The sequence below is a fragment of the Crocodylus siamensis genome, chromosome 15 (assembly GCF_052110815.1).
Source record: "Crocodylus siamensis isolate JL-2025a chromosome 15, ASM5211081v1, whole genome shotgun sequence".
Classification (NCBI taxonomy): Eukaryota; Metazoa; Chordata; order Crocodylia; family Crocodylidae; genus Crocodylus; species Crocodylus siamensis.
The window spans coordinates 30,687,372-30,741,667 of NC_143409.1; the positions used below are offsets into that span (position 1 = coordinate 30,687,372).

Consider the following 54,296-nt stretch of genomic DNA (forward strand, 5'->3'; position numbering starts at 1 on the left):
ATTAAAAGAAAGATATTAATGTCCATGGAAAGTAGATATGCAAGAAAGGAAGAAACACACATGGAGAAGGAAAGGCAAGAAGGGCTGCTTGCTTTGGCCAGACTGAAAGGACTTGCCCTACAAAATTTTGCTAGGAAGAGTTGCCATCAAAGTCATCTCCCTGCCTGTCCTGTAACACCTTGCACTGAGGCCAGTTGGCAACCGCTGCACAAAAGCAGTGTTGGTGTTATGCTCACCTTCCTGGCAGATTTTCTATCACAAGTAACTTCTGGAACAAGATCCTGGGACTCATAATTATTCCCGAAGTTTAAAAGAAATCCTCAGGTAGCTGTATGCATTTGATATATGGATCCTGCAAATCATATATATTTGATCCATAGGATGATCAAAATTTAACATTCAGCAGGAAGGCTTCACTGAACTTTCAAGCCAAGATCATTGCTAGAAATGGCAATGTTTCAAAGCCAACCTCTCTCCCTGACTCTCAGGGCCAGGAGGAAGCAAACTGAAAACCCTGCACCCCTTTCTGCCCTCCCTATTTTGGTTCCCAAACTGGATTCTCCTAGGCCAAGATGGCAGGAACCTTGTGGGAAGAGCTGTTCTCAGGAGATTTCAGTAATGTTGAGCCCCATCTCTTGATGTTTAGGTTTCCACCATGACTGCTGGGCCTTATGTCCAATCCTGTCAGTATTTGCAGGCATGCTAACTTCAGGACTGAGAACAGTTCCATTGATTCCAACAGCATTACCCACAGCAGTAAAAGTAAAGCGTGCACACATGCTTGGAGGACTGGGAACCTGGTCAGAAAAACAAACAAACCCTCATATAGCAGTACCTGCATCAGTGAATTCATTACCTGTGTGCAACAGGAAATTCAGGTCCCAGAGGCTCGGCTGACTGCTAACTCGAGCAGCCCTAACATCAATATCCATTACAATTCAATTACAAGATTTTCATTAACTAAACCTGTCCTAACAGCTTGGCACAAAGTTCCTGTGGAGATTCAGATTCTGTACAGCAGCAGATTGGAAAAACCTCTTATATTATCAGATTACTGGGTTACTTTAAACATCAGTTTGTGGCCCCTTGCCTACCATTGTTACCAGGTTATTGCTTCTTGCCTGCAGTCACTACATCTATTTTGCCTATGATTTATTTTATGTTTCTAACACTCTCTGCTTGCAACTGTACAAACAGCTGGAAGGGGGCAGCCCAAGCAGTCTAATGGGAGCACTTCTGTAAGGATTTCTTCTTCAGGGTCCTGCAGTCTGTCGTTTCCCAGGATTTCATACATCAGAGGATTGGAGCTGTCTGTATTTTCCCATACCTATGCATACAGTCCTGGCAACTGAGCTCATCTCCTGCAGTCTCTACTGATGAGCAGTAATTCATAACACCATGGGAAGGATGTACATACTCTTTCTAACTGCTGCCATCGTCTTTGTCTTTAAAGGTAAGTGATCCTTGAATTTTCTTAAAGCGGGTAGGAGGAAGATGGAAAACGGCTCTGGAGGATGCATTTTTAATTAGTCCAGAGCTAAGGTTCAGCGCTAGTGAAACGTACACCAGTTTCATATTAAGCACAGATTTTTTCTTAAGCAGTTTTTAGATCTCGTTGTATAAAGCAGTAACAACTTGACAGTCATGATCTGGGATGCCAAATGGCTGCCACTAAGTCACTTAAATGTTAATACAGTAAGACAAAGTTCGAGATATTTTAAGGCTTAAGCCACACTCAATACATGCTATATAGTGCCGAAGCATCAGAAGAGATAGAGGATACTAAAAAAATTGCACAAGAGTCTTAAGATGCACTGTTCACAGTACACGCCTCTCTCCCTGCAAAGCAGAGTTCTCCTTCTTACTATTATTGATGACCTCAGAGGTGATGAAAAAAAACTCTAAAAAGAAGCGCTAAATTGTTAGATAAGTCAATGTAGTTGCTCTCGATAATGTAGTGGTTATTAGACATGCAATACACACACACACAAAGGATTTAAAGAACATGTTGTGGAAGTGGAAATAGGCTAATAATATTTGGGAAGGAAGAGTCTAAAAACTGAATATGAATCTAAAAAAAACCCCACATCTGCATAAAAGACCCGAGGAATATTAACTTGCTAATAATGATAGATGAGATTATTAATAAATATTGATGAAAACAAGCAAAATGGCTTAAAAATGTTAATTCTTCAGAAGCAGGAAAGCATCACTCTATTTTAAACTGGTAGGTTGGCTTAAGGAGCTTTACTAACCTGTAAAAAGCAGCTTACCATGGGGTCAAAGAAGGGGGTATTAAACTGTGTTGCCTGACATTTTGCAGGTTTGAGACATGATATAACAAGTCTGGGGACAGAAGTTTGGCTTGTGAAACATTAAAATCAGTTCTGGTCCAGATTTCCCTGCTGATTATTCAAAATTTTTTTACAAAGGCTGAAAAGCCTCAGACATAGGATAGCACATGTATATAAATCCCACGGACAGTATTTAAAAAGTACCCTATGTAGCTATTTCAGCTACATGCAAGAGTCATCAAGAGCAGAATGCAGCTCTATTAAGTTAGTGCTGCCACAGCTGTGTTTTCAACTGATGTCCTCGAGAAATGCAGAATTGATCTGAGTTGTTTTTTTCCATTGAAAGAATCTGGGGGGAATCTCATCTGAGTTCCAGGTAAGGGACCCCTAAGCACACCACTACCACCTTGTGGGTGTGGTTTACTTCCCAAAATGTTCATTCCTTGACCCTGTGGATAAGAGGGTAGTGGGGGATAATATAATTCTCTCTGGAGCCAGAGGAGAGTGAGTAAATGTGACATAAATCTGTCAGTTTGCAGCTTTGCCAGCAGCCATTGGAGCAAATCTAATAGCCAAATGGATCATTACAATAAGAAAGAATGCATTTTTTTCCTCAAATACTGAATTAATATTTAATCCTCATTTCTATATTTTAATCGTATGGATTAATAAAAAATTCCATATTTTGCTAAAATCCATATTTTAATTTAATATTTTAAGTGCAACCCGTGCTACCATGAGCTTCAGATTCCTAACAAAGCTTCAGCACTCCCTGGAAGATTGTCATGTCATAACACTCTCTGATAGCTCTTTACAAGATATAAGGATGTCCAGTCCATTTGCAACTGCACCCACACCCTTTCTGCAAGGAAAAAGGACTCCTTCAGCTCCAGACTCTATGATTTTATGAAACCGTCCATTCACAAAGATACACACGAAAAAGCTCCACATACCATTACATCTTAGTGCTCCATTTTTACTTATAGGAACATAAGAAACTACGCTGTTCTTTATGGTTATGCCAGGCTTGGAGGAACCACAAACTACTGCACAAATACTGAGCAATTAATCTAGTGCTGGGCAGCATGAATAATGAAAGCATTATTGTTGTGTCATTGTTCAACCAGTCCTCCCCTCTGTCTGTAAGAAACTGGTGCAAGTGCAGCTGCAGAGGTTTAATGACTAGTTATTAAACTTTAAAAGAAAACAGCATTTTGCCCTAAGAAGCTTCTGGGCCTGTCTCAGACAGCCAAAGCCCACATGTCTTCCCTTTCAGGTTTCAATTGTTCAGAAGCTGAACACAAGCTGTTCTCAGTCTTGTTCACCAACTATAGTCAGTTCATCAGACCAGTGGAGAATGTATCAGACCCTGTCATCATACAGTTTGAGGTGTCCATGTCACAGCTTGTGAAGGTGGTGAGTACCACGTTTTTTCTCAACCTAAGTGTTATATTATCAGATTAAAGAAAGCCCCACTCCTTTTTCAACATATCTGTGTGTTTTCAGGATGAAGTGAATCAGATCATGGAGACTAACCTATGGCTGAAACATGTAAGTAAAAATAATCACTAATACTAATAGGAGCTCAGTTGATTTTTATTTTAATTCAATTTCAATATAGAGTTTGTTGTTGCGTTCTCCAAGGCAATTCTGAGACATGATACATCCTACTAACCATGCTTTGGTTAATGTTTGTTAATATCACTATCTAGATAACATTTTACATTTAAAGCATTTTCCATCCAGATATCCTACAGTACTTTAGATAGGTGGGTAAGCATTACTATTCCAATTTTACTGATGGATCATCTGAATCACAGACAGGTGAAGTGATTTGACCAGGGTCACACAGCAAGCCAAAGACAGCATGCCCAGGTCTGTGATCTGACATTAAGTCCCGAAGTTCTATGCTCCGACCACCCCGGGCCCAGGCTGAAGTTATGGTGTAACAATTAATTAGTTCACACTACCTCACCTGTATTAGATCTTTGATTAAAAAGGTAGGTGCTATTGCTAACATGGGCAGATCTAGGATTTTGGAAGTGGGGGAAGGGCTGCAGATGGTGTGGTGCATAAGTGCATATAACACAGTATATATTTTTCTTCAGGTGAAAAGAAATTAGAAATTTTACTGATATGCTACGGGCATAGAGCTGTACTATTCAGTTTAAGATCGAAGCAAAAACAAATAACTTCATTGGAAGATGCATTAATTTGGTAGATCAGTATTTGTTCTAATCCGATTTGTATTCAAAAAGAATGGAAAGAGTCCCAGCATAAGGGGCACCTGGTAAGTTACTCACTCTGCTCTTTGGTGCAGAGTGCAAGGGTGGCCAGGCTTACCTAATCCACGGCTGCCCCCTAGTGGGTATCTCTATATTTGTAATAAATACATGATAGAGGCTCTTTTGAAATGGCAGCGAGAGCATAGGATAGACTGTGAGCTTCAACTTATTGAATCTCCAAAAAGCGTTCCCCTCAGGAAAGAAAGAGTTGTCAGTAAGACCCTCCACACCCTGGGGAAACCATAGGGATCATGGGATTTCAAGCTGATACTATAGATTCTGGTAATATACTTTCACCCTCAGCTCGTCTAGGAGTCCCAAACAGAATCCAGCCTGCTGTGTTCACCTAGGCCACATGCTACAGTTTTAGGTTGTGAATAAATGTTGATTGGGCTGAAACCAAACCCAAAGGTAGTTTAAGCCTGGGCTTTGATTTGGGAAGACAGAAGAAGAGGAGAGCAAGGACTTTTCTGTACTCCCTGCTTACATCTCCCCTGGTCAGGGTTGCCAACCCTGCAGGATTGCTCTGGAGTCTTCAGAAATTAGATATAAATATTCAGGAAACTGCTGAGAATCACCTGGGAGACAAAATAAATACTAAATGTTGAATCCAATTTATACAGTAGTCCAATGGGTTTTTAAAATGTAATAGTAGTGTGCATTTGCCTTCCTGTGGCTCCATAGTGAATAAGTTCAGTCATTAATATCAGTACATCGTGTGATGAAACCTCCCGGAATAGATTCAGAGTTGGCAACCCTACCCCTGGTATCCAGAAACACCTGATCTCATTGATTCCAACTGCAGCTGCTTAGACAGGACTGGATTAGGTGCAACTAGCATAAAGTCATGGTGAAGACAGGAGCAGAACTCCCAATACAAAATTCACGCACGGCTAAAAAAACTAAAAACACCTTACACCAGAAGCAATTCAGAAGTGCATTTACATTAATATTTAGGGTTTATCCTAACCCTCCAACAGCCCAAGCCAAATAGATCACCCATCCCTTTCTTTCTCTTACCTCGTAGCCACTGCACATCATACTTAGTGTTCTTCAAATGCAGCCTTTCTAGGAAACTTCTGGAAGAGTACTGGGCACTACTTTTAGATCATAGATGGAGTAAATGGGGTACAAAAGTCCAAAATAGGGAATTATGGGACTGCTGCTGAAGGACTTGCAGTGCCTTTGGCTTGCAGTACCTAGCTGAATTCTAGATGAAGGGAGGCAAGCTGGGAGGGAGTAGCAGCCTCTCAATCTCCAGTGCTGGCATTCAGCTGAGTTTCTGGAGCTGGCCTGGCCTGCTGGTTTGGGCTGAGCCTGACTGACAAGAATTGAAGATAATTAGCCAGCCCAGAGCACAGTGCCAAAGGAACGCAGTTGAGGAGACAGTCTACACTGAGGGGCACAGCTGTCTGGCCCAATAACTTTACAGATGTGCCCTTTGGGTCAATCTTAGCTGTTAGTGTAGACATACCCAGAACTATCTCTGCCAAACTTCTGTATTTCAAATGTAAAATAGTGGACTGCTGCTTTCTAAATAGTTTGTGGGACTTCCTCGTTCCAGCTCCCCACGCTGTTTCAAAATGTGCCCAACAGAAGGACTCAATGAAGCCTGAGTTGTCAGTCATCAGCTACATTATTAACCTTTCCAAACTGAGAATAGGTATTAGCAATAATCTTTGTCTAGCAGTGTCTCACATACACTGACCATAGCCACATCTGTGCACAAGAAATACCTCAAGCATCATTAAAATGCAGCCAGCCCTGAATTGTGAAAGATGGTATATCCATATAGCTTGTGTAAGAATGAAACAGAGAACAAACAACATCATCCCTCTGAATCTACAGGGAAATTTTATGTGGAGAAAAACGTAACTACTTGTAGTGGAGCTTAACACACTGACTAACCTGAAGTACACCAGGATTTAAATTACTAGAAGTGGTCAGGACTTTTCTTTTTAAGTCTGAACCAAATGTTGGCACCTGCAGTTTTACTTCACTTTCCTAACCTGGGTTCTTAATTCCATATTGACTTCCAATTAACACCATCACCTATGTGATTACCACCACCATTTCCTACAGCCTTTCCTTTTATATCTCCCATTAAAGCATTAACCATAGTAAGTCATAACCAAATTCTAACCCACCTAGTGCCACCCTAGTTTGAGGGACCTGGCAGAAAAATAGCACAAGTTTGTATTTCCAGACAGTTTCCTTACAACAGAATAACCACAGAAATGGAAGACTAAATTCAGTAGGCCCAGAGGCCCCATCCACTCCTACATTCCTATATTTTTCAACTGGTTTTACTTTTTCTATGCAAATGGGAGCTGTAGGAAAAAATATCAGGGGCAAAAACATCCTAATGAAACATTTGCAGTGTGGACAGGAGGCAGCATTGTCCAATGGAAAGACACATAGCAGCAGGAGACATTGGTTCAGTTACCATCTCTACAATTTACCTGCTATGTGACTACAGTCAAGTTATTGTTTCTGTCTCCTCCCTTTCTCACTTTCCCTGTGGACTTTCAAGCTGTTGGAGCCTTTGCCTGTATGTACAGTACCTATCACAATAGGACTGCACTCTCTGTACTAATGAATACAAACGCTTTCTTTTAACATGATACATGTAGTCATCATCATACAAAAACCTTACAAGTGACATGAACATTCAAATAACATGCTCTAAGAAATAATGTACAATAGTCCACATAATTTAGGTTTTGCTGTATTTCTAATACAGTCTGGTTTCTTCTGTGGTTAGATCTGGAATGATTACAAGCTTAGGTGGAATCCAGCAGACTACGGGGGTGCAGAGTTTATTCGAGTTCCATCTGACAGGATCTGGAAACCTGATATTGTCTTATATAACAAGTAAGATTTGTATGTCATCACAGCTGTTTTTACTCAGGCACACACAAACAAGATTTTGTTCAAACCAGCAGTACAGTGAATATGGGTACGTAATTTAAATAGTTTCTGTTCCTTAAGGGAGATCTACCCACCAGCCACTGCAGTTTTTGCTGTAAAACTGAATGCTACTGTTTTTGGAGCTGATTGCAACCTGGTTTAAAAGAAATACATACATACATTTTACTTGAAGAAAACAAGAATCTTGAGGATCTACCACCTTTACTACTTCCTCTCCACAAACCACTCTAAGATATTTTTACCACCATCTGCAAGTCCAAAGTAAAGAAGAACGCATAGTTCTGCAAAACAATATTCTTCTCATTTACATGGAGAAGATGCTTTTCAGTTGTTCACACTTGTAACTATACCTGGCTTTTAGATCCAGGATTTTAGCAGTTCAAAATTCTGACCATTTGATACCAACACCTACATAAGAATGATCATATAAGAGCCCCAGGCTTGGTATTTCCAGGGTTTTTGCTGAAGTCAATCAGGAACCCAAATGTTATTGAGCTAGCTGATATGCTCTATCTAAGGAATCTGGCCTCAATTAAATATGGCTAAACTTCCCTAGATATAGTAGATTAGAAGCAGTGAGCTGGTGAGTATTTGGTGGTGAGTCCTTAAAGAAATCAGCTCCTCCTCCTCCTTCTACAGCTAGCTAATCACATAAAGAGCTAAAGGCCATTCTTTAGTATCTCTTTAACATGGGAGCAGTAGCCAAAGCTGCACCAAGAATGTTGTGCAACTGTGAACAGGTAGGGAGATAATCCATGAAACATTATTAAAAAATGTATCTCCATTAAGAGGTTTGAGAACCACTACTGCAAAGAAGTCTCATGTCAATAGACCCAACTTTATACCACAGACAAGGAATAGTGTCAGCTATTGTGGAGTGGACAAGCTAGAGCATGAACCAAACACAGCAAAAATTAGCTTGTGTAAGCTTGTTCTGACACCCATGTTTCATGCTTGTTGTGCTGGGTCTTGATGGTATCTAACCATGTTATTGGAATAGAAAATAGTTTAATCAAAATCATCAGCTGGTGTAGGTCTATAACTTCACCCTCCTCAGTGGAACAATACATTTATACCAACCACTGTTCTAGTTTTACACATGCTGTTTAGCCCAATTAGCTTACTCTTAAAATTGTTTGAAATTAACTCATGTAACTGAAGTGTCAAACTAGCCTTTTTCCCTTGGTTTGTTTTTACAGTGCAGTTGGAGACTTCCAAGTTGATGACAAGACAAAGGCTTTACTGAAATACACAGGAGAAGTGACCTGGATGCCTCCAGCTATATTTAAAAGTTCATGTAAAATAGATGTTACCTACTTCCCATTTGACTATCAGAACTGCACCATGAAGTTTGGTTCCTGGTCTTATGATAAAGCTAAAATTGACTTGGTTTTAATTGGCTCTAGTATGAATCTTAAAGACTACTGGGAGAGCGGAGAATGGGCTATTATTAAAGCCCCTGGCTATAAACATGACATTAAGTACAACTGTTGTGACGAGATATATACAGATATCACATATTCTCTTTACATTAGGCGTTTGCCTTTATTTTATACCATCAACATGATTATTCCATGTCTGCTGATTTCTTTCTTAACTGTCTTAGTTTTCTACTTGCCTTCAGACTGTGGTGAGAAGGTGACACTCTGCATATCAGTCCTTTTATCCTTAACTGTATTCCTTCTTGTAATCACAGAAACCATCCCTTCCACCTCTCTGGTGATTCCGCTTATTGGCGAATACCTCCTCTTTACTATGATATTTGTAACGCTCTCCATCGTCATTACTGTGTTTGTACTTAATGTGCACTATAGAACACCCAAGACGCACACAATGCCTATATGGGTGAGAACCATTTTCCTGAATTTGCTTCCCAGGATCATGTTTATGACGAGGCCCACCAGTGATGAAGAATATAATCAGAAGCCAAAGCCATTTTATAACGGTGAACTCTCAAACTTAAATTGCTTCAACAGTTTTGAAAGCAAAAGTGGCTTCATATGTCAAGATGTAGCATGCAGCTGTTGTCGGTATCAGCGAATGAAAATCGCAGATTTCAGTGACAATCTTACAAGGAGTTCAAGTTCTGAGTCTGTAGATGCTCTGCTTTCACTTTCAGTTTTGTCACCAGAAATGAGAGATGCCCTTGAAAGCATCAAATACATTGCAGAGAATATGAAAATGCAGAATGAAGCCAAAGAGGTAAGAACAAATGGCAACTTTGCTCAGAATATGGGGCCATTTAGAAAGAACATTCAAGTGGTATTTTAATTGACTACCCTAGACATTTTTCAAAATATATATTGCAGAACAGAGCATTACTTTATGCAAATAAACTATGTATTATATTAGAAGAACAGGGAGCTTTGAATCAGCTAGTTACCTGCAAGTCTTTTTGGGAAACAACTTGCACTGAACTTTTACACTTCTAGTAAAATGATATTTGTCACTTAACGCTTTTTAAGACAGACATGGTTGAAAGAAAAGAACATTAGCTTTATCACTGGGATTTTCCCAGATTCTGATCTTAACACTGCTGCTGCCTCATTACTAGGACATCATGATTTCCCTGTCATTTGCCACGCGTTTCTCTTATTCCTTTTTAAGGAGGGTATTATTCAGAATGGCTGCAAGGCTTACATTGATTCCAGTCCATGCCGTACCCCTTCCACCCTTGCAAAAAAATAGAACAGCCATCCTCAGAGCTGACAATCTGCAGTGGTTCTTAAGAATAAATGTACATATTGTTTTAATAAACAGAGGGGAGTTTCCTCTGGCTATGGATGTTTCTCAGTCATACAAAGAGAAGGAGAAAGCAATACATTCCAATATCACAAGCATCTATTTAACTTAAAGTTGGGCTTGGGTGGGTTTTGTGGGGGGTGGGTGTTGGGGTTTTTTTTTAGCTTTTTTTGTTTGTTTTGCTGAATCAAAGCCTTATTCAGGACTCATTTTTAAAAAATATATTTTAGCTTAGAAAAATTACTTTCTGCTTCAAAAATAAAACTGCATTACTAACTTTTGGAATAAGCTTAAAAAAGAATTGTGCAGGTATATAATGTAAAACTAGGGAAGCTGTAGTAAAGATGAACTGTCTGAGTTTAAAAACGCCAGTTAAAATTAAAGTGCACTAACTAAAGCTGTACCTAACATCAGTTCTTAACATTTTTAAAATGTTTATTATTGTCCAATGCGAAAACCGTGGAATACACCTTCCTCCCCAAACCCTGAAATATGAAAGGGTGCATGAGACAAGAGAAAGGCTATCATACATAATCATCTTTTATTAAGATATGTCAAGACATAGCATGCAGGTGTTGTCAGTATCAATTAATTGTGTTGAGCTTTTCAGTCATAAATGTCAATTCTCTTCTGCTCTCCCATGCACATACCTCTCAGCATCTTCAGCAGGAGAAATTTATTTGATAACCTGCAGTGGGGCTTAAGTTCCTCAAGTGATTGGGTGGTCAACATTACCTATTTCAGCGTACCCCCTACAATCCCAATATTTGATCACAGAAGAGTTGCCACCTATGCTGAGGTGCTGCCAGGCTAAAAAAAAAGAATAAATAGTTTTATTTGAAATTATGCTATAATGCTAATTTCAGCTTTAAAAGATGGCTTCTACAACTCAGACCAAATAAGCTTCAGCTGAACTCAATCAAAAATCATTATGAGACTAGTGTGTAGCAAACTGACGTGCTTTTCTCTTATTCCAAAACATGTTTCAAAAGTGGCCTTTTCAGGATGGATGTACATACATTCCAAGAACGTTTTTGTTGAACACAGGTCTCATCATGCATTTGTCAATCCACTAAATACATACACTTGCTATTTCCTTTGTTTATTTTCCAGATTCAAGACGATTGGAAGTATGTGGCCATGGTAATTGATCGCATTTTTCTATGGGTATTTATCCTGGTATGTATTCTCGGAACAGCAGGATTGTTCTTACAACCCCTTATGGCTGGAGATGAAGTGTAGAAATTAAAAATATTGTGTTCTAAAAGGAAGCATCATGTTTGGTGACCAAACATGGTATGCCTTTTTTTTATGCCACATGTTTCTCCACGTGAAGTTGTATTAGTAGTTTAACAACAACTCTAGGGTCGCTATGTTTGACCCAGCAAGATTCATAATCAGTGTGAAAAAAAAATTAACTGATTTTTTAAAAATGTTATTTAGTTAATTTCAAAGTAATATTCTCCAGATTTACCAGACATCTTTTACTAGAACTGGAGAAAAAGCAGTTTACGTACAAAAAATGTACAGGAGCATGTTGAGGGTTCAACACAGACGTCATCAGTAGGAGAAAACCACAGTATTCCCATAGTGTCCACAAGGCCAAGGGAAGGCTAATATATTTAGGATGCTGACTTACTTTCAACAGCATGGCTTCTGTTAAATAAAATCCCTTTAGGATGTGATGAGATCTTCTGAAAGCAAGGTCATAAGTGATACAATTCAAGCATACAGCCTTTAAAAAGTTTAGATCCTCAACTATTTTGCTGAAGTGAAGCTTCTTGTTTTACAATGTATGTAAAAATCAATAAAAAAGTTGAGGGGAATGAAGAGTGGGAAAGTAATTTTAAAACTGGGTATTATATGAAGATAGCCAGCAGCCATCATTTGATTCTGCCCATCCCTTTCTGTGTCACAAAACATGATTGTCAGCAAGATGTCAAGATATTCAAACCAAGTTGTACCTTATTTACATACAAAACTAAACAAAAACACCACACACAACCCCCATTTAGCATAACTAGCTCACTGAAAGATTAAAATAGCGACAGTGCCATGCAACAGCAAAGTACTAGTTTCGGCACATTAAAGAATCCTGTAAAGTGTGTGGGTAAACTGTTTCTAAGGCTTACATCCCATAATATATGTTTTGACAATAACCATAGATATGCATATAGGAGCATGATATAGGAGCAAAAGTAAACAATATACCTAAGTATTTGTAATGGGGTGATATTTGGTATAAATGCAAGTCATTCACTCTATACCAGATTCTTTGGAAATGTTCTTGGAAATACAGCAGTTGATACTATCATCAGATGTAATGTTTTATGAAAATAAAGAGAATTGAGCTGTCACAAGAGTACATGTTGTTTCTTTATTTTGCATGTGTGACAGATGGAGTGTTATATAACTAGGTAATTTCTGCACTCTGAACTGAGTAATTCACAAAAAACACAGACCCAGGAGCACAGAACTCTTAAAAATAGTTTGGTTTTAGAAAACACAAAGGAACCCCTGAGGATGAACCACTGCACCTAGAAATTCTGGTGTTCACCATTTTATCCTTAAATAATGTATCTAAACTACAGAAATGATTTAAAACACTTCACAAATTTGGCAAAATGGATATTAATACCTATACAAGGATTGGTCCCCATTGTACCCGTTGCAAAAAGGGGAAAAAACAGGAGCAGAAGAGGTTGGAATCAGCTGGGAAGACCATGCTCCCTTGTTCAAATAATATAGTTGCAGAAGTAAAAATATGTGCACTGTGAATGCAAGCAGAAACACTGATAACATTATTAGTAAGCGGTGTGAAGAGTAACAAGAAGGGTTTCTACAAGGATTAGCAACAAGATGATGATCAGGGAAAATGTGGGTCCCTTACTGAATGGGGAAGGCAACCTAGTAACAGATAACACAGAAAAGGCTGAAGTACTCAATGCGTTTTTCACCTCAGTCTTCACAGGCAAGTTCAGCTCCCAGATTGCTGCACCAGGCAGCACAGTTTGGGGAGCAGGTAAGCAGCCAAGTGGCAAAAAGAACAGGTTAGGGACTATTTAGAAAAGCTGGACATATACAAGTCCACGGTGCTGGATGCAATATATCCGAAGTTGCCAGGGGAGTTGGCTGATGTGATTGTAAAGCTGCTGGCCATCATCTTTGAAAACTTGTAGTGACTTCGGGAGGTCCCAGATTATTGGAAAAGTGCAAATATAGTGCCTATCTTTAAGAAAGGGAAGAAGGAGGATGCAAGGAACTACAGACCAGGCAGCCTAACCTCGGCTATTGCAAAAACCATGGAGCAGGTCCTCAAAGAATCCATTTTTAAGCACTTGAAGAAGAAGATTAGGAACAGTCAGCATGGATTCACCAAGGGCAAGTCATACCTTCTATGATTAGATGACTGGCTCTGTGGATAGAGGAAGAGCAGTGGACATGATATACTTTGACCTTAGCAAGGCTTTTGATACCGTCTCCCTCAACATTCTCACAAGCAAACTAAAGGAGTACAGGTTTCATGAATGGATTGTAAGGTGGATAGAAAACTGGCTGGATCGCTGGGCTCAGAGGGTAGTAAATCAATGGCTTGATGTCCAGTTGGCAGCTGGTATCAAGTGGAGTGTTACAAGGGTCCATGCTGGGGCTGGCTATGTTCAATATTTTCATCAACGACCTGGAAGATGGCATAGAGTTCACCATCAACAAGTTTGCAGATGACACCAATCTGGGGGGAATACTAGGTACGCTGCAGGGTAGAGCTAGGATTCAGAGAAACTTCAAATTGGAGGATTGGGCCAAAAGACATCCTGACAAGGTCCCGCACTTAGGACAGAACTGCCCTATTCACTGGTACAGACTGGGCACCAACTGGCTAATCAGCCAGCTCTGCAAAAAAGGACCTGGGGGGTACAGTGGATAATAACCTAAATATGAGCCAACAGTGTGCCCTTGCTGCTAAGAAGGCTAACGAAATACTGGGCTGCATTAGTAGGGGTGTTGCCAGCAGATCAAAGAAAGATTCTTCCCCTCTATTCAGCACTTGTGAGGCCACATCTGGAGTACTATGTCCAATTTTGGACTCCCCACTAGAGAAAAGATGTGGACAAATTGGAGACAGTCCAGCAGAGGGCAACAAAAATAGCGAGGGACCTGGGGCACATCATTTCTACGGAGACGCTGAGGGAGCCGGGCTTATTTAGTCTGGAGAAGAGAAGATTATGGGGGGCGGGGGCGGGTGTTAATAGCAGCTTTAAACTACCTTAAAGGTAGTTCTAAAGAGGATGGAGCTAAACTGTTCCCAGTGGTGGCAGATGACAGAACAAGGAGCAATGGTCTCAAGTTGCAACAAAGGAAGTTTAGGTTAGATATTAGGAAGAATTTTCTCACCATCTCATGCCAGTAAAGCATTAGAAGAGTGGTTGTGACTCTCCAGCCTTGGAGGTTTTTAAGACCTAGCTAGACAAACCTTGGCTAGGATGATCTCATTGGGGATGCTCCTGCTTTGAGCAGGGGGTTGGACTAGATGACCACCTGAGGTCCCTTCCAAGCCTGATTTTCTATAATTCTATGAATGTAAGAGGACACAAGCATCCAAAACAAGTTCTGCACCCAGCACACATGGGTGCTGCCCATCTACTAAAAGTTACCAAGATACTGAAGTTATACCATAGGTCAAAGCACATACCATACTTATCTGAATCTAAGATAAGGTTTCTTTCCCCATTCAACATGAGGGGAAGCCCCTCATCTTAGATTTGAGTACAAGCAGAGGGGAGCTCTGACTCAGACCCCAGGGTGGGGAGGGGGCAGGCAGAAGGGGAGGACAGGTACTGGGGATTTAGGCACTGCAGGGAGGGGTAAGCATTGGGGCAGGCATGAGGGAGGGGACAGACAGAAAGGGAGGGAAACAGCAGTGGGGCAGGTGCTGGGACGGGGGGGAAGGTGAGACAGGTGCAAGTGGGAGGATAGCAAGCAGCAGGGTGTACAAGCATGGGGCATGCAGGCACCAGGAGGGGAGCACACAGGTGGGTGGGGTAGGTGGCAAGGGACAGGAGTCAAGGCTCAACTCCCCTGTTGCCTGTCATACTACCACCAGCCCCCTGCTGCTGTCTGCTCCACTGCAGCAGTGGGGGGAATTAATTTAAGATGAGCCTGCAAAAATGAGATTGTACACATGGAAAATTACAACAAATTTATCAATTTCTCATGTCTAGAATCTAATTATTGATGGATCCTCTTAAAATTAGAGTCATCTTAGATGTGGGTACAGTACCTTGTTGCTTTCAAATTAAATAAGACAACGTAAGCAGAGTTAAATGTCTGATTACAACCAAAGAAGGAAAGTTAGGCACATCTCAAGCATATGTACTTGCCCTCCTGTTTACAAACCTAACAAAACCGTAATACAAAACCAAGAAAATTACTCCAAAGGGAAGAAATGGGATGCGAGGCAACAATCAGGGTTACTGTATATGTTCAAAAGCAAAGAAAAGAAGAATTCCAGTGCGATGGTCAGCAGGAGGACACTTGCGATTATTGCAAAGAAAGGGGAAAAAGAAGAGCCCAAGTCTTCAAGGCTGCAATTAGTGCCATTTACCTCTAAGGCAGAAATCTGTCATTTTCCATAAGAGAGACACCTTCCTAAACTTATTGCATACGACATCATCTTTTCACAGTAATTAAATAGCAAATATAAACATTTAGGTAACTATTTAAACAAGGTATTTCTTAATGAAATAAACCTGTATGTTAGAACATAGCTTCCATATGAAATGTTATAACAATATAGTACAGGAAAAATCAGGGGTAGACCAGATTCTATTAGAGAGTTTTTACTTGAATTAAAAACATTGAGAGAGAACTTTGCTTTAAACTAAATTAATATGCAATAAAACCAATGCCCAAAATCTACTTTTGTCATGTAATATTGTCATGTTGCCATACCAAAGAAATCTGAAAACTCCAAAAAAATAGATCATATGGCACCACTTAAGCTCAATTATTTATAATTCAGTCCTAGGCCCAGCTCTAAAAATGATAGGACAATTTCAGGACTATCAGTTAATAAATGTGTGAAAATTCAATTAATTCTATTTAGTTAACTAAACAGCTTATGCATCTCTCGAGTAAGTTTCATTCAAACAAAAGAATTCCCCAAATTGTATTTCTTCTAAAACCATTTTTTCCCCTCAAAATGTTTTTTGTAAACAGTAGTAGAAAAAAACAGTCTTGCCATACAAATACTGGATTCCCCCCTACCCCGGCCCCAAATCAGGAGATCTTGATTTCCTGTCTGCCAGAATTCTTTCCCTCATTTTCCATATGTGAAGTGTGAGACGGTAATATATATCCCTGCCTTATACAGATGCCGATGCTTATTTTTTATGAACCATTATAGAACTGCAATGTAGTACTAATTCCAAACTTCAGGTAAAAACTGAGCTGTCTTTAAAGTTGAGCAATTTTCATTTAGAATTTACAAATAAAGACAAAATATTGAAGTGCAGATCACTATTTTTATTTACATATTTTAACAAGTGTGTTAGAAAAGCTTGTTATTGTTTTTGAATTCTTTGCGTTTTCATTTGTTCTAAAAAAAGCCCTGGAATTTTCCAACATGCTTAAAAGAGTTAGTTTTCTTAAAAATCCTCTGCCACCCATTGTAATAAACTGAAGTAACAAACCAAAACACTATTACATAAACATGTGCAAATGTTTAATACTCAGTCAAACAATATACATAGTATTTTGCCAGCTCTAAACAATCAGCATCTAAAAACAAGTTCTGAGTTTGCTATGGGTGCCATATGGTAACACTGCTATGCTGTGCCACCATGGTTTAGTATTTCCGTTTGGAAAAACAAAAGTAGAGCGTGGTACCGGCAGTTACTGTGCCTTGCGCATGGCACATAGTTACATTTTGCCGCTATGTCGCCATGGCAGTGCACTATACCCAGGGAGTGCGCCCTATGGCAATGTAGCTGGCAATCACGTGCGTCTACTGCTACATCACAGTAGGGCAACGTGTAGGCACATCCAATAGGTAGCAACCTACTGTATTCTTTTTTGGCATAGCATACATGCAAATGTCTGAAAAAGTCTTTCTGGTTTTATCCAGACTGATGTAGAAATTAATTCTTAAACTAACACTCAGCAATACTCTATTCTAAAATACATTGCTTAAACATAAAAATGTTTCAGTTTTTATAATTCAGTTTTTAAAATGTGCCCTACATAGAATTTGCATAACTATAGAGCTACTGGACACCTTTTATGAATAGGGTTCAGAAGAGTAACGGCACCTCAAAAATAGTTTATGTATTTGTGCTTCCTATATGGACTGGTACAATTATATTTGCCCATTTATGAATAACAGGAATAAACAACACAAGTGATCCAATTATTGAAACCAGAAGAAAAGTCCATAAAAACATTCGATCAAGCACCTGAGCTATAAATTTCCAGTCTTCAACCACCTAAAAAACAAAAAACAAAAAATGATCAATATGGAATACTACAGAACACTTGAAAAATACAACACCAAATACAGTGTTCATTCAGACAATCCACGGTGTCCATTTTCAATTATGCCAACTTCATAAACAACCAATCTCATTTTTGTATTGTTACACTGTGAGCTAGAGCAGGAAAGCAAACCCCCTTTGTGAAGAGGGCAGAACATATATTAATTATAGCCCATTAGCCAGAGTCACAAAATCAGAACCTAACCCTGAAAAATGCTGGTCACCCAGAACTTCCTGGGAACTGAAGACACTGAAGTTTGTGGGTGTCCTTAAATTGAACATCTATCTGCATCAGGCAGCTACAACAACAGAGTTTCTTCTCAATAAAATTAGAATGCAAGTGGAATGGGCTTTTTGGTTTAGGACAGGAGTTGTGTATTTATGGAATTTGTGTATTTATAAAATTGTGTTCTTCAGGGTCTTTTTAGCAAGAATCAAATTCATCCAAAATCTGAACAACAGTTTTGCCTACATGTGATAGAATTTATCTACAAAATACCATTGTTATTCTGTAGTTACATTAACTAGAAAGGTAAAGTTGAATATGGTTAACCTAGAAGTTTTTGTAAAATTAGTCAATAGTTCACAGTCCGAGAAGTTATCAAAATCTTTAAACTGTGAGGAAGAAATAAGGGCTTTTTGTCATGTCATTGTGCAAATGTTTTCTACCACATAGAGCCCTAAATGAGAAAAACTGCTGAACCCAGTCCCACTTTAAAGGCAAGACCAAAAATAAGAACATCACTTGCTACCAACTGTTTGCAGGATTGGTCCTCTAAAGTTTTGACTCCTTGTTGTTTGCTTTTGTTCCCCTCAATTATCTCTCAGTAAAAATAATTACAAGAGTTCTAGTTTCTATGCTTAGGTTCTCATCTTACAATAAACTTTGCATGGGTGTAGGGGTGTGTCTGTGTGAATCTCATTGCAGAATCAAGACCCTGGATTGCATTTTTATTTCTTTTTGGTGTTTTGCTCATACAACTGTATTTAACATATTTAAATTATAAACAATAGGATAATGCAACATTATGGCAAAGAATGCAACTGATAAAGCAGAAAAGCAATTGTAGCACTTCCAGCTCATATTCAAGCATGCAGTAATTTGAATGCCCAGGTCCTAAATGCACATTCAAATACCACTGCACACATTTTCCTTAAAAACACCCTAATAATTCACTGCAAAAAGCTTATCAGTTCAACACCACATTGGAAAAACTAAACAAGCCTCATTTATTCCAATGAAAACCAAATCAGTGGAGTTGTGCAGTGAGAACGAAAGAAAAATCAGTGTCATAACACCCAAAGGACAATACTGACTACAACTATATTGTAGCCATAATACACACAAAGAAACTATACATTTAATATCATACTGTACACAAGAAATGGTGTGTGTGTGTGTGTGTGTGTGTGTGTGTGTGTGTATATTATATATATAAAAAAATGAAGGGCATGTCTAGACGTATGTTTGGTTATAACTTGAGAATGGCTAGTCCAATCTATGCTCAACTTTCCAAAAATCACTGAATACCACCCAAGGAAAATTATAGGCAAGTTATTTTTCACTTGACCCTTCTTGGGGCTTCTATTGACTAGGATTACTTCAGATAACAAACTGACACCACTCCATTTTGGATAAAGTGAATTCAGTTCAATTGTCATTATTATATTGATGTTTGCCCTTTTTTTCTTCACTCCACTTTAAATATTAAATGTTAAATATGTTGTACTATGTTCTTGAAAAATAAACAATATTTTTTACCTAAATATGTTGTACTTAGTTCTTTGAAAATAAACAAACCCTGCAACTACAAAAATAACAACCCAAGCGAAGAACAGGTACTTCAGTTAGTACTATGTAAAACATGAGGCTAAAGAGATGCTATTTTAGGGATGTGCTACAGTTATGCACATGTAGACTGCTACTCCCATGAGAATGAACATCAGGAGAGACTTGGGAAAGCAGCAGATAAGCAGACCTGGGAGAATAGGCAACAGACATACAGACTAGTTTCCCATGTAGGTCAGGTCAGCTCTGGAAGATGTGTTATGGGAGGCCTATGCCTTGCCAGCAGCAACTGTATGATAACATCAAAAGCTATTACGCACCAAGTCACACAGCAAAGTTGTTATTTTGTGTTATATATTTTCAAACACTTCTACAATGGCCTGAAATAGTGTGTTTAGGCTGTAGAAGTTCCAACAAATTTTGGACAAGGAAAAAATACATTAAAGATGCTCTTAACTGATGTCACCTTTATAACAACACACTGGATCAGGCTACCTAGAGAAGTTGTGGAATCTCCATCCTTGGAAGTTTTCAAGAGTAGGTTAAACAGCTACTTGGCTGGGATGGTTTAGTTAGGGATAATCCTGCCTTGAGTAGAGGGCTGGACTACATGACCTGTGACTACCCTTCCAATCCTACTTTCCTATGATCCTATAACTTACCATCCATTTAAAAAAGGCAACTTTGGGGTGAGGACTTATGGACTGAAAAACACCTTTTAAAATGCTGATGATTTAAACACACTCCTCTGATATAAGATATACAACAGTTACCACTCACATTTAATCAAACTACAACTTGGGGCAGTACTTAGAAGTCTATTATACATAAAATAGTTTTGATTTGAATTTTACAGCTGCTAATTTTTTCTGAGTAGTACTATTTCTGATTTTGAAATCTTTTTTTTTAAGTTATATTTTTAAGATGAATTGGTACGACACCACATGTTTATTATAAAAAGCAATGAATTTTAAACTTAAAAAACATCAGAATTATGAGCATTTACTTCCCTGTAATAATGTAAAAATAGAACAGCTCCTAAATACACTCCTGGCAAAAATAAAAAGTAAAAAAAGATTTACAATGTAGACTAATGTAATTGGCTAAATAACTCTAAAGCCTTTATAAATAATTAAAAGAATATATTTTTAGAAAGACCATAACAGGCTTGAATGTACAAGAAGGCCACAGAGATTGTATAAGAAGCCTTGATAAATACATACACTTTGCCATACTTGTATTTTTATTTATTTATTTATGAGGTCATGGCACTGCTTCTATTAAAAACATGACAGACAGAAATGCTAACTCATGTCAAGCTACCTCTGGTCATTGGCATACTTAAAATACAGTAAGGGATGTGTACTCTATGCCATCATTTAGATTCACATTCTAATTTCTAATCTTACCAAATGAGTGCAACGTGACTAATACACACACCTCACGAACTTCATTCTCCTTCATGACATGTCTTGTAATGTATCGGATGGAATCTAGAGCTGCTTCCAAGGTATTTCTGGATGATTCTGATGCACTGATATTGCTACTTTCTTCTTTCCGAGCAAAATATCTATCTACATGACTTCTCATGCAAAGTAGTTTTGGAAGTTTATGAAGAAATATCTTGCGGACCCATGGTGCCATAGCATTGTGTGTAGAGGAGGAACGATGATGAATATTAATAGCAAAGACAGTTATCACAATGGACAGTGTCACAAAAATCATAGTAAACACCAAATATTCTCCAATAAGTGGTATAACTTTAGAAGATGATGGAATAATCTCTTCTATGACAAGAAGGAAGACAGTCAAAGACACCAGTACTGAAGTACAAAGAGAGATTTTTTCACCTTCATTTGAAGGAAGATAGAAGACGAGGATAGTTAAAAATGAAAGTCCTATACAGGGAATAATGAGAAACAACGTGTAGAAAAGAGGCAAACGTCTGATTATAAATGAATAAGTAATAAATGGATACCAGCAGCATCCATCAGTTCTGTTCCCTTTGCTTCCTGTTGCAGTTACTATTTCCCATTCTCCATTATCAAAAAAATCTCTCTTGTCAACATCATAATCTTCTAGAATTATATCAACCTGTGAGCCGTCATAAGTCCAGGAACCAAACTTCATAGAGCAGTTTTGGAGGTCAAATGGAAAGAAGGTAACATCAATAGTACAGGAACTTTTGTAGTTTGCTGGTGGAGTCCAAGCAATGGTGCCATCGTATTTTACTACTGTTTTTGTAGAGGTTCCTTCAAAACGGCCATCTGCACTAAAAAAAACAAAACAAAAACCAGTAATGTTACTATTACATTCATTTTGGACAAGTGATTATAATGATGTGCTTCCAAAGTATCATTTCAGATACTTATGAGATTTTTTTTATCTTCTGAGAATAAATTTTGCACATTTATTTACAGCTCAGTAATTGTTTTGTTTTTTTAAGCAAAAACCATCTAGTTGCTTGTGGAAAAGGGTATTATAAACAATTTATCGTTTAAAAAAATGTGATACTTTTTAAAACAGTTTTAATGCTGCATTATAAAAGCACTAGACATCTGATTTTTTTCCTGGACATAGTCCCTAGTCAAAAGATGTCCTTAGTGGTAGCCTAGCAAAAATCTATTTTAATGTAGCCAAATAATATAGATATTAAAAAAATCCACATGGCACCAAATGTTATTTTATAAATACAATAATAGACTTATTATCAAATATTATACCATTAAACTACAGGGACTGTACATATATATTAAAGTTAAATAGACACTTTCATTTGACATTCATTCTACCTAGGTTGATTATCTCTATGCATGAAACTTACTTAATATGTCAGTGTGTAAGTCCAGTCCATAACAATGCACATGGGTGGCTACAGGCTATTATGTATACTTGGGACTTAAAAATCCAGGGGGAATTCTGAAAGATCCTTTGCATTATTACTATCCTTGAACAGAACTACATCCAATATCTAACTAGCAAATAGTGCTGCATGAAGGAATTTGTGTAGCTATTTTTTCTTTTTAAATATCTAAAAAATAGATACAAGAACAAAATAAAGGTTGCAAAACAAACTAGTCAAAAGTCTGGAAATGCCAAATTTAAGGTTGCCCATACAGTCATAAACTCAGCCTCCTTACTTGTACTGTGTTATGACAATCGTATGATTATAAACTATTCTGTAGAACCTAAATCTTAATTTATGAGCAGGTTGGGTAAAGAATGAGAGAGGAGTAGTTTATTTTATAAAAATAGATTACAATCTTACTTGTCGTACAACACAATGTCTGGGATCCAAATGGAATCTGATGGGACACGAATAGATGTTATTCCAGCATAGTCTTCAGGATTCCACCTTAATTTTACATCTATCCATTCCTGTAAGTACATGATAAACGTTAAAAAATCATGTCTGTAAAGAAAACTTAACATAGGCAATGTGCGCATAAAAGCAAAAAAAGCAGAAACAAGTTAATATAAAGATCAGACTTCTTGTTTCCATGATTTTAATTACATTGATCCAAGAAGTGCCTGGTTCAGTTTTCAGTTCTTCAGTTTTAAAGACATTTTGTTTGACAACACTTCTATATGGCACTCAAATATTTAAAGCTTCTTCATTTAAAAAAACATTCACCTACATGGAAACAGTTATAAATAGTAATGGATAATTTTAAAGGTGTGGTTTGAATGAATGTCCAGAAGTTTGGGCACTTCCATAAAGGTGGTCTAAAATCTATACTCAGAAAACAAATCCCATTGTTTCAAGAGACTGCTAGTACTTCCTGGTTCCATCAGTACTGGAAAGACCACCAGTATGAGTATCTTAGCAGTTTGGTAATATTTCTGAATTTTAAAAAAATATAGAAGTGCAGGAGACGAACTGAATCTCCAAAAAGATCATCATTTGGACAGACCTTTAAATGAGATAATGTGCCTAATGCACAACAGAACTGACCATCAAACCTAAGTACTTGCAGTGACAGTCTGGGAGGGCAGGAGGTCAAAGACTGAGGCAGTCTGCTGCTTCAAGATGGGAGGGAACTGTGTCTACTTCTGCCTTCATTTGACCATTTAATAGTTAAGCCAAAAAGAAATATCCAGGTGTACCTGGCAGATGTATTAGGGGAAATGGAAAAATGGAGGGAGATCCACACATACAAAGTTAGCCAGCTCTGTGCTTATATGGGTAGCAGCCCTAAAGATTCTTTGAAGTAAATGTGATATAATAGGACTGTAGGACAAAATTTAAAAATGAACATATAGCAGTTTAAGGGGAACTTGGTAATAAATAAATGCAATGCTAATAATCATTTCCAAGTTTAGCTCTGGGTGGTGACTACTATAACTTGCAGACATTTTCTGTTTACAAGTAAATACATTTGTTTTTTGTTTGTTTGTTTGTTTTTTGGGGTTTGTTTTTGTTTTTGTTTTGTTTTTTTACAGCCAGTCCATTTCCCTAGAACTCCAGGTGGTTTATAGATTCTGAAATCTTAGACTATGTTAATCTCAAAAGGCTCATCATACTATCTTGGCAGGATAACTTTACAATACTTTCAAAAACACTTATACAGCATGTTGCTTACAATAGGTTTTGACCATAAAACACCTAACTAGTGCTTCTTACAGAAAAGTTAAAATATGTCTTCCATATTTAACTTATAAAATAAACTTTTCTAAAATGTTTGAATCTCTTATTACAGTTTTGTTTTTGTAAAGACAGGTGGTTTTTAGAAAAGTGTATTATTTTGAAACAGTGTTACAGCTATTAATTCTTTTTTTTTTAAAAATCAGGTACACAAGACAAAATTTAAGCTTATGCAGTTTTTAGATAAAGTTCCTGTAACACACACACTTCAATTTTTTTTTTTTTTTTTTTTACAATTTTACATTTTAGTCAGGTACACCAGAATATTCCATAGATATTTTGCACATACCTGTTTCAACCAGACATTTGTCGTCATCAACTGATTTTTCTCATCCTATAAAAATAAAGCAGTTTTTATGCAAAAAAAAGTTTTTCACTGCATTTAACGATAACTGACTTTGTTAAAATGATGACCATAACTTATCATATAAACTTTAACTCAGGGCCTTGAAAATCATATTGGTCTGATTTTCTATTCTCAGAACAGTAATCTTAACATAAAAAGTGATTCTTCCTTTCCCTATATAAAGTGTGTGTGTGTGTGTGTGTGTGTAATAAATAAATAAAAACTGAGAAGCTCCTTTAAAACCATGTTAATAAAGAGCCCAGAAAAGGCTTTCCATGATTCTTACTCTTCTTAAAAACATTAAACTCATTTTTCAAAGGTTCTCAATTTGAAAATAATATTTTGAAGTCAGTACATTTAAAGTTGCTATCTTTAATATGATATATTATGCCAGGAAGTCATCTTCATTTCTATGGAACTAAATTGCTCAAGGAAATTCTATCTGCTATTCTTTCCTGCAATAGATTGTCTTTATTTTTATAGTAACAGACTAACAATAAAACAGATTACCGTGTTTATAAAAAATATGGCTCGTTCTTGCTTGAAATTTGAACAAACAGAAAACATAACTCTTCAAATACTAAAGTTTCACTAAAGTTTGATGTGAATCTTATTAAGCTGAAAGGTTACTTTTTCTCATCAATCTTCTGCTTTGAACATCCTCCTGTTCTTCCTTCATATTCACTTAGAGACTCTCTCTTTCTGTGGCTTGCATTCTCACCCTGTTCTTAGATTATTGTATTTAAAATCCCAGATGTATATAATTACAGAACTATTTTTTTCATAAGCACTTTCCTATTCTGAAAAACTTTGCTTGTAGTTTGTTTTTAAAGGAATTTAACATACATACCACATCCACTAACTGGGAGATTGCAAGACCAAACTTTATTTTTATTGTGTCATTCAAGCGTTCCACTGGGCGAACCCATCTCTGATAGTCTTGAAACAAGTGCTTAAATAAGCGATCTTCACTTTTTGCAATAAAGGAAGGTTCTGATGTACCTGCACAAAAAAAGGAGAAAGTTAACACTGAGCAAAATTAAATAAAACTTGTTTTCCTAAGAACTACCAACTTGTGACATTTAATTATATAAGTAGTCATGTTCATATAGAAATCAAATTTATCTAATCCCCTTCTCTTTGCAAGAGTGTTAGAGGTTATCTAGTGTTAAGTTTTTATAAAATTCACTATTTCTATTATTCATTATTCTCCAACAGGCAAACAAATTCTACGGGCTTGTCTACATGAAGTCTTAATTTCAGATTAAAAAAATGTATTTGTTTAGATTAAAAACTGTTTTGTTTGTCAGATTAAAACTGTACTGTTTGTTAAAAAGGACTTGTGTCTGCATGATGCTGTTCCTTACTAAACAGTAAATGAGGAGGCACAGTGCTGTTTGTCATTCCATCTGAAACTGTTACAGTAAGTTACTGCATCCTCATGGACATGTGATCGCATCTGTGCTGCAAATGGTTCTGGAAGTTCTCCTGCATTGCACTGTGCCCACAGAACAGCCACTCTGTTAACCTGCATGTCCTCTACTGCTGTAGGATCATGCTGACTGGGGGAAAATGATAGTGTTCAAATCCCAGTGAGCAACCATTTCTCCATTTGCACTTATATGCTTATAGAATCAGCACAGCTAGCATTTCATCCTAGCCCTACACCATGCCTTGTGGTAGATCATCATAACAGTGCTGAACGCCTAGACCTCCTCACATTTTTGGTGGATGACCGTGGAGTCTGGACAGCAAAACACTATTTTTTTAGGCTACTGAAAAAGGAGTGCCTGAGCAGAGTCACAACCAGGACTTTAGGCAGTGCCACCTTAAAATAAAAAGTAGATGAAAATGTCTTACAAAAAAACAAAGGTCAGAAATGAGAGCTCCAACAGAGTCTGTTTTTTGAGCCACCTGAGCATATTACAGGGACACAAACAGGATTTTGTCATGGAACACGAATATACCCATATGTCATCTCCAATACTGCCAATACACACAAAGGAAAGTGGAGTCCAGGACCAAAGAGCACTCCAGGGACAAAGATATGCTCAAAAACAGGACCTCTGACATGCAAGACACTACCTGAAACATGTCCCCTTCCCGCAAGATAAACTAGACACCCAGCACCAAATACATGTTACCAACATTTCTTCTGGCCTTGAAAACTCTTTCATAGTACAGCTCAGGGGCAGGTTGGGGTAAAGAGGAAGAAGCAGGGGCATGGATGCCCCCCACCCCTTTCAGTTAACCATGCCACAGAAGCCAGGGGTTTTTTTAAGTCCCCAAAACAAGCAAGGATTTCCCACTTCCCCTCAGTACTCAGAGGCATGTCCCCTCCCCTCCCCTGCTGCTGTCTCCAGCACCCCTGGGGGTGGCATGGGGAGCCCAAGACCCACTCTGACCAAACTGTGCACAGCCAAGCTCAGCCAGAGACAACAGGGACAGGTCCCTGCCAGCCTGGGAACAGGCATGGGGAAAGGGAACCCATCCAGTGCTGTCTCTAGCAGAGCCTGGATCCATGGGCAGCCTGGCTGAAGCAAGGCAGAAATGACTCTGAAACTCTCCCTCCCCTGACAAACGAGGGCAGAAGCAGCAGGAGGAGGGGAAGGGAGGGCAGCAGGAGGGGAGGGGAGGTGCAGCTGAGCACAGAGAGGAAGGGGAGGGGAGAAGGAAGATTTTTACCTGTTTAAGGGTCTTAAAAGTTCCCAGCTGCTGCTCCTGCAGCATGGTCTGTCCACCCTGGTGTGTATGAGAAAGGAGTGGGAGTGGGAATACAGCCACCCCTACAGCACTGGTCAGTGCTCTCACACTCCCCTTCATAAAATCCTGAATCTACCCATAGTGTAGCTGGTCACCTGAGAATAACTGCAAGTCTCATAACCTTACCATTGTTTCAAAAGCAGTGGTGTTCTGTGCTATAATGTGTCAGATATTTTACTGCCTGAAGTTCATGCCACCATCTCAGGCAGATGTGGCCTAGTAGTTTGTCCAAATTCTACTTCCCTCCTTTTATGACCTCAAAACGGTGACTTAACTTTCTCACAATCAGTGAAAGTACAAGCCATTTTGCAAAGGGCAGCCAGCTATGCACAGATTACCTCTCTCATTTCTAGCTTGTCCTCCTCTCTCCAAACCCTGCCTACCATGCCATGTGTCCAAAGGGTGACTGTTCCACATTTAAACAGAAAACTGACACAAACTTGATAGCAGACCATTCTATTGTTTTAAGCACTCCTGTTCTATTAAAAAAAATACCTATTTCATTTTGACCAACCATATATATTTTAGAGTGTAAGCATTAAAAAGGTTTGCTTCTCAGTACAAAAATACATTGCAACCATAGAATTCAATTTAGGAAATGCATGGTGTGCAAAAACAGCATTGAATTGATGGGAGCTAACAGCTATTGATAATGCATTTTTAATAATATTTCTAACAGAAACATCAACATTAGTAAAATCTAGTGAGCCAAACAATCATTGCAAAACTGCATTTGTCATAGGAAACTTCTGGCACGTCTGCAGGGGATTTAAAATGGAATTTTAGGTAAAGGAAACTTACTAAGGTGACAAGGAAAAATGAGTAAAAGCACCAAGCAAGCCAGAAACCCTCAGGCACAGGTGATGAAAAGGAACTGAGCTGTCAGGGCAGTTCTCCCCTTTATGACCTTTAAGCATAGGGCATATGTACCATGACCACAGGCTTTGCTGCAGAAGCTCTGACTAGTGCTCTGTATACACATGCCATTGCCTGCAACTGAAGAACTGAGTGTGTGCACAGAAAATCTGTTCTTAAACTACTTACTCATACTGATCGGTTCTAAACTGACTGAAACCATTGACAAGAGAGACCTAAGCATTACTGTAATGAGCTCAAAGCATAATAAAAAAATGTCTGAATAAAATGTTAGTATTATTCTCTATTCCTTTCTTAATACAGATTTAAAATATTATATTATATAAATATAAGGCTTTCCCATACCAGAAGTTCACTGCTATCAATCTATAAAGGATAGCAGAAAAAGTAAAGCGCCAGACAAGGGAACAAAAAGTATTAGAGACTGGGAAAGACTTCCCAGAACAGGAACAGATTAAGACCATTTAAATGTACAAAGGAAATAAATGTATTGAGCATGACAGAAGCAGATAAAATACTGAATGGTACACAGAAGGTCACTCATAATAGAAGGGAACAATTAAAAGTAGTGTTACACATATCTACTTCTATAAATACAATTCTCACACAGTGCTCATTGCCACAAGGTCTTAAGTGAAAAGGTTGAGTGGGGTTCTGAGCAATGATTAAAGCCTTTGTGAACAATATAACACTAACTTTAATCATTTTTTTCAAGGCTATTGTGCATGCTTTGGGATGTAAGACAACCCTCACTACAGGGAGTTATGCAGAAGCTTTTCCCATCATGTTATTGCAAAAACTATCCATTATGGATTTCTTCTCAAGTACAATGTCTGAACAAAATGCAACCTAGGAAATTATTTTTCCATGCTGCTAACTGGCCAAAGCTAATGTCAGCTCTCTCACGAAGTTGTGATATGGTATCAGCAAAATCCACAAACCACTCAAAAACCCAGGAAGAACATACATATTGACAATGTGTTTCAAATGAATTAATAGAGTGCGCTTGTTTAATCCACTACTAAAACACATGCAAAAATCCATTAAGAATCATTCCCAGCACATGCAACAGTCCTGCACTGTTGCGAATGTAGCCATATGGGTGAGTCTGACACGGGTAAGGCTTTGTAATAAGGCCGTGATTCTCAACTAGCACCCTGGTTCAAGATCCTTTGAAGAGTGCTGCAAGGAGATAAGCAGATAAGCACATGCTCAGGCTTTCCCCTGCTTGGCTGTTGCCCCACCTGAACTGCTTGGTCCCTCTGCAAAGTAAGCACTGCAATAAATTACCATATTTACTTGAATACAAGACAAGGTTTTTTCCCCAAATTGGCATGTGAAAACAAGCCCCTTATCTTATAATCGCATACAAGAAAATCTCATTAAATACACTGTCTATCATTAAACTGCTGTTGGCATGTGCTCAGCAATGGAAATCAACCATTAAGTTGATTAAATGCAGCCAACACTAAGCATGACTATAAAACACATGGCCCATACTGGGCAAACATGCTGATGGGAACCTTACATATTTTATTAAAAACCACACTAATCACCCTACACTTACAGGTCGAGGAGGGAGGATACTTGCCTGATGATAGAGCCAGACAGATTTGATGACTGAGCTCTGCTCAGTTGAAATTTTGGAACTTGACCATTGGCCTTTGCTCAACTGAATTTGGAACTGATTTGGTCTTGAAGAAAAACTTTCCTTTTGGATAGGAGCAAAAGAGATGGGGGTCATCTGAACCCTAAGGCCTTTGGGTCTGGAGCTTGCACAAGAATACCTGCCTCAATTTGGAGGGGATCCAAAGCCCCAGACCAATGGGCCTGGGAGGAAGGATAGTTGCCCAGTGTTAGAGCCATGCAGACTTGAAAACTGAGCCTTGTTTAGTTGAATTTTGGAACCTGATTACTGGGCTTTGCCTAGTTGAATTTGGAACTGATTTGGCCTTGAAAAAGGATGTTTTTAAAAAATAAAGTTTTTATTGCATAAGTGCCAAAGTGCTGCTCAAAAATGTGTTTCTGTGTTACCTATGCTAAAATTTGCAGAAGTTTAGAAAAAAGGTACATGGATAAATTCTGGATGAATGTATTGTGGATACTATATGCAAGTGGCTATAGCCATTTTTAATTATCAAAGTTATTGTTTACAAAGTTGCTCCTCATTCCCATGTGATCAGGAAGTGCAGGGTCTGACAGTAAGGAGAGGGGGAAAGGGCTGCCAAGGGAAAAGCTTGGGGAGAATCAGAGAGCAAAGGAGTTACCTGCCCCCTCCTCCCCAGCAATGTATTTTACCTGCTATAGCACTGGGAGGGAGAGAAATTCAAGGCAAACTGCCAATAATTAGATTCTATATCTGGAGAACGATAACTAATTTATAGGTTTTCCATATATAGAATCTAATTATTGGGGGGGGGTCATCTTATAATCAGTTTCATCTTCTATTTGAGTAGAGAAGGTAGTTAGTTGTGGAGGGACAGAGGGAGGCCCCACAAGTGAGGGAGGACATGGGGCTGGGGCAAGGGTAGGTAGGACATGGGACAGAGCCATGGATGGCTCGCTTGGGGGCTGGGGGGCACACAGAGGGCAGCTCCCACCGCTGTGTGCACCCTCAGGGGAGGCATGGGGGCATGTGCCTGACCCCTCCCCCCCCCCAAGGTTTGTGCACAGGGCGAAGGCAGGCTGCCTGCTCCAGGCTCAGGGCTGCATCAGCCTCTTCCTGGCAGAGGGCTGGACCAGGGCTGTGCTTGAGGCGGGCAGTAGCGGTGCTTGGAGGGGGGCTACAAGGTGGCTATAGCCACCCAATATTCGCTGTAACCACCCCATAGTCCCCCCTCCCAGTGCCATTGCCACCCACCCTGAGCACAGCCCTGGCCCAGCTGCCCCATCAGAAAGAGGCCAGCACAACCCTGGCCCTGAGCCCACAGCAGGCAGCCTACCTTCACCCTGCACACAAATCCAGAAGGCACATGCCCTGCCATACTTCCCCCAGGGGTATGCGCAGCAACAGGAGCTGCCCTCCTCCCCACCCCCAGATGTACCACCCGTGGTTCTGTCCCACACCTTGCCTCACCCCAGCTGGGCAGCACCTGCCCCTACCCCACTCCCTCCCTCACTGTGGGGGCCTTGATCCCTCCCCCCTGTGCCCCTTCCCCCCCTCCCCCAGACTTACTGGCAAGATGCTGCTCTCCAAGCTGCCGGACTGTATATTGGCTATCAGATCAGTATCAGCCGATATGGCTCGTTAAAAATCAGCCATCAGTATCGGCCAAAAAAATCTTTATTGGTGCACCCCTAAGTAATCACACTCACTTTTTAAATAATAAATATTTTATTTAAAAAAATGTTTGGAAAATAGTGTTACACATACAGGTCTCTTAAATACTGAAACTGAAAGACAAGAAAAGCATACTTTTTTAAATAACGTGTTATTGCATTTAATGAGACACCATCTAGGACACCTACTGAAGAAAAAAAAAAAAAGAACAGGCCTTTTATGGTCACAAGCTGGCAGAGGGTGAATTCAGATTAGACATCAGGAGGTGCTACTTCATTGTCAGGGTGGCTAGGATCTGGAACCAACTTCCAAGCAAAGTGGTGCTGGCTCCTACCCTGGGGGTCTTTAAGACAAGGCTTGACAATCACCTAGCCGGGGTCGTTTGACCCCAGTACTTTTTCCTGCCATGGCAGGGGGTCAGACTTGATGATCTGCTCGGGTCCCTTCTCACCCTACTATGAAACTATGACCTATGAGATTCAAATAAATGGCTAGAAGCTAGTTTTTGTTTAAAAGCTGCTCCTAGGCATTGATTCCTTCTGTGCCATTATGGGATAAGATTTCTCAGCACCTGTATATGCTTTAGCAACTAGCTTAAACTTAACATTCTACTCTATCAACCTCCCAAGACGCTTATTACAAGTAATTGACCTTAAGCCGTATTAAATTAAAGTTTTGTCAATAGTTCCTCTAGAAGTCAATGCAAGACAGTGTCTAGCTAAAGGAAATATGAGCATCATTAAAATCAAGTAAATGCTAATGCTGCTAACCTTCTAGATGGAATGATACAAGAGATCAAACTGGAATACCTTCTAAGTGCTTTAGTTTAGGCAGTATTCCTCTTCACTTCGTTAGCCTCAGAATAGAGTCATTTCCACCAACAATAAAATTGCATTATTAAACCAGATCTTTCGCTTCACCTCCAGAGAGAGAGGATTTCATAATTCAGTTGATTATCAACTAGGACTAATCTTCATACTTTAATGCTGTACAAAGCAGTGATGGAGTAGCTTCCATTACGTGTTTCCTGTTTATAGCTTGCAATTTTTACCTGACCCTTCTATTTGCTCCATCTTGGCTAAGTGAGTGCAATGGAAAGGCTAGAGGGCAAGTTTTTAGAAGGCAAAATAGATATTTATTTGTATATTGTTAGATCTCTAGGGTTCTGCCAGGTTCCCTTTTGTGATTATTCTTGTTCAACATGTAAATGCAGCCCACAGAGGAGACAGTAAAGAATTTAGGGTAGACGTGCCATCAGTATACTGATGACACTTCTACAGGATGTGTTTTCCACATCAGATACAAACAACATAGTTTCCTTATGTTCCCAGTGCTCTGACAAAAAAGGGAACGGAACTGAGCTTCAGCTTAACTAAGGTATGAAATGGAGGTAATACTAAAGGGCAAACAGAAGCAACTTCGCAAGCTAACAGGGATTGCTGGTTCCTGCAACTGTAGGCAGGGTATGGGCAATCTTGTCAGAGGTTTGCAACCTGTCCTGGTATCAAACCCTACCATGAATTAGTGGCTTCCACTGATAAATGTAGTGCATCATGAACTGTCTCCTGCTGGATGTGGACCTAGCCCTAATCATCTGCATCATGCCCCTTCCAGTTGTACTGAACCCCGGAGCCCCAGAAACTGTCACAGGAAGCATAAGAGGAGGGCTCCCAATTTTTGTATAGGGGATACTGGGGGGGTTAGAATCACAGGCCAATGGGCTAAGATGAGGAAACAAACAGGTGAATAAACATTAGGGTACATACATGCAGGATATACATAACAGGTAATAAACAGTGATTCAGTGATGAAACCACTCAGGAGCAGATAGCAAGATAGCACACATTAACAACCTAGCATATAGGCTGAAGAAACCCTACCCACCCACAACTCAAGAGGGAGCTCCAAACCAGTCTTTGGTCCCACAGAACACTTAGTGACCCTACTTTGGCTCCATGCTTGGGCACGGCTGTGGCTGCTTTTAGTCTCTGCCACATCTCTCTCCAGCTGCCACCTCTCACTGCCACCCTCCAACTGCCAAGTCATTTCACATGCAGTCCAAGCTCTTCTTCGCTTCCTCTCTTCCTCAGCAACCTTCTGGGAACTGTAGTTTGTGCTCTGACATTACAAACTGAAGTTGGTCCCAACATTTTGCAGCCCTAGCTCACTTTTGAATTGGAGAAGAAAAGATACTTGATTTAAAACAGGAAGATGCCTGGTGTTATATTAAGCTACTGTGACATGAATTATAAGATACAGAATATTCTCTTTAAAAGCCCCTCTTGGGTCACCAAGATTCTAAGCTGTCTAATACTGTACATCTTTTGTGCTTAGCTGTTTCAACATGTTCAGTGAAGTAAAAAACTGATGCATCACCTCATATCATTATACTGGGCATCCATAATGCATAATCTCAATACATAGTTACCATATTTCTTCTCATACATGACACCCTGGAATAAGAAATGCACCTTGTTTTTGAAAAGCAAAATGAAGAAAAAAAGATTTTTCCCAAGTTACAGCAGCATAGGGCACAGAGAGTCTAATCTTCAGTTGATTCATCCTCCCTTTCCAGCTTTACTAAAAGCTGAAATCCTAACTGCTGCCGAAGACTGGTCTGCATGGGTGAATCTATAATTCTAAAACAGCCAAAGAACCCACAAAGCTATGAAATAGAGGAGAGACTAAGAGCAGCTGGCAGACAGTAAAACTGCCTGAAGAAAAGTTAGCTTGATTACTGGAACATCAAAATCATTAAAAAGGAGAGATGATTGTTAACACCTCCAGAGTGAAGAACAATGAGCCTTTAAGTCAACTGACTACAGCAGCTGCCTGGATAGTAATGCTGCATAATAAGAGCAGAAATCAAATCCAGGTACTTCTATTCCAAGCAGGAAATCAGCTTCCCTGCTTAAGACTTGTGCTCCAATTTTGGAAGTCTGACTTCTTGGGCAAAGAGATGTGTGTGTGCATGCATGCGATATGTGAGTAAATATGGTATTTCCCTTCCCTTCCCCTCCACACTTTATCATTTGGACAGCTGGTGAGAGCCAGGAGGTGACAAAGAACCAAGCACCTGATGGACTTAAAAAGAAATGGCAATAAATCTGTATGTTATTAACCTGATCCAGTTTACTAAGGTCTTGTTACATAGCAATTTTGGGAGGCTCCTAGACCTCTTAACCCCTGGACTGTCTGCACATTAACACCTTAAAGTGGCTTTAAGTGCTCATTATGTGACTCAAAGTTTCACCACTCCAGGGCAGGATTCTCTCTGATCTGCACTACCCAGCCCCTGTTCCATTAAGTAGTGGTCACTCCCCACAGATATGCTGCTCAAGCTAAAGTCCTCCAGTATCCCAGGATCTCTCACACCCCCCACCCACAGTGCAGGAATAGAAGCCTCTCTTGGGTTCAGCAACCCTCTAGTGGCAACTCCCAGCTATAGCTCCTAGTCCTGCACTGCTCACCAGGCTCCCAGCAGCAAGTCACAGTTGTGTAGGTGGGGGACACTCAGAAAAGGGTGTGACTAGACTATGGGTGTGACTGGTCCAAACTCAAAGCTAGCACTAACACTGATCAACAAAGGCCCTTCCACAGTAATTTTGGTCAGCGCCTGGAGTTCTTAATCCCTGGATTGTCTGCACATCAACACTTGAAACTAGTTGTAAACATTTGTTATGTGGCTCAAAGTTATGCCACTCCAGGGTTATCCAGCTTGTTACAGTAAATTGTAGCCACTGTAGCCTACACTTTACACTTTAGTGTAAACATCCCACCCCCCCTTCCTCCCCTGCTGGCCCGGATGAGACCCACTGCTCCCCAGTGCCCCTCATAATTGACATCACTTTTTTTTGTGATATAATTCACAAAACACATTTTTATCATGCTTTGCTCAGAGGCCTCTGCAGTTTTGTTCTGAAGAGGAACTGTTATTTTGCTCCACCACATTCAAATAAAATCCTGAATAAAAAAGTAAGACAAGCAATGCATTTAAAATTCAACTGATAATGCATGTCAATTAATTCTAAATATAAATATAATATTTATTGCACTAACGGTTTTGTTCAATTAAAGCTACAACATCCTAAATTAATTTTGCAACATACTATCCCATTAATAAAATGCTTAATACAAAGTAAAGTGGATTAAAACTACATCCTTCCATTTTCAATTCCCAAAAGAAAATTCCATTCCACAGAAAATGTAACTACTGCCTTCAAATAATCCCTTTTTATCTTTTTACAAAGATCTTTCTGCTTTCTTTTGCAAGCCATCACTAGTATCACTCAAGTACCCTTTAACTGTAAGTTACTTCATTTTTCTCTAAAAACAAAAGAGGTAAAAGAAGAATTTTTATGCAACTACAATAGCTCAGTGAAAGGAAAGGAAGACACTCAGAACTGTAAGCTGCAATGTTTAAAATGTGTTCTAATAAACAAGAAACCATATTAAACGGATTGTCCTGAACTACTGGCTCACTTCAGGTGTTGAGAGACCAGGACTTTCCTGATACTCTTAAGACAGCTCTTAAGAAAGAAATGTCCATGCCCTTTTCCACCTGGGATTTATTTTTCTAACTACTGCAGAAAGTTCTCTCCTGTCCCTCTCACCTATGAATAATTGTGATGCATGCTTTTTCCGCTACTTAATTCTTTTAAGCAGCGAAGCAAAACTGACATACCTGACAACTGCAGCATGCAAGGATTTGAACATCTAGGGTAAGACTGACCAGAGTATTTAATTTCACTGTGTTAGGTACTAGCTGGCAAAGCTGCAGAACATGCGTAGAGGCATAGGAGCTGTCTATAAAGTAAAGAAACACAGTGTTTTATGTTCAACTGACTTTCAGAATAACTAGAAACTCTAGATGAAAATTTCTGCAAAACATCTGAGAATAGCTTTTGAGCTTGGAAGTCTTACTACTCTTGGCTCATGAACAGATTTGCAAACCTTGATAAAAATTGATCATATCACACAGTAACCTGCCACACTGCTTACAGATAATCAAGTTGATTTGTACACAGATTGCCTATTTTGTCTTCCATTAGCTTGTTCATAGAATAAAATCTCCTCAGAGCAGTAATCATGCTTGGAAGGTAGATGCTACTGTGAATACATATTAAACGCATTTAATAAAATGCATTCCCCTGCAAGCCATAGCAGCACTTGATTGTGGGTTAGGATTAGCATATTCTGTTCTTTGGTGGTGAGTAGAAGCAAGGTCCACTCTCTACTGAACAGAGAAGGCAGGTGAAGAAACTAAAAGCCCAGCGCTGGCTGGCTAAGTGAAGCAAAGCCTCTGAGTAAAAATTCTGCTTCTAATGAAGTCAGAGACAGTTTTGCCACTCCCTTCAATAGAACCAGGATTTCATCTAGACGTACACCAGTACATTGGTCCCATATCAGATCGACACCGATATAGGGAAAACTGAAAGCATTGGAAATCATCTTTTTTTTGCCTGATGCAGCTGATAATGTGGCTGATAAATGCCCCGTGCATGTACACAGCTGCAACACACATGGAGCCAGGAACATAACCCATCAGCTTGGAGACCAGCATCTGGCTGGTAAGTCTGGTGTGGGGGAAGGGGTGGGGGGAAAGGAAGGGGTGGGGGTCGCAGATTGAGTCCCCTAGGGCGAGGGAGCGAATGGGGCTGAAGCAGGCAGTTCTCAGCTGGGGTGGGGCGGGCACGGGACAGAGCCATGAGTGGCTTGTCCTGGGAGTGCAGGGGCAGCTCCTGCCCTGCACAAACCTCAGGAGGGCATGGGGGGGCATGTGTCCCTGGATCTGCATGCTGGGTAGGAAGGGCCCAGGGCTCCACTGGGCTCTTTCCAGCAGGGGCTGGGCCAAGCTACATTGCTCTCAGGGCACACAGTGGCAGTGCTAGGATGGGGAGTACAGCAAATTTTGGGGCTTCACCCCATAGTCCCGCTCCCAGAGCCACTACAGCTCACCCCGAGCGCAGTGTGGTCCGGCCCAGCCCCTGTTGGGAAGAGCCCAGCCAGCCCCGGCCCCAGCCTATCGTGTCCCACACAGATATAGGGGCACATACTCATGCCTCCTGGGGTGTGGGCAGGACAGGAGCTGCCACACCTACAGCACCTGGACAAGCTGTGGCTCCGTCTCACGCCCTGTCTTGTCCTGTCCAAGTAGTGCCTGCCCAAGCCTCACTCCCTTCCTCACCACAGGGGCCTTGATCTGCCCCCTCTCCCACACCCCTTTGCCCAGCCCAGCACTGGTTGCCAAGCTGCCCAGCTACATACTGGAATCGGATTGGTATTGGATGATATAGCTCCTTAAAAATCAGCCACTGGCATCAGCTTGAAAAACTTCTATTGGTGCACCTGTAATTTCATCTTTTATCTTCAGGCCAGGATCAGAAGATAGGAATAATTTTCACTGACCATGGACCTAGCACTGAGGATGGAAAGGGTGACATGTTGAATGCTGGGGAGGACCAACCCCAGGTAGCAAACAAACAACTGATAAGGAAGCCGGAAGGATAAAATCCCTCAAATCTAAAGGGGGGGGGAGGGAGTAGAATGTGTGAGCAGCAGAAGAGAGACAACAGAAAAGAAAATCTAGAGGGTTTTACAGTAAATAATATATATATATATATATACACACACACACACACACACACACACACATAACAGTGTTGCTTATTTGGCATGCAGAATGGAAGTAAATACAAATTGACCACTGATGTAAATACTTATGCATATGTACAGCCCTCAGGTTCCTGTCAAGTTGCCAATTGATGCCCTTGATGCCACAGAGGTTGTGCACTGGTAGATAATTTGTCAACTGACAAATTATGTTTCTGCAGCTAAGTCCCAGTCTCAGATACATGGGCATGTACTGCTTTGAGGCTTGTAGATATCAAGTACTCTGCCTAAGTACACAGAGCACAGTCGTGGAGTTCAGAAGACATGGCAGTATCTTTTTTCAGAAGCATTTTCCAGTATATCAGTAGTAGATTTGCTGTATTTTTCATGTAGAGCTAAACAAGAGCTTCTGCGATTTCTCTACAGCCCATTAGAAAATTCCACTTTCTTCCAACATTCTCAAAAGGAAACACAAATAATTTTTAAAGGCAAAAAATGGTAAACTTATAAGCACAGGAAGGTTGGATCTACAAATCTAATATATGCAGCTTTCATTTTAATTCACTTCAGAATGCTATTATTCCTGTCCCATCTGCAGGTGAGGGTAACAACCTGGAGCATGAAAAAACTGCAAACATTGATTTACAGGCAATAAACTCATTTTGTTTTCTGACATACTGTATTTTGTAAGCCTGGGATATTCAAGCATCCTGACACCACTGTTAAACTCCAATAACTGATACGAAGTTTCCTTTTCAAATACTTGGAAAGTATCAACTATAGCAAGAGAGTTTAGATCTATCTGATCAGGTACTCACTGAAAACCTTTCAAAGTATATCCCTGTACATTTTTTAACATCATGCTATAAAAAGTGGTATGATTATATAGTTTACTCTTCTTATTTGCCACTCTTTTAGATAACCAATTAAATATCCTCTCTCTTACATTTTTACTAGTAAATTCGATTTTACTTCATAATAAATGAAATAAAGGAAATACAGTTTTCCCTTCTCAGATTCATATTCAAATTCTCACCAACAACAAAAGCGAGAATATCCAAAAGCATTGGATCATGTCATATTAAATATTCTAGTACAACTATTCTCCTTCTACTAGAATGAGCGGTTGTTAAGACTCCGGTAGACAAAGCCATACCTGTGATGATCTAGTTGGGGCTGGTCCTGTTTTGAGCAGGGGCTTGAACAAGATGTGACCTCCTGAGGTCCCTTCCCACCCTCGTTTTCTATGATTCTATGAAACACACATTTCTATTGGTGAAAATGTTGTTTTCCAGTGATTGTAATTGCCAGTAATATTCATCAAGCCACATTTAGCACAGTGGTGACAAGTAAAAGATTCTGCACATTTTTGAAGCGAAAGCACATATTTCATAGACTCATAGATGCTCGGGTTGGAAGGGCCCCGGAGTCCGACCCCCTGTCCTGGGCAGGAACGAGTGCTGACCCCAGCCAGGTGCCTGTCCAGCCTTCTCTTGAAGACCCCCGAGGTAGGGGAGAGCACCACCATCCTCAGGAGCCCATTCCAACTTCCCGCCACCCTCCCCAGGAAGAAAGGGAACAGTATTCGTACTGTTGGCTTTTTAATTTTTACTCTCATCACTGCAAGTGGAAAAAAAAAAAAGAAGAATCCAGCCATTCCCCTCGGACTTTTGTCTCAGGTCAGTGTCAGTCCCCGGGTTTACTCCTGCACCAGGCGGGAGTGCTTCAGGGGCAGCCCCCAGCCCCGGCCCGGGGGCTTCGCGCTCGGAAAGGAGCGGAGCAGCCAGCGGGGTGGGATCTCGGGACCAGCTCCTTCCGCAGCGCCCGGCGGAGCGCGGGGCGAGGGAGCCCGAGCCCGAAGCTGCTTCCCAGTCCTGCCCCCACCCCGCGGGCACGGGCGGCGCTTACCCGCCGACGGGGCGCTGCGGCCTGGCTCCCCGAGCAGGGGCGCGCACAGGCAGCTGAGCACGAGCAGGGGCCCGGGGCCGCCGCGGCGCCGCCGCGCTGCCCGCTCCGCCATGGCGCGGGGCTGAGGCCGGGCCGGCAACGTCTCCCCGCGCCGCAGCCGCTGCCCTGGAGCCCCGGCCGGCCCGGCCCGCCCCGCGGGGAGGACGAGGACAGGGGGTGGCTCGCTGCAGCCCCGCCCCCGCCCCGCGCACCTGGGGGCGGGGCCACGGCCGGGCCTCGGCGTCGCGGCCGTGAGGGGGCTGCCCGAGGCCTGCGCAGCCGGCTCCTGCTTTCGCTTTCCTCCTCGCTCTGCGCCTGCAGGCGCCTCGACGAACATCGGTGACAAATGGCAGCGCCCAAAGCGAGTCAAAATCTTCCAACATTTCCCCCCCCCCATCAAAAATGATGTTTTTTAAGGCTGTGAGGGAGGGATGCTGTAGGGTGGGCTAGGGAATATGCAGCAGTGTTTGGCGGTGGGATCTTTTATTGGACCCGCTGTATAGTTAGAAGAAATGTTGGATAAGCTTTGGAGGCCAGGGCAGCCCTCCTGGCACCAGGTCCCCTGCCCCGAGGAAGGGCATCTGGCGTCCTTAGTCCCATAAAAGATGCCACCCGCAAAAAATTGTCGCCTGTTTATTTCAAGCCGTTTTGCAGGAACTACAGAGTTCAGTTAAGTTTTGGACTCTGAACAAAACACTTTATTTCAGGTGGAAACTGTTGACCTGTCAAAAGAAACTCTTTATATCAGACGTGAAATTTTTCACTTAAATGTTTTCATCTAAGAATGTCTGGAAATGTTCATTTGGTTGGGGGGGGAGGGGAGGTTTTAACCTTTCATTCAAACAATACTTTAAATTATAACTGGTGCAAGCTTGTAAATAGCCTAAGATACTTCTCTCACCACTTTGCATGGAAAGCTCCATAGAAAACGTTTTTATCTGTCTTTTCCCCTGCATTTAATAATGCAAAGAGTGATTAGAAGGTCAGACTGAGTAGGTTGTATTTTTCTCAATGTTGTCATTGATTTTTTTCCCCCCAAATCAATATAATAAAAGAAGTGCAAAAGAAATGCGCCCAAACTGAAAATACTAGAACCTAACATATTCAAAATAATATGGAAATTGCTTTTAAGATATCACCTGGGAATACTTTCAAAAGGAGACTGGATGCACCCCTTGCTGGAGTTATTTGACCCCAGCAGTCTTCCCTGCCCAGAGCAGGGGGCTGGACCCGATGATCTCACCAGGTCCCTTCCAGCCTAAACTTCTGTGAATCTGTGAATTTAAGCACAAGAGCAGAAGAGGATGAAGCAGCTTCTATTACTTTTGCCTATTCCTCAGCCCTTATGTTAATAACAGGATAGGATACTGATGAAGGTATGTGTACCCAGAGAGTTACTCTCAGAAAATGATTAATTTTTTTCAGCAGAGATCATTTTCAGCAAAACTGTATCTCCCTTTCAACTTCCTGGTACAAGTGCTGGAGCGGCCAACTAGGGGACATGCTCTTCTTGACCTGCTGCTCACAAACAGGGATGAATTGGTGGGGAATGTAGTAGTGGATGGCAACTTAGGCAGCAGTGACCACGAGATGATTGAGTTCAGGAGCCGGAGGAAAGGAAGGATGGATAATGAACTTCAGAAAAGCAGACTTGGACTCACTCAGGGAACTCATGGGCAGGATGCTCTGGGAAACCAGTTTGATGGGGAGAGGAGTCCAGGAGAGCTAGATGTACTGTAAAGAAGCCTTAATGAGAGTGCAGGAACAAACCATCCTGATGCTCAGGAAGACTAGCAAGTATGGCAGAAGTCCAGCTTGGCTTAATAGGGAACTCTTCAGTAAACTAAATTACAAAAAGAAAGCTTATAAGAAGTGGCAACTTAGACAAATAACTAGGGAAGAAAATAAGAGCAGTGTTCAGGCATGGAGGGTTGAAGTCAGAAAACTAAAGCGCAATTGGAGTTACAGTTAGCAAGGGATGGGAAAGGCAACAAGAAGGGTTTCTACAAGTACGTTGGTAGTGAGAGGAGGATCAGGGATAGTGTGGGTCCCTTGCTGAAGGCAACCTAGATGATGCAGAAAAGGCTGAAGTGCTGAGTGCCTATTTCACTTCAGTCTTCACAAGTAGGGGCAGCTCCCAGACTACCACACTGGGCAGCACAGATTGGGGAGGAGGTGAGCAACCAAACAATGGCACAAGGAAAAGTCAGGTTCTATTTTGAAAAGCTGAACTTATACAAATCCATGGGGCCAGCTGGGATGCACCTGCAGGTGCTGAGGGAGTTGGCTGATGTAATTGCAGAGTCACTGGTCATCATCTTTGAAAACTCATGGTGATCAGGAGAGGTCCTGGATGATTGGGAAAGGGCAAATATAGTGTCTATCTTTAAAAAGGGGGAAAAGGAGGATCCAGGGAACTACAGACCAGTCAGCCTCACCTCAGTCCCTCGAAAAATAATGGGGCAGATCCTCAAGGAATCCATTTGTAAGCACTTGGAGGAGAAGAAGGTGATTAGGAACAGTCTGCATGGATTCATCAGGGGCAAAGTCATGCCTGACTAACCTGATTGCCTTCTATGATGAGGTGACTGGATCTGTGGATGCAGGGAGACCGGTAGATGTGGTATATCTTGATTTTAGCAAGGCTTTTCATATGGTCTCCCACAACATTCTCACAGGCAAGCTAAGGAAGTATGAGTTGGATGAATGGGCTGTAAGGTGGATAGAAAACTGGCTGGAGCACTGGGTCAGAGGGTAATAATCAATGGCTCGATGCCTGGTTGGCAGCCGGTATCAAGTGGAGTCCGCTAGGGGTCGGTCCTGTGGCTGGTTTTGTTGAATGTCTTCATCAGCGACCTGGAAGATGGGATGGAGTACACTCTCAACAAGTTCGCAGATGACACCAAGCTGGGGGGAGTAGTAGGTGCACTGGAGGGTAGGGCTGGGATTCAGAGTGACCTAGACAAATTGGAGGATTGGGCAAAAATAAATCTCATGAGGTTCAACAAGGACAAGCACAAAGTCCTGCACTTAGGATGGAACAATTCCATGCACCAGCACGGCCTGGGGGCTGACTGGCTGGGCAGCAGCTCTGCAGAAAAGGACCTGGGGGTTACAATGGACAATAAGCTGAATCTGAGCCAGCAATGTGCCCTTGTTGCCAAGAAGGCTAATACCCTACTGGGCTGCATTGGTAGGTGTGTTGCCAGTAGGTCAAGGGAAGTGATTATTCCCCTCTATTCAGCACTGGTGAGGCCACATCTGGAGTACTGTGTCCAGTTTTGGGCCCCCCACTACAGAAAGGATGTGGACAAATTGGAGCACGTTCAGCAGAAGGCAACAAAAATGGTTTGGGGGCTGAAGCAAATGACTTATGAGGACAGACTGAGGGAACTGGGCTTATTTAATCTAGATAAGAGAAGATGGAAGAGATTTAATAGCAGCCTTCAACTCCCTGAAGAGGGGCTCAAAAGAGGATGGAGCTAGACTGTTCTCAGTGGTGGCAGATGACAGAACAAGGAGCAATGGCTTCAAGTCACAGCAAAGGAAGTTTAAGTTAGATATTACGTATTAGGAGATAACTTTTTAAAAATCAGGTTACCTTATAGAACAGAAAAAACACAAGTATACCTATTTGTACATATTTTTAAACTTCCTAATAACATCCAGAATATTAAACAGTACTTCATAGTTTATCGTGCTCATGTTCTTTATTGATAAGCAACATTTTAAACATTTTTATTTTTTTTCTTATTCTCTTTCTCATAATAAGCTGAATGCTGTATTTGAGTTATGTTTGTGCAGAGACAGAATAATGCAGTCAGCATAAACCATCTAAAAAGAGGCTGCTTACACAGTAGTTTTTTTCAAGAGCAGTTCTAGTTGCTGGTTATATTGATTAGTATGCTCTACAGTAAGCAGTGACATTTCATACATTAAGAACCTCTTCACCATTTTTTTAGGCTTGATAATTTCTAACTTCATATACACTAAGAAATTGATTCCTCATTCTTCATTCACACAGTGAAACCTCCTACTGATTTTAGGTGTTCAAAGATGGACAGCTTGACCCTTGGTTTTTATCTCACATGTGATATTCAGTCCAAAATTATAGAATAAAAATATGCATTTTTGTCTCAAAATGTAGCATGAGAATATAGTCCCAGTCTTATATTATCAGCAGAAGTTTCAGTGTTTTTTGAACACACTAAAAAATCACTAACATTTCCCCTATTCATCACAAATCTATAGCTTCTGATTGTGACCGGTCTACCACTGCATGTGTGTTTGTATCTCAGTTTTGCAATTGATAAGCTATGTATACACTAACAATATGTAGGAATTGCTGTCAAGGTCTTTTATTGTCACAGTTTGTGGTTAAAAGTTTTGGACATAATACACTATCTGTTTTGCAAAGGAGAACTAAATATTTTTATTTCTTAACTTTGAGACTGATTGCAGATGGATCCTAGTTAGCTGAAACAAATCCTGCGGAGTATAAGAGAAGTGCCACTAAGTACCTAGTGTTACATGACCATCATTTTGTTGAAAATTTATCTCAAGGCTTATGTTTAAGTATTTTTATTATTATAGTACATAACATTTCTAAAATACTTTTCTACTGCTGTTCTGAATTTGAATATAATGTTAAATGTAATTGTAGGATTATAGATATGATTCTGTGCGCCCAAGTAATTGCATAATATTTTAATTTCTGTTATCTTTTATAGGACCCTTTTTATAAGAAGTAAGGAGTTTTGAAGGTCCCAACTAAAGTGACTTCTATGAATCTTTCTTCAGTGTTGTTACTGCAGCCAGTAAATTGACAGTTTCCATTTGATAGCTGAGAGTCTTTTAACTTGAAAGCCAGCAGTAGAAATAATTACAGATAAAAATAGTGAGCATCTCAGTCCTATTAGAAAATCAGAAGAGTTTTTCACAAAATTCTGTGAAGTATATTTTTGGCAGATTAAAGTAAAGTGAATGAAATGAATGGTATGAAATGAATTAGTAGAATATTCAAAACGAACCTTTAAAAACCTATTTTAAAAGTCATATCTGGAAAGTATGCAATAACAGAAGTAGTGAGTAGAGAAATTAAAAATCAGGGAACTCTTTAGAGATAAAGAGTTTAAATGGAGAACATTTTAAACTTTTTAAAGAAAATGAAAAAGTTTTCATTTTTAAGGCAGTTTATTGGAAATCTTCTGAGATTACAAGAAAGAGAAAAAACAACAATGGTACTCCTGTTATGTGAAAGCAAAAGGTTCTTTTACCAAAGTGATATATTTGCTTACTTGTACATAGTTGCAAGGGAGTCTATTATCCATCTTATCTACTTATATAGCCCACTTTACCATGGTATCCAAGCACAGAATTTAGTGTATTTATCCTTACAGCACATCTCTAATAAGTAACATCCCTGTTTTACAAGCCATGGCTGCTTGCAGATGTTAAAAAAACCAAAAAAACACGTTTAACCAGAAACCCTGGCTTCAGTGGGGCTCTTTAGTACTTTTATAAAGGGGAGTCAATCAGCTATTATATAAAAGTGCCACTTCCCCTCCCCAAACTAAAGCACCTGATTTATACAGACATCAGGTGAGCCAGGTCCAAGTAACGTGCTTTCTCTTTTGGGTATGTGCTAGGCTGGAGTGTGCCAAGTTTAAAGTAAAGCACCAGGGGTACTTTTGTCTTTTTTTTTTTGTTTAATGTCTGCAAGCAGCCCAGGAGGCCCAAAGGAATAAAATCACTTCACTAAAGTTGCACACATTTGTGGCAAAGCTGGAACTTCAACTAGGACTTCAGATTCCCAAGCTAGTGTCTTATGCATAGAACTATCCTCCTTCCCTTTAGCCTAAACCAGGGCTGGATTAACACATAGGCAAACTAAGCACATGCTTGGGCCCTAAGTGAAGAAGGGGCCTAGTAGTGCTTATTTTACATATTATAATTATTGAGTGAAAAAGAAATATAAATTACAATATTAAGTAGGGGCCCACTAGTTTGTTTGCAAGGGCCCATTAAAGGGCTAATCCAGCCCTAGTTTAAGCCATACTCTTGTCAATGTAGGTCAGTGCTTCTATTGCACAGAGGACCAAACTACTCAGGACAGATCCTCATGTCCATGCAGCTTCACTAAATTAAGTATTTTTCCAAAGAGGTACCAAGGAGTAAGAGTACAAGTACAAGCACAAAGGAGTAAGGCTTTAGTTGATGTAACTCATATATAGGGACCTACGTGAATCGTGGCAAGACAAAGGGATTTTCGCAAACCATTCACCATGCACAGAACAGATTTTGTGGTCTTTTTGCAGGGAGCATGCCCTCACTGATGATTAGCTGAGGGACCCTGACAGCCTTGCTCCTTGCTGCCAATTGGCCCAGAGGCAAAAACCACAGCATAGTTAAATAGCAAACTCTGCAGAAATAACAAATAAATTCCCACATTATTATAAATCTAAGTATTAAATTTAAATCTAAATTGAAATATATTGTGAATATAAATTTATACCCAATCTGAATTGTAACTAATATCATAATGTATTATTAGCATTCTACAAAAAGTTTAGTAATACTAAATAATTCTAACCTCGATAGAAACTGTTCATATTAGTTGTTAACTAGCATGCAGCATTCACCAATACTTACAGCTGACATCTTTTGTCTTTGTGGTCTGAACTCTTGTCCCATACACTAAGATCGCACATTCTGCATCCACTGAATTGGGTGGAATGGTAAGGCAGTGTTTTGCCAAGTTGTATCGATGTGAAAAGTGTCAGAAATGGAGTCCCAAACCACAGTCAAAGGCATCTGGCACTGTTTGACAAAGTTCATGTAAGCAGAATGTTCCTTGTTATGCTCTTTCTGCCATCCAGGTATTGGTTTCAGAGGTGAGGGTCAAATCTCAGTCAAGACATCTGGTTAGGATAAAAAATGCAAACAGCACTAAAAAAGGGAGGCACATGGTTGTTTAAACCATAGTGGTAGTGACAGTACTAGTAGTACTGATTCAACTTCACAGCTATTGCCTAGAATAGTTCTCGTCTCTACGGTTATCACATTGACAGTCTGAAAGTTGTGATGCTACGTCTTTGACCCAATTTATCAAACCCATCAGCATGTTGTGTGCTTGGTGAATCAAAGCCTGTCAGCTTTCAAACCACATTAGAAGTTCCATTAACTGGATCACAAACTTAACTTGATCTTCAATGTCACCCTATCTTAGGAGATCATGTAATTTAGGTATGTACTGTGTCCTGGGTGTGATTTCAAGCTCTTTGCACACAAATTGCTGGTAGTACTTCATATTGCATGGTAACAAACTGCATTAAACCACAAATTCCATCTTGTACGCACTGGCTTTGGTGGAAGTGACACAGTCGCATGTAGATCCTGCTTTGACTGGCAGTAGACCCCCTGTAGTGAAGCTTACGGCCTATACAATATTTGAACTCTTTTTTAAAAGAAACCAGACTATCCACATCAGGAAAAGATGTGCTCATTGCAGGTGATATGAATTGCACTGGGCATCATTCCATAGAGCACACCATAGAAAGCTTTATATGTTGCATTATCAGAGAGAGATACCAAAATCTTGTTAAATTCTAACCTGTAGTTTACAACAGCCTTTGTATAGCTTGTGCCATGGTAGAAAAACTGACAGAACACAATGTGAACCAGCTGTGTTTGAAAAACAGGCAGGTCACAGTCTGTCCAGCTTCTAGATACAAGTAAAGTGTGCAGAACATAGTTATCTTGGGCATCACTTGCTTCATCTGCTACAGTTGAGATTGATTCATATTCTGCTAATGCAGATTTTGTAGACTGAACATGTGAAACAATAATCTTGGTGAAGCTTGTTTGCACATCAGAAACTGCCAGCATTTGGCACATTTGTTCAAGTAGTCCCTGCAAGCAAGGTTCTTTGGGTAGATATGATATCTTTTATTAGATCAACTAAATCATTGGAAAAAGTTTCTTTCCAATCTTTCGGGAACAAACGGCCTTCGTCGGGGGCAGGGAGACTGCTAGTGTTATGTGTTCTCCAAAGTAGAAAAGAAAATTCTGTGTCTGAATTGCCAGATCTCTCCAAATCAATTCGGAGGGTTCTGATTTGATTTGCAGAGATTAAAGGGTCTCATTCAATTTGGATTCAGAGATTCAGCCGCTGAATCTCTGTCGAATCGAATCAGGGACTGAAGCTTTGCACAGCCCTATTTATTACCCCATACTGACTGGGAACTCTGCTAAAAGCTTACTCTGAACTTTGTTGCCACAGTTATGCTGCTATCGGTCCCTAAGTTAGCCAGTTTAAAGTTAAGCTATGCTATATATGCATGAGATAGTCATACCTTTGCAGCATAGACAACCGTTTACTGATGCTCCTGGCACAGTAAATATTTCATACAGGTTACTTGGGGATTGCTAAAAATTTGTCTATTGCATTTTTTAGGATCACTGAGGAATATAGATGCTGGAATGATGAAAGCCATATAGGTAAGCCATATAGGTATCCGATAGGGTCCCAAAGGTGATTGGCAAAATAGAAAAATAAGAAACTGAAGCAACCTGCAAAGGGAACCAGGTATACTAATGAATATACTAGAAATTCACCATACTGTTGACCTGTGAGGATCTATTTCAGTCATTAGGTTTGTGCCCTCTATATACTCAATATAAATCTACTTGGAAGGGGCATTTGTTCAGTAACTTAATGTCTTTTTACAAAGAAGCTATGGGCTGAGACCAATAATGAAATTGGGGGGGGGGGGGAGTTATTTTGTTTAGATTTTTCTCTGCAGAATTTTAAAGCCAAACATTCAAGTATGGTGAAGAACCAAAATGCTTTGAATGTTTTGAACACTGTACTCACAATAAGCAAAACTGTAAAACCAGAGGGAAGCTAATTGTGATATTTTTGTCTTGGTAATTTTTTAATCTGCATTCTATTCTGGGTTGAGAGATGTAATTAAGTATATATATAATCAAATGGTGAAGAGTAATACTAGATTTTAAAAGGATCTGGTCTGTTATTTAAAATATTGGTAAGGAAATGTTTTAAATGTTATATTAATGGCTTTGTATGGAATTTATGACCTAGGCAGAGCAGTTTAATGTAATTCTGCAAAGGCTGTCTCTGCTGTTGCCATGGATAGTGCCTTCAGGATGAATAAGGGCCTGCAGCACTGCTAATATGCTGTTCAATAAACAGCATTCATCTAACATCTGAACTATATAGAAAAGTTGTAATAAGCTGAAGTCAATTTCTTCTTGGTTTTTGGTGATATTTTGATTAAGAATAGAAAAAAAATCTACTCTGTAGTCAATACATGCTGGAGAACCTTGCAGCTTTATAGTAACACCTGCCAAAGGTCTTCTCAATTTTCCCAGGAACAGAGAAAATTTGACCACGCTGAACCTAATTTAGATCTCCAAGCTTTGTAGAAACTTACTACTTTTAACAACATGTCTATGTTGGTTTTGTTTAATTATCTTCCTTTCTCTCTCTTTAGCATGTGTAGATCAGTTTATGACCATAGCAAGAAGAGCATAAGTACTTTGGGGTTCTTTAAATGTTATGGTATTTTAACACCAACATTTCATATGATTCTTCACGGTAACAGACTTGTTTCAAATAAGCATTAAGGTTCTCAGCTTGAAGCATCTGTATGACCAGGATGGTGTAGATTTCATGAGTGCTTGGTAAAAACGTTTTGAGCCAGTATTCATTCTTAGCCAGTAAGTGACCTACTAGGAACGTTAATCACAACATGTATTAAATGTATCGGCAGCAAAATTTTAATATCAGTATACAATGAAGATACAATGCAACTCTTTACTACTTCCCAGTAATAATATCTAAAATATCTATGCTTGCCAGAATGTGGCACGTGAGGCATTTTGCTTGGCACTTGCATGTTACGAAGGGGCCAGGGCTGCACTAACACAACAAGGATCGGGCCCTTTGTGGCTCCCCCACTGTCCATGCCTAGCACACCAACATCTTACAACTTGAGGTTGTGGGTGTTTTTGGCACTCTGCCCAACAACGTTGCCAACCCTTGATCTATAACTGTTTCTAATTTATTTGTAAATGGCAGCATCATACCTGCAAAAAGAAGCAATACCACCTTTAATCTAATGAGTATAATAACTCAGAGAACAAGTTCAATTTATGTTTATGGCTGCACTCTGTTGGATTTACTGTTGTACCTTCAGTTTAGTTTTATATCCTGGGAAGACAACAAGAAGTGTCTTTTATGTGTTTCCCCTTGACCCAGTCAATTTTATAATGCAATGCCAATTTATTTGGCATTGGATTATGAAAGCCTATGCATTAAGAAAACCCCACAAACTGAAAACATGTATAAAACTATGTACATCTACTGAAAAAACACGTGTCCATTGTTAATAAGATGTATTTATCATTCATAGAGCCTTTTGAAACTGGAGAAGTATGCATCCTGTATCATGAGCAGAAATAACAAATATTTGCCTTAAGGTAGTGACCCCAGGGATAGCAGTTGTGTATGTGATGTATAAGTAAATAGGGATAAAGGAGTCAGGCTGTTAGTGTATGTTGGTGTATCTTTACATTTCTCCCCTCACCATTTGCTCAGTGTTTAAGTTAAAGTAGGAGGGGAGATATACCTGTATTTAGCTTTTATATCTTCAAGTCTTTCCTCCTCAGTTTTTTTTTCCTTCACTTCTCCCTTCTTGCCTCTTGGTATATGAGTAGGGCCCTACTTAAATCATGGTTTTGTGATTTTTGTGGAAACCATGAAAAACAGTGGTTTCCACAATCCCTGTGAAAATGGTACTTCCCATGATTTTGCGCAGAATTGCAAAAAAAAAATTTAAAAGAAGCTTACTGGAATACAAAGAAAGTATGGCAATTCCTGCAGCCATTGAACACATGGCTCAAGAGAGGCTGAGCTAGTGATGTGGACTTGATGAAGGTGCCAGTCAGGAAAGCGAAAGGGTACCATCTTTTAAAAAGCTAGGTGCAATGCTGCAGCCTGAAAATGATGTGTGAAAAGAAATCCAGGTAAGCTGAATACATGTCAGCTCAGGATCATGTAAGGCAGTTCCCTACAGGAAACTTACATGCAGATGGTAGTACAGGAAACCCTCGCTATTTGGGGGTTCGGCATTCGCTGTTTCAAATATTTGTGAATGCTGAACCCGTGTTTTAAATACACTTTATGCACTTACAGCAGCTCCTCGGGAGCTCTCTGCTTGCCGCTGCTGCACTCCTACCATTACCGCCGGAGCCATGCCCCACTCCCCCATCCAGCCACTGGGGGCACTGCATTCATGAATATGGTACCTTATTTGTGGATTTCGCCATTCATGGGGGATATGAGAACATATCCCCTGTGAATGGCGAGGGCCTGTAAATTGTTTTGTTCATCATGCAATGTGACTCTGGATGTGTCAAGAAGAAACAGCATTGATCAGCATTTAGAGTCTAAATCACATAAAGTGAAAGGCTACTGCAGAGGCTGAAAGTCAGAGCAAAAAATAAATGACCATGCCCTTGATCTTTAAAAGAACTATAGAAAGCAGTTTGACACGAGAGGCTATATTTGCGGCCTCCAACATTCCTGCAGAGAAAATGAGAACTCTAAATTAAGGGACTACTTGAAGGGTTGTTGGTTGTAGCTGTGTCTAAGGACATAGGCAGGCAAGGTTCTTTGAGTAGATGTGACATCTTTTATTAGACTAACGAAATAGTTGGAAAAAAGTTTTTTGCAAGCTTTTGGGCACAAACACCCTTAATCAGGCATAAAGAGACTCTGCTAATACTGTTTTCTCCAATTCTTAAAATGATCTTTCCAGAACCACCCATCCTAGCTTTTAAACAAGCACCAAACCTCATTAATCTCATCCCCAGAAGCAAACTTCCTATGACCCAAACCACACCAAATGAATCCAGACCATGCCAGGACAAGAAATATAAAACCTACTGACACATCTCTACCAGTCCCACAATAATTACACCCCACAACAGAACCATCACCATTCCTGGATCTTACAGCTATGCCTCCAGAAATGCAGTACATCTCATCCAGTGCACTAAATACCCCGATGGGAAATATGTAGGAGAAACCAAACAACAACTGTGCACCAGAATGAACGCACACCAAAAATCCATCAAAGACAAAAATATCCAATCACCTGTGGGTGCGCACTTCTCATAAAACAGCCACTCTCTCTCCAGTCTCTCTGTTCTAATCCTCAAAGGGAACTTACAAAACACCTTCCATAGATGAGCCTATGAACTTCACTTCATAAATCTACTGGATACAAAATGGGCTTAATATAGACACTGGATTTATGACATTACAACCTGCCTGACATCTGATACCCCAGTAACCTGCCTGTAACTGATCACTTGCATTTCTTCACACAATTCCCTCCTTCCCCCTCTCCCCTCCTGTCTTTGCCCATTGTCTTCCTAACTTCTATGCATTTGCATTTTCACAGACCTGCTTGTTATTCTTTAAAAATTCTAATTCTTTAAATGTTTTTTCCACATCCCTCTAGGTAGCAGGCAGCTCGTGAATGCTGAAATGTTGGGGCGGATGGAGTATCACACAGGAGTGCAGGGGGCTTCCCAGCATGTTCAGCAGCAGAACCAGGAGTAGAGAAGAAGCACTTCTGGGTTCACCGCTGAGCAGTGCGGAGGGGGCTGTGCTCCTGTGGGATGCTCCATCCACCCCAACATTGCAGCGTTCACAAGCCGTGCCTGGTACCTTAAGGTATGTAGAAAAAACATTTAAAGTTGTGTCTATGGCCAAACTGCTGATTCTCTGAACTGGAGGACTGGAAAAGGGCCAATGCGGTTCCCATCTTCAAAAATGGGAGGAAGGAGGAGCTGGGGAACCATAGGCCAGTTAGTCTTACCTCAATCCTGGGTAAGCTTTTTGAGAGAATTATTCTGGCATGTCCACGAGGGGCCAGCAAAGGAGATTATGCTTAGGGGCAACCAACACGGGTTCATTAGAGGCAGGTCCTGTCAGACCAACCTGGTGGCCTTCTAGGACCAGGTCACCAAATCCTTAGATGCAGGGGTAGCAACGGACATAGTCTTTCTGGAAAAAACGCTCAGAACTGGGACCCATGGTAGAGAAGTCAGCTGAAGAGTTCCCAAAATGATGCACATCATCAAAGGTAGCTGCACATTAATGGCTTTGGTGTGTGATGGCTGGTTCCTAAGGGTTGAGGCTATTGCACCCCACGATGACCCAGCCAGCTTGTTAAGGAGGTTGTTGCAAGTCTTAAATTTCATTGCTATCTTTTTCAAGTGTTCACGGTAGCTTAATGTCCAGTCTAGCATCACTCCCAGGTAGGTGGGTTGTGCTTTGTGCCTCAGCCTCTGACCATTCAGGTAGATGTTCAGCTTCCAGGCAGCACTGGCATTGCACCGGTGGAAAACACTAGATATTGTCTTACTGATGCTTGGCTGAAGGTACCAAGTCTTGCAATTAGGGGTGCAGCGATTTATTGGTGCCGATCTGATAGCCAGCCAATATAAGGAGAAATAACTTTATCAGCTTTTTTTGATTGTTGTGGCCGATAATTGCAGCTGTGTGCCCAGAGCACCCTGGTGAGCACAGTCCAGTCCATGTGCCCTGTTGCCAGCCTGAGCCTGCAGATTACAGGTGAGTAGCGGAATGGGGAGGGGGTGCTGAGGAGCGGTCATACAGCATTGCACTCAGCAACAAAGGGACTATTACCAGCTCCGGGGCTGCCACAGAGACATTGGGCTGCATGTGGGTGGGGTAAGGTGTGACACTAGGAACACTGCACTCCACCAGGTGCCTTTGCAAAAGTGGTTTCTCCCTGGCAGCCATGGGAGCTTGGCTGCATGGGGACCTGCCAGCACTGAAGCAGCAGCATACCCTGGGGCTCTAAACATGCTTGGCGCCACTGTTCGCATGAGGTCTGTTACACCCACTCAGGACGGTAGCATGGGCTGCACAAACAGGGCTGCGGATAGGAGCTGTGGGTGAGGGAGTAACATACATCAGAATAAGGTGGTCACTGCCTTCCTCACAGAGGGCCAGAGCAGGCAGAAGGTGCATACGTGTTATAAATGCAAAACAAACAAAAATATTTACGTCAGTAGTTTAAAACACTTTGCACTATTACTAAATATTGGTTATCAAATCAGATCAGCATCTGCTGATATGGTTGGTTAATCATTGGTTATCAGTATCACCCAAGAAAATCTTTATCAGTGCACCCTT

The 54,296-nt window shown here is 40.5% G+C and overlaps 2 protein-coding genes across 4 annotated transcripts; one reads left to right on the forward strand and one right to left on the reverse strand.

Moving 5' to 3' along the window:
* The first annotated feature begins 1,285 nt into the window (after positions 1–1,285).
* CHRNA3 (cholinergic receptor nicotinic alpha 3 subunit) lies at positions 1,286–16,992 on the forward strand. Its single transcript, XM_090028239.1, has 6 exons — positions 1,286–1,453; positions 3,571–3,710; positions 3,801–3,845; positions 7,344–7,453; positions 8,710–9,712; positions 11,366–16,992. The coding sequence occupies exons 1-6, from the start codon at positions 1,399–1,401 to the stop codon at positions 11,492–11,494; spliced, it is 1,482 nt and encodes a 493-aa protein (XP_089884365.1). The 5' UTR covers positions 1,286–1,398; the 3' UTR covers positions 11,495–16,992.
* Positions 16,959–40,242, reverse strand: CHRNA5 (cholinergic receptor nicotinic alpha 5 subunit). 3 transcript variants are annotated; one of them, XM_090028238.1, is made up of 7 exons: positions 40,001–40,137; positions 39,249–39,344; positions 25,412–25,563; positions 24,505–24,549; positions 22,839–22,948; positions 21,011–21,842; positions 16,959–17,733 (listed from the first exon to the last, which is right to left on the reverse strand). In XM_090028238.1, the coding sequence occupies exons 4-7, from the start codon at positions 24,529–24,531 to the stop codon at positions 17,572–17,574; spliced, it is 1,131 nt and encodes a 376-aa protein (XP_089884364.1). In that variant the 5' UTR covers positions 24,532–24,549; positions 25,412–25,563; positions 39,249–39,344; positions 40,001–40,137; the 3' UTR covers positions 16,959–17,571. The 3 variants fall into 3 exon arrangements, with proteins under 3 accessions (XP_089884364.1, XP_089884362.1, XP_089884363.1); XM_090028236.1 differs by lacking the exon at positions 39,249–39,344 and having other exon boundaries at positions 40,001–40,240; XM_090028237.1 differs by lacking the exon at positions 39,249–39,344 and having other exon boundaries at positions 17,591–17,733; positions 20,980–21,842; positions 40,001–40,242.
* Between the last annotated feature and the right edge of the window lie 14,054 nt (positions 40,243–54,296).

Bases quoted from the DNA above. Each gene is read 5' to 3' on its own strand.
- CHRNA3 (XM_090028239.1), top strand. From the start codon at position 1,399: ATGGGAAGGATGTACATACTCTTTCTAACTGCTGCCATCGTCTTTGTC. The intron at 1,454-3,570 runs GTAAGTGATCCT...CTTCCCTTTCAG, and splicing joins CATCGTCTTTGTCTTTAAAG to GTTTCAATTGTTCAGAAGCT. The intron at 9,713-11,365 runs GTAAGAACAAAT...TTTATTTTCCAG, and splicing joins TGCAGAATGAAGCCAAAGAG to ATTCAAGACGATTGGAAGTA.
- CHRNA5 (XM_090028236.1), bottom strand. From the start codon at position 40,112: ATGGCGGAGCGGGCAGCGCGGCGGCGCCGCGGCGGCCCCGGGCCCCTG. The intron at 25,564-40,000 runs GTAAGCGCCGCC...TTTTTTGTGCAG, and splicing joins CCGCAGCGCCCCGTCGGCGG to GTACATCAGAACCTTCCTTT. The intron at 17,734-21,010 runs GTGTGTGTATTA...TTTGTTTTTTAG, and splicing joins AGGAGAATGAAGTTCGTGAG to GTGGTTGAAGACTGGAAATT.